Source organism: Helianthus annuus, chromosome 16 (assembly GCF_002127325.2).
Source record: "Helianthus annuus cultivar XRQ/B chromosome 16, HanXRQr2.0-SUNRISE, whole genome shotgun sequence".
Taxonomy (NCBI): Eukaryota; Viridiplantae; Streptophyta; class Magnoliopsida; order Asterales; family Asteraceae; genus Helianthus; species Helianthus annuus.
Window position 1 is genome coordinate 60,424,612 of NC_035448.2, and position 72,089 is coordinate 60,496,700.

At 37.4% G+C, this 72,089-nt stretch overlaps 2 protein-coding genes across 4 annotated transcripts; one reads left to right on the forward strand and one right to left on the reverse strand.

Annotated features, from left to right (window-relative positions):
• Window positions 1-14,636: 14,636 nt before the first annotated feature.
• On the forward strand, window positions 14,637-20,392 carry LOC110915272 (auxilin-related protein 2). Its single transcript, XM_022159939.2, has 8 exons — window positions 14,637-15,554; window positions 16,544-18,071; window positions 18,962-19,103; window positions 19,195-19,295; window positions 19,411-19,476; window positions 19,562-19,651; window positions 19,741-19,917; window positions 19,995-20,392. The coding sequence occupies exons 1-8, from the start codon at window positions 14,956-14,958 to the stop codon at window positions 20,031-20,033; spliced, it is 2,742 nt and encodes a 913-aa protein (XP_022015631.1). The 5' UTR covers window positions 14,637-14,955; the 3' UTR covers window positions 20,034-20,392.
• Window positions 20,393-23,504: 3,112 nt separating this feature from the next.
• Window positions 23,505-40,208, reverse strand: LOC110916199 (adenine DNA glycosylase). 3 transcript variants are annotated; one of them, XM_022160954.2, is made up of 8 exons: window positions 39,941-40,208; window positions 27,424-27,569; window positions 27,282-27,341; window positions 26,212-26,331; window positions 26,024-26,121; window positions 24,955-25,499; window positions 24,783-24,877; window positions 23,505-23,922 (listed from the first exon to the last, which is right to left on the reverse strand). In XM_022160954.2, exons 1-8 carry the CDS (start codon window positions 40,182-40,184, stop codon window positions 23,866-23,868), a joined length of 1,365 nt encoding a protein of 454 aa, XP_022016646.1. In that variant the 5' UTR covers window positions 40,185-40,208; the 3' UTR covers window positions 23,505-23,865. The 3 variants fall into 3 exon arrangements, with proteins under 3 accessions (XP_022016646.1, XP_022016648.1, XP_022016647.1); XM_022160956.2 differs by lacking the exon at window positions 26,212-26,331; XM_022160955.2 differs by lacking the exon at window positions 39,941-40,208 and having other exon boundaries at window positions 23,610-23,922; window positions 27,424-27,901.
• Window positions 40,209-72,089: the final 31,881 nt, after the last annotated feature.

Here is a 72,089-nt window from a genome sequence, read left to right on the forward strand (position 1 = left end):
GTTTACTTGGTGTTTGGTTGTGAAGGGGTATGATCCCAGATCTCGTGTCAGCACGACTGCGAGTGACCATTACCCTTATCAAAACCCCCACTAGCTAACAACCTACCTGTGTCCATGCGGGAACGCACAAACACAGTGGTTGAATCCAATCTGCTCAATGATGGAGGAGGACTTACCTGGAATATGAGAACGATAGAGCGATGCGGCATGGCATCGCATCTGGTGTATGAAAACGGAAGTATTCACAGCGATGCGGCCTGGCACCGCATCCAGTGAACACTTCTATCAATACAGGGAAGCTGGATAACAGCAACAGTCACCACAGATGACGATGCGGCCTGGCACCGCATCTCGCGTATTTCTTGATCAAGGAGTAAGACGCGGGAACATCTACAGTTACCGCAAACAGCGATGCGACCTGCACCGCATCCTGTGTACTCAGCAAGTGGGACTGACACCACAGAGCAAGTAGCACCAATGGCAGCAGCCTGTCAGGTCTACGTAAGCGACAGACTGACGTGGCTTCACCTCCACAGCCGACATGCCTGACACACCTGCAAAGGTGCAGCATGTCGTCAGTCTATCCGTCCACCTCCTCCTTCACTCCTCGGCTATAAATACCAACCCCAAACCAGGTTTGAGGTATCTCTTCACAACTCTCTCACTACTACTACTATCACACTTTGCTTCCCAAGCAAATTACTGATTCTCACGCCGGAGAGTGGTAACAAGGAGCACCCCCCACCCCATCCTCCTTGTTACGAGTCACGGTTTGTTTCCTTGTGCAGGAGATCAACCAGCAGGCGACCCAGCCAGTGATCCTCGAGAGGAAGGGATTAACCCTTCTTGAACGAGACCAGTGTGTTAACCCTGCCCGGTTAACCATTGTTTCATCAGGTTGGTCATACGTGACTTCCGACGCCCAAAAATGTTACCGAATCGCAAAAAAAATAAGTGTTTTTCGACATACACTAGAATGGGTTGTTCATGGGTAAATTTTATGTGTTACAATGTGCTATGTGTTTTACAATATGTGTACAATGACATGATAATACTTGACAAGATTATGTGTATTACGCTTGAGTATGTATATACAAATACACCAATGTAATAAAAAATAATAACTTTTCGAGAAATCTCAAAGTTATGTGAAAATTCTAAGTATCGGAGAAACTTATGTATTTTGTGGGTTTTTGATTATTAAATCATTCTTATTTAATTTAGGACGAATAAACAATTTGAGGGATTGTGTTAACATATAAAAACGCACCCAAAGGTGAGTACATAGATCCCCTCTTTTACTGTTTTCGATTGTTTTGGGGTGATTCATATGTATCAAAACGATTTCGATGTTTTAGCGATGGTTTCAAAACGAGTAAGATGGTTTATACTAAACTAATAACGATTTCGATAATGTGAACGAGCTTGTTGGTTGTAGTTACATAACGAATGACATTCATTAGCATTGATCAAGCCGACCAGTATTAGGTTATGGTACCATAGGATCTGACAAATCCCGTTATCAGACCGCACCCACGGTTATGTGTGGGTGAGGTGGGTAACGACTAAATCTGATGATTGTTAACTTACCCTTTTGAGGTTTGTTAATGCGAGAACGAGTTGAACGATGGACAAGTCACAAAGGTTTGAATGTTATTAGCAAGACGACCAAAAGTAGTTTTCACAATTAAAATGAGAACGATTTGTACGAGAACGATTTGTACGAGTACGATTTCGAACGATTGAACGATTATGAACGATTTAAACAAACGAACGATGGTCTATAACGAGAACGAGTTAAACAATGTCACACGACGATGTTTACGAAACTATATAAACCATACAAGTTTTATTACGAGAACGATTTACGATTTGGTTTACAAAAACAAATATTTTGGGTCAAGATTCATGGCATCGAGGTTTATAAATTATAACCAAATCTGTTTGACTTGGTTATTCACTTTACAATATAAACATTTTATAAAACAAGGTTTCTAATATCGATTAACGAAGTTGTACGAGATATTTTCAAAAGAGCCATGAATCTGACACTCATACAAAAACTATGTAATCGCCAGCATTTCTTTGCTGACTTTGTTTTTACATATGTTTCAGGTGATGTTGCTTAATGTTGATTGCGAATAGGATGCATGCTCACTTAGGACCGGACGAGGCCTTAGTGATATAATAACGATGATAGACTATGTTTGACTTGCTTGTTTAACTTTAAGACAATGTTTAATATTTAATAAAACGAAACTCTTTGTATCCATGGTTTGAAACAATACTTCTGTTACAACACTTCCCGACGTTTCTGCCACGATTTGTTGTTTTACGTGGACGGGGTGTGACACTTAGACTTTCGAACCCGACCCGTTTGGTCGATCATTAGGATCCGACTAAACATATTTTGTGACCATAGTTGTATAGGGAATACCTTTCGAGGTTATACCTTATGGTCACTTCGTTTAGTTAGTTGTATGATAGTTAGTTTATATGCCTTAGGAAAATGACCAAAATGCCCTTTTTACGCATAATTTCATTTTAAGCATATATAACCTAAATTTTGACATCTAAACTGATTAGGCAATGTTATTAGACATGTTAAGGCATATAATACTTGTCATAGGACTAGTTAGGCGGTCCGAACGCGTTTTGCGCGAACGACGCGTTAAAGTAGCGTAGACTACCTTAACGAGTCGTAATGGGTCATAAGCACTTAGGATAGGTTCCGATTTAGAAAGTAGGATTTGTTAAACCATATTATATGAGTTCCAATACTCATTTGATTTACGAAACCTCATTTTATCCGATCTTCCGATTTAGGTCCGGTTTATTAACGTAGTTACCTATATTAGGTGCCGATTGATTCCGTGATCCTTCTAGCATTGTTTGATTGTTATTTCAAGACTACTAAGCAATATCAAATGAGTACATAGTCCCCTCTTTTATTGTTTTCAAATATTTTGGGGTGAAACACATGTGCCTACTTGTTACTTTCGTGCTTTTCGTGCTTTCATGACATAAACTTGCTATGTTCATTAGTACGCATATAGTACATGGTTTTATTTATGCTTTGCTATGTATGTTGATTGAGCATGCTAGTGCATTGATTTCATAAATACATTTGTTTCATATGTTTATTTCAGCATATGTACACATTGATTTACATCACATTTTTGCTATGTATGTTCATTTAGCATACTTAGTACATTGTTTTCACATACCATGCTTACATTTGGTATGACATTTGGTTTGTTTAATGGGTCTAAAATACGTTCATTAACACTGATCACGCTGCTCGGTAGTATGTAGTGGTACCATAGGAATTGACAACTCCCATCCCTGGAATCCTAGGTTTGTTTGGACGTAAGGGATGACTGAATCCGATATACATAATTGATAAACCTTTAACTTGTTAAGGGTTTGTCCGCCAGTCGCAAGGCTTGAATGTATGCGATAAACAATACCACATAAATGTTCTTATCAGTAAAGCACTGATTTTACAAAACATAACTTTTGACCTAAACTATGATTTATTCAAATACATTGTTTTGTACATTTTACATGCGGGGTTGAGTAAATTCTTTTATTCACCATACATAACATTTGATTTCACATAACATTTGATTATACATTGACATTTTACATTATGGGATTGAGTAAACACTATTTATTCACTGTACATGATATTGTTTTTACTTGACATTTACTTTATAAGACATTTTTGGTGGTTTATTTATAAGTGATTTAAATAACGAAACGTGTGTAATATGATAAACACATGGTGGATACGCCGCTGGTACTTCCTATATATAAATGCCTCTATGATATTACATATCGTAGCGTTATCTAAACCACTTAGACAAAGACATGATACATTTTATACAAACGACACATTTACACAAGACATTGGTTTACAAACGACATATTTTATACAAACTTATTTTACTTGGTTATTCATTTAACCTTACATCTTTCTTTTATAACATTTGATTTCCTTATCGAACTTCGTATGATTTATAAAAGAAAACACTTTTAATAAGATTCATTACTAACTTTTTTGTTAAACATTTCTTTCAACTACAAGTCATGAATCCTTCATCAAATAAACCTAAGTATCTCACAGGCATTTTTATGCTGGTGTACCTATTTTCACATGTGTTTTAGGTGCTATTGTTAGATGATCATGATGCAAACATAGGATCGGACGAGGACCTTAGTGACTTAAAACTATGAAAGACAGTTTAATTCATGTTATGCTTCTATAATTTTCTAGACAATGTAAATATTTTAATTCAATAAAACAAAACTTCAATTACCATGTGTTGTGAAACAATGATTCTGTTACGACACTCCCCGACGTTTTCGTCGTGGTTGTTGTTTTACGCGGTAGGGGTGTGACAGAAAAGTTGGTATCAAAGCTCATGGTTATAGGGAATTAGGTTATTAGTAATGCTTTGACCTAGTCTATAACCTTCCTAAGACCCTAACACAAGATTCTTGTGTTTAGATCTTAAAACAATACCGTCACCTATCTTTAGGTGACAACCACAACAAGAACACAAATTTCAAATCTGTTTTGAAAACCAATCATCTATTCTTAGATGATTTAGTATAAGATTTTGAACCTTCAAAGTTTTCAAAATCTCGTCAAAGTTTGGGTCTTATAATGTGAACACGTGCAATCTGGAAGGGTGGATGCATGTATCCCGAGTTTTCTGTCTAAGGTTAGAGTGTTCGTACAAATCCACATAATCGGACCAGTCACTCTTACCTGGGAACTCTTGGGGTGAGTGTCCACTTATAGGCTAAAGCATGTCTTCGCGATACATTAATATGACCCGCTTACTTTGATTAGTCACCGTGTCATTTATTTGCCTTAGGTAACAAACAAATGATCACAATCTTTATGCGTTGTCAATATATTTAAACATTCTGTTTTGATTATCCGATAACATCTCACTTATTTCCTCCCATGTCTTCCATTATCTTTAGGATGCCTCTTCATCGCAACGACACTCAAATGTCTGAACTGGCTGCTACAATTGCCCAACAAATAGGCGTAGTACTCTAGAGGACCGTTGAATTAGTTGTTACCATGACTCGTCTCAAGGATTAAACCACCTAAGAGATACCAAAGGAAACAAAAGCCAATCCTTCATGAAAATCAAGGAAGCATAAAGCTTCAAAGAATCTTACAGCGATTGCTCAAAATCAAGCGGGACCTAGCCAGGTGGCAACACCACCAGCTAAGAAGCCATACAGAGGAAAAGCTCCTCTATGCAATTGATGCAACCGTCATCATCCGAATCAAACACCATGTCTCAAATGTACCTATTGTGGGCGATGGGCATATTTGGTCAAAACATGTCGTTTTGCTATCCAAACAAAACTATTGCAAATCCTACTGCTGCTCAAGCACCATACGAAGGAAAAGCCCCTTTGTGCAATCAATGTAACCTTCATCACCATGCCAGTGTCAAATGCCAAAAATGTTTGAACTGTGGACTTTTTGGCCATACGGTAAAAATCTGTCGTTCAGCCACTGCGCCAAACCATACTATTCAGCACCCTGTTCAACTTCAAGCAGATCCAGCACAAGCTCGTTTTCCGCCTGGCACTTGTTACAACTGTGGCGAGATGGGTCATTTTAGGAACAAATGCCCAAAGCTTGTCAATTCAAATCTGACCCATGAATGAGCATTTGGCTGACTAGAAGTTGATGCTGCTTTGAAATAACTAAAGTCTTATGTTTTTGTTGCTTTTGTTTTCCTTGAACTCTAAAACAATTTGGTTGGTTTATAAATAAAACGTTGTTCACAATTCTGATGTACAAAAACAAATGTAGTAATATATGTGTATGGCATACCCCTACGATACCGACGCCAAAGAACTGTGTTCTTTGCAAAACCAACTACTCTTGTAGTTCCACCATTCATGTGATTGCTCGCGATCTCCATGAAAATCCTAAGTACTCGTTTCATTTTAAGAAATGAAGTACAAGATACAAGTTACAATCTTGGACGATTACTCAAAGTATCACTTTAAATCCTTTCTTGGATAACTAAGGGTATTTTTTTCAATCTCATGAGATATGTCTATGTCCATATCATTACATTCTAGTTTTCATAACGACATGCATAGTATGTGTTTTCAAAACATCCTTCATGATTTCAAAGACATTTCATATGATTTAAAAACATTTTAACATAGTATAATTACTAAATATACCAAGTGCATAATTTCAAAAACATTATCCATGTTTCCAAAAACCTTATACATGATTTCAAAACCATCTCACATGATCTTAAAACATTTTATAAACATATTTACCTAATACACCTACCATATGATTTCAAAAGTATTACGTAAGGTTTCAAAAACATTAAAACACATTTCCAAAGAACCCCATGCATAGTTTTCAAGAAACACTCTGCTCGCATGTTGATTTAACGTACGTAGTGCACGACCTCCAAATTCCGCTTCATATGTCGCCTTGGCATATCTAGCACCTTAACTTCATGAACACTTTACCTCATGTATTGACTTAAGCACATCTAGTACAAGGTTTCGAAACATCTCCCGCTACACGAATTTCAAAATCCTTATTGGATCTTCCTATCTTCATAATTTGATCCTTGTGGATGTTTAAAGCGCAAAATCAGAGTCCTTAATTGGATTCTTTGTATGCTTTAATACGTATATTACGATTCAATAAGGACAAAGCAGAATTCCTATTAAGATCTTCCTATCTTCATAGTTAGATTCTTGAGGATGTTTAAAGTACTAATTAACTTCCATGGATTGGATTCCTAGTGTACTTTAAATACACATGTACAAAACAATAACGAGTTGACAAACAAATTAATAACAAGTTGATAACAAATTGAAAACCAAGTTAAGCAATTATGTGTTTATTTGTTTATGTGTTTTTATGTAATCCGAATATTCGTTATCCAAATCCTCGTAGAATCTCCCATATCCTCATATGAGGGATTCATAGAAGGATATTCAAAGGTACTACCTTAAATCCTTAATGGGCTTCTATGTAATAGTTAAGACCCTTGGATTATAAAGTACTATTCCAAATTTAAAGAGGCCCCTTGGGTGGTCTGGTTAAAAAGATTGATTCGTCAATCTAGTTAAAGATGTCATGTGATGATGTAGCTGAAAAGACTCTTTGGTGGTCTATTTAAAGAGATCATTTGTTGATCTAATTAAAAGGACCCTATGGTGGTCTAGTCACAATCATCACATGTTTATTCGTTTGATTTTCTTCCCATACACATTATAAAATACACTATGCGGACTGTGCAAGGAATTACATAATTATGGATGCATACATAATTATGGAATTCGGTGCACAGAAACCACAGCAAGTTTTGTCATGTGTAAGAACCCACAGTGATAAGAATAATGAAACATGAACAATATAATGAGGACACGGTAGATACACCAATGGTGCTTTCCATATATATGAAAGTGTCTCTTATTACATTGCAAGCGTGACGTTATTTAAATTAATAGAAGCTCAGGACCTTGACCAATGTTGTTTTATCTCTTTGACTTCAAGTTTTGTTTTGAGCTCACACAAGTTTCCTATAATAGCCTTCACAAGAAACATTCTCTCTACCTGTTGTTCGAGACTTCAGCTTCTTGTCGAATTGACACGCTCTTTACATTTTACTACAGCAGGGACATCATTTTGACAATTTCATGGCACTCTAGAGGTTTGGTACAACCATACACAAACTCATCAGAATGGAGTTTAAATCTTCGGATCTAAACCCTTCACTATAAACAACAGACTGGTACGAATAACAAAAGCTTACTGGAAATCCAAACGTGACCCAAAGATTCTACTTAGGGAACAGAGGATTTATTTGAAAGAAAAACACCCACATCTACTCTCACAAATTTCCTCTAAATAAATTTCGGGACGAAATTTCCTAAAGTAAGGGAGACTGTGACACCTGTGCTTGCGTAATCATTAATTAAACTCTGAACAGTTTAATTATCAATGAAACAAAGTATTTTGATTCCTATATTTTTTTATTTATGTTTGACAATTTCTCATTTCAATCCTTGTTCGATTTCAAACTCTAAATCGCTTTCTTGAAAGTTATACACAAACTGATGCGTAAACGTAATCAGTTTAACACGACAAACACTTCGAAACATCAATATAAGCTTAACATACCTTAAATAACCTTTACATAACTTAGAAATAAGTTTTGAAGGGTTTGGTATGGCTAAAACAAGTTTATTCGCTCTCAGGGACTATTTGCATCAAACTGCAAAAGTCTACCGATTCGTATAGAAACGTACCTTCCAGAACATGATCATAAGTTAAACATACCATAAATATCCTTTACATAGCTTAGAAATAGGCTTTGAGGGGTTCGGTATGCCAAAATAAACTTATTTGATCAAAGACTAAAAGCGTCAAAAAGTGAATAAGTTTGCATTTACGCGCATATCTTACGTTCTGAACATATCCGGACATCCAAAAATTTTTGTAATCATTAAAATATTTTATTTTAGTAATTGGAATGCTAAAATACCATTCGTCGCGTAATTTGGATCGTTTTTCCCGTCCGTTCGTGTTTCGTCATAATTAACCGAATAACGTGACCGTACGACCAAACGAACCGACATCCGAGATGTTTTCAAGCATATTTCATGTCCCCTATACTTTGATATCATTATTGAGCCTTGAAAATGGGTTAACGAGGCTTAAACGTGTCAAAAACCAAGTTTTATGCATGCAGGGACCATTTCTGACATTATGAGATTTTGGTCTCTGGCGGGGCGCGACAGGCCTCTCGCAGGGCGCCACAGACTGATCTGTGCAGAATTTTATTTTCTTCAAACAGCAGCTGGTTCCTTTGATTTTAACCATTGTTTTAGCATACTTTGGGCTGGTTTTTGGACTCCCATGGTATTTAAAACCATGTGCCACACATGTATGGCTAGGATCAAAGCTTTAAACACTTAGAACTGTTGGTGCATAATGTCTATCGCCTACATCATCAGTCTAAGTCATGTCAAGTAAATGTAATAGGCTAGATTGAAAAGTTAAAGTTTATTGTGTATTAGTGCACTTCGCACGACCTGGGAAGGTCAGGTCGCACAAACTGGAGTTGCCCAGTTCGTGCGGACTGGAATGTTGTCTTCGTGCGACCTGGGCAGCCTATATATAGGCATGTTGAGTTTTTCATTTGTAACATTCTGGAGAAGTCTGCCACGAAGTGCTGTCCATTTCTCTCCATACGAAAACGTTTATAATCAATGGAAAATCTGTTTAAAGTGTATTTCTACTCTTCTACTCCTATTCTAACATTGATGCAAGGTTTCTAGTCTGTTTCCGCCTTTCTAGACACCTAGATTTGACTCAGATTGACTCGTATTTATCGAATCTCGATCCTACAAGTGGTATCAGAGCTCAGGATGAGTCAAATCAGTTGATATCAGTGTTTTGAATGGTTTAGAACTCTATACTGCTACTCTTACTTGGATTTTTGGACGAATTCACGGACAAAATGGACTGAATTTTGGATATTATGTGTAAAACACCGTTTTAAACAATCCTACAAAGTTACAGGCCATAAATCACACTAAAACTGATCCAAAAGTGTAAAAAACTTCAAATCGTGTGAAAATGATGCTCAGATCGTGCGAAATGAACCAGATCGTTTGAGTTTGTGTCAGATCGTGTGAAATTCTGGTCCAGATCGCACAGATTGGACCAGACCGTTTGAAAGTTGTTCAGGTCGCATGAAGTGAGCATCCAGATCGTGTGAACTCACCACTTCGCACGAACTGAAATTTCTTTTAGTAAGTTTTTGTCACTTCGCACGGATTGGTAGCTCAGATCGTTTGAAACAGTTCAGTTCGTTTGAAACCACTTCGTTCGAAAGTCCAGAAAGTGTGAAAGTCCAATTAGCTTGAAAGCCTAATTTTTCAAAACTTAGAATTTTTTTCGAAACATTTTTCATATTATAAAATGGACAACCAAGAGTTTTACAATGTGTTTTTCAGAGGAGGTATGACTGTTCAAACTCCAGCGAGTATAGCCCAAAATGTGAGTATGGAGAACGAACTAGGAACCATGCAAAAACCACCGAAACTGCTCAACATTGAAGAATATTCGGGGTGGCAGGATAGATTTCGCACGTGGGTTCAGGCGAATCACCTCGAATGTTGGCTGAAAGTTGAAACAAAATATGTAGTTCCTACGAATGAAGTTGGTCTTCCGAAAACACTTAACACGTTAACTCCAGCTGAAGCAGAAAGTTTTAAAGCCGAGAAGAAGATGGTCAGTATATTGCAACAGGCAATTAAGGAAGACATTTTGGTACTGCTACAGCATCAGAATGACGTGCAATCTATTTGGAATGCTCTTAAACTCAAATTTCTTGGAAGTGCTGCAATGATCAAAAGCAAAAAAGGCACTACTGAAAAAAGAATTCGACATATTTACTGCTATCAGTGGAGAATCAACAAAAGAGTTGATTGAGAGTTATTATCACTTGGTACTGGAGATGAAACATTTGAGTATCGATAAAACAGATGAAGAGTTGGTTGATAAGTTGGCTGACGCACTACCACAAGAAGTGTGAGGTATGTTCTTAATGGTTTTGAAGAACAACTTGGAATACGTGGGTTTCAATTTGAGTACGTTTATTAAGAGAATTGAAGCTCATGTGGAAGATGAGTAAAATGAAATCTGCAAACGTACAGCAAGATGTTCAGCTTTATTACAAAGGAAGCTCATCTGCCACATCTACTCCGAGTCCAAAGATTCAAACGGCATTCAGTGCAGATTCTTCATCGGGAGTACCTCAAAGCACGTCTAACAACAATTTTCACCATTTCCAAATTACGAACCGAATCCTAAGGTTCAGAATGTTCAAGAACAAGTTTCTTCTCAAAGTTCTTCAGGATCGAACAATCAGAGTTATAGTCATGGGGTACTGTGCAATATTGTTGTTAACATCAAAAACGGTCAAGATTTTACCGAGACAGCCGCAAAGCAGCATATAGCACTTCTAGCTTCTGTACTTGAGTCTTACGAGAGTCTAGTAGCCGGACGAATTGGTAACCCAGACATGACTAAAGAAGATTACGATCAAATTGATCCAGAGGAACTAGAACTCATCGACATAAAATGGGGTATGGCGAGCATTGTGAGAAGAGCTCAAAGGTTTCTCTTATCATGTGCACGATCCACCGCATCCAAATGATCTTTTAGGCAAATGCACGTCTCTATCAATTCGGGAGAGAGCCTTGTTCTTCATATCGACAATACCCTGCCACTAAGAGAAAAAGGCGGATTCCGAAGTTACCATAGAAGCTTGGAGACTTGGTAAATCACGGGCCATGGCAGATAGAATCGAATATTTTTTAGCCTTTCTCTCCACCAAGCCAAAATATCAAAGCTGTTATAAACTTCGGTAGACATAGTTGATACATAACTTGCATGACTATACCTATTGAGTTCACTTGTTGGGGTGTCACCCCTTTGTCTTTTGTTTGACTAATTCCGAACAATATTCATCATAGTCATAACCGAGTCCCATATCGAGCGTCAGGGAGAGCTTGAGCTCGATTCCTGAGACACGTTCATGTGTGTTGTTGGGACATATTTATTTAAACAAAAATCATACATATGTTTTAAAGCTTTGTTGAATTTGTCGTTAGTTTTTTTTTTCCAAAGTTGGGTCCCTCTCAAGCATTTTTAAATTGTTAAAACTTTCGTCAATAAGACGTTCAACCCCCGGACCTCCTTCGCGTAGTACCGAATATACTGCATCTTTACTCATTTCGGGTTGATTACCTTCCGGTGTTTCTTTCGACACCTTGCAAAATTTATTATTAATATGTTTTTTCAACGTTGAGTTTGACTCACTTTTTAACAAAGCGCTACAAAACTTGCAACACGCCTTCGTAGGTCGTCACTTATCTCCATCAAATCCCAGTTGTACCAAGTATCCTTGGATCGATTATTTGGAACAACCCCAACAACAAATGGGGCGAATATGGTGAATGTAGAACCTACTCCAACAGATGATTATGAATTGCTAGCCATTTCGATTGAATAAGATAACAAGAAACTGTAGAAGAAATGCATGGAATCTTGAAATTGTGAACCGAGCGTATTTTTGGATGCATTTAAGCGTTTTTTATTTGCATAATCAACCAAAACAACCCACCACTATTTATAGTTGAATTTATGCTAAAAATCGATTTCTAACAACTAGAAATTTATCCCAATCGTTAGATAGTTGTTTCCCCACGTTTAGAATCGATTTCGGCATTTTCAACAGTAGGAATCGGTTCGGAACAGGTGAGGGTAGGAATCGGGTCGGAACCAAAACCAAAAAAAACAAATGGTAGAATCGGGTCCGGCCTATCGGGTATGGACCAGTTCCGATTCCTATCAGGTAGGAATCGGAATCAGTCCCGGTCTGTTTCACCGTTTCGGGTACGAAACCAGCTTTTTTGTGCACCAATAATGGATTTATATACGGGTATGAGACTAGGTACGATCTTAGTTTAACAAAATCTGCTTGTATGGGATTATGTGATACCCGTCGTATTACCTAAACCCGTTTACCCGAATATATTAGTATCTTATATAATTTAATACAATATATAATAAGTAGTATGTTAACGTTGTTATAGTTAGTAAAGTTATAGAATTGTTAGAAACCTAGTTAAGTGTTCAATAATTCAAGTGGTTGTCAGGATGAATGTAACAGGGTTTTGGGTAATAAACATCACAACTGGTAATTCTAACAACTTGATATCGTTATGCATGCCAATCAGATATGTGTCTATGGGTATTGATAATCTTCGGTCTCATTCCCGATCAAATATATGTCGGGTAAATACCCATCAGGTATCAAATATACCCATTGGTTTATTAAAAAAATACTCATTAGGATCTTAAAATACATTTTTCTTATCCTTCTAATTATTGCATGATTTTATGTTCTTTTTACAACCTAAATATATTATAACTAGTATTAAGTATCCCCGCGTTACGATGTGCGCGTAAAACTGTGATAAATAGCACCAATGTCACACCACCGCTAGCGACCATCAACACTGAAGTTACGGCGTGTTAATGCAGAGAAATTAGGCCGAAACGTAAAATATAGAAAGTAATAACTAAGTCGATTTAGGACCCGGGCGTTGCGACGGACCTGTTAAACGGGTTAAAAAAACGACATTGAAATGTTGAACCACACACGCACGTTGCGTCATATTAACTTGTAAAATATAGAGCGAAGCGTAAAACAAAACGTAAAAAAAACGTTGAACCACAGACGAAAGTTGCGTCAGGTTAACTCGAAAAATTTAGAACAAAACATGAAACGGGAATTTAGCGAAATATGAAAACTATAGGGGACCAAAGTTTAAAGTAAAAAATTGTTATGTTAAATTGGAAAACATGAAAACTTTTGAATTAAAAGTAAAAAATCAAGTAACTTTGGGACCAAAAGTGAAATATCATTTTTTTTTAAATCTCCTTATACATAGAGTACAACTTTATATATTAAAATGTTGCTAATTTAAAGTAGTTAAATATGATTAATTACATATATATCATTAGCACAATAAAAACTTAAAATATATGAAAATATGAAAAACCTATGATAATATAAATCTCAAAAAATAAGTTTATATTTCATATAAGTATAAACAATATTATAAAATACATTTTCCAAAAGAAAAAAAAAACGTTTTTCACATAACGAAACTATTCTAAAACTAGTGCTCGATTGTCATCCTTAAGTTTCATAAACGGGCATGTATGATGCTTTGTTGGTATACCCATATACCTGGTGGACATTGAGTAGCGAGTACCCAACGAATATAAAACTAGAACTGAGATTATTAATAACAGACTTATAATCAACAATGACGAATTCATGATTTTTTTTCATAAAGGGTAATCACCGCAGGGGGAGGGGGGTTATCTAAACTTTTAAACGAGCGATTATGATTTTTGCATATAACATATGCTAAAAAATTCAAGAGGGCGGCTTCCCCATCGCCATATGCACATACGCAACCGATTTCGCTTGATCTTTACTTTTATTTTACAATACGATTATTAAAATATGTATTTAAAAAAAGTTACAATTTATATAAAAAACACGTTTAGGCACCATTTAAAATATGTATTTAAAATTCGAAAAAGTTACAATTACTATCTGTTAATAGACGGGCTTAAATGAATAGTGCGAGACAGCCTACTCTTCATTAGATACTTTGGACAGTTGTTGACTCATCATCACCACTAAAAACTCACCACCCACGCGTCTTCATCTTGAGTGATCACCGCTCCTGTTCAGCTATATAGAACACGCATCTTCATCCTGAGTCACCATCTTCAAGATATAGAGGGAGAGAGAGATATGTGAGATAAGAGAGACGACGGTGGTGGTTGTTGTCCGTCTTCAAGTGGCCAGGATTCCGCCATGAAACGCTATTGTCGGTGATGTGTTCTTTCAGAACCGCGAGTGGCTGGGCTAAGTTCATGGGTTCCGACGGCTAGTAAATTTACATAAAGAAAAACACGTTTAGGCACCATATTTAATTTATAATCCTTTCCTTTATATAATAAAAAAAACACGTTATATACCAAAATTCCCTTGGCTTGGGTCACCAAGACTGAATAAAACTCAAATTAAACCCAGTTCAATAACTCTATACCCAAACAGACGGAAAGGAACCGAAACAAACACGCCGTGAATTCAACGGCCGTCAACCGCCACCACATCTCCGTCGTCCCCAACCCTAACAACAACCAATCACCGATCACTTTCTTCCTTCTTCACAATCTCTACTCTCTATACACACACATCATTCTACTTCACCACCAATCACCCTCTCAATCATCCTAGATCCACACATCTACTACCAGATCTGGTCAATCAAATGGACGATTTCGGTATTCTAGCTCGAGATTTCGGATATAAACCCCAAGGAAAGTCCGCTCCCATGAAATCCGCCACCGGAGACTTCCGTACGCGACCTCCATCATCGCCGTCGCCTTTTTCCGACGATCGGATATTCAACGATCGTAGTTTCACCGGCAGTAACCCTAGATCGACACCGGTGACGTCCGATATCGATTACGATTCGATTTTCAACAATTCGTCATCTGCGAATAGTAATACTATTAATAACGAGTCTAGGTTTAAATCCACGTCTTCGAATTTGCCGGTTTATGATAAGCCGGTTTATGATGACGATATTTTCGAAGGATTGCCTGGAATGAAGAACAAATCTATGTATTCTTCTGCTCCGACGAGATTTGATGATGATATTTTTGCGTCGGTGAACGCTTCGCCGCCTAAACGGAGTCAACATAGTAAACAGAGTGATGGTTTTGATGATCTGTTAGGGAATCTAGGTCGAACGGAGAAGGTTGAGCCGGTGAAGCATAAGGCTGGGAGGAATCTAGGTCAACAGAGTGATCATTTTGATGATTTGTTTTCTGGATTTGGAAGCGGTGGTCCTGCGGCCAGTAATAGGTACTGTGGTTTCAGTATTTATGGATTTATATTGCTGCATTTTGATCAATTAGGTTATTTTGAGCATAAGAAGTATGATCTTTGATAGTATAAGGAAATTTAGTGGTTTTTGGTTTAATTTGTGTAACCTTTAGTTTGCATTGTTGCTAGCTTTTCTTATGGATTAAGATATTTGAAGTGAAACTAATGAGTTTAACTTAGAAAGTTCATTTGTATGTGTATGTGCATTAGTTATAGAAAACCTGATGTATTAGCTATTTGGTTATGAGTTTGAATTAATGTTGAAAAATGCCTGGGTCATGGGATCTAACTGTATTTTTTAAGCAGGATATGCTACGTTTTACTTGACGTAGTTTCTATTTACAAATTCCACTCGTAATGTGGGATGATAATGAACGCATAGATAGATGCACAAGTTATTGCTTTCATGCTCATGCTAATCTTTCCTCATTCCTTTAGAATTGTGTAATTTCGAAAAGTGGATAACACTAATTGTACTCTGGAATGCATTAGGGTGTTTCAACATTCATGTAAAAATTTGGTTAAAATCCCACTTTAATATGTGTAACACATAGTAATTAGTTGCATTTAGAAAATTCATCCGTATTGAGTATGTGCATTATTAATTCTAAAATCAAATTATTTAGTCATTTAGTCATCAGTTAAGTCGACTTAAAATAATTGTGGAAGATTGCCTGGGTCATGGGACACTGGGATCTCACTGTATCTCTTAAGCCGTATATAGTTTTACTTCTGGGTTAGTCTCTGTCTACAAATTCTACCCATATTTTGGAATGATAATGAGCTCATAGGTAGATGATGCACAAGTTATAACTTTTATGTTCATGCTCCTTCATCCCTATAGAATTGTGTATTTTGTTTAAGTAGATAATGCCATGTGAAAATTTTATGAAATCACATTTTTAATATGTATAACACATAGTATTTATTATGACATGTGTAACAAATAAGACGCTTTTTTCTCACAGATCGGATTCAGAGTCAGTGCCAAAATCATCTAACAGCACAAAGGCAACTTCTAATGCAACAGATGATCCATTTGTGGTTCTAGAGTCGACGTCAACCCGTACGGGTTCATCCCAGGGTGCTTTCATCGATCCACTGAAATCAATTCCTAAGGTTAGTAAATCTCAAAGCACAAATGCTGGAAGATCACCAGTAAAGAGCAGTATGTTTGATGACTTAGACCCCCTTCATGAATTTGGTAAGCCTGCACCTGCGTTCTCAAGTGAGAATAATAACCGAAAGAACGATCAAAGTCCTTCCAAAGGAGCTTCGAGTATGGGCCGATCAAAAAGTTCAACACGTAGAGAGCCAACAGAGAAATCTTCTTTTATATATCCTGATAGCCAATCACAGAACGATTTTCAAGATACTCAGCAACCAATTTTTGACATGCCACCTGTCAATCGGGCTACATCTCCACCTTCATATACCGACTCAAATTCTCAAGCGGCCATGTCTCCCTCATCAGAAGAAAACGATATATGGCTCACTGTGTCTGAAATACCTCTGTTCACACAACCTACGAGAGCTCCACCACCTTCAAGACCACCGCCTCCAATACCAAGACGTTCTTCAAAATCTGAAAGAGTACATTTTGCTTCAAATACCAGAACATTCGAGAATGATTCCCCCAATTATGCTAAATACACTCAAAGTTCTAACCCTTTCCAATCTCCAGCCAAGAGTCATATGGCTTCTCCACTAGATGAGTTTGAGAATTTTGCAATGGGTGGGAGTGGGACCCACGAAAACGGTGAGAACAATGCTTACGGTGAAGAGATTGATTCAAACTCAGCTGCTGCTGCAATGAAGGATGCTATGGACAGGGCTGAGGCTAAATTTAGGCATGCAAAGGAAGTAAGGGAACGAGAACATGCAAAAGCTTCTAGAAATAAAGAATCTGTGAAACCACAAAACGATGAAACGTCCACAGAAGAGGCAAAACGGCAACAAAGAGAGAAGGAAGAACGAGAACGAGAGCGAGAGAAAATTAGACTTGAAAGAGAAAGAGAAAGACAAGCTGTGGAGAGAGCTACACGGGAAGCGCGTGAAAGAGCAGCAGCTGAGGCCCGTGAGAAAGCATCTGCTGAAGCGCGATTAAAGGCTGAACGTGCTGCAGTTCAAAGGGCACAAGCAGAGGCGCGTGAGAGGGCAGCTATTGATGCAAAAGAAAGAGCAGAACGAGCTGCGAGGGAAGCCAGGGAGCGGGCTTCAGCAGAAGCTAGTGAGAAGGCTGCTGCAGAAGCCAGAGAGAAAGCAGCCAGGGAGAAAGCTGCTGTTGCAAAAGCTGAAGCAGATGCACGGCGTAGAGCAGAACGTGCTGCTGTTGATAAGGTTGCTGCCGAGGCTAGAGAGAGAGCTGCTGCTGAAGCTAGAGATAGGGCTGCCGCCGCTGCTGCCGCCAAGATCAACCAACAAAAGAATGATAATGACCTTGAATCATTCTTCAGTTCTCGACCAAGCAGTGCCCCAAGACCCAGGCCAACTTCTGTGAGTGTGTGTGTAAAAGTTTGGCCAGTTTTGCAACTTTCGTCCAAAGGTTTGTTTTTCCGCATCTTAATCCAAAAGGTTTGAAATCTTGCCATTTTCATCTGGCTCGTTAACTCCATTTTTCTCTGTTAAGCCTGAGGTATTTTCGTCTTTAACTTAAAGGGCAATTTGGTTTTTTGAATACTTGTACATTATGCTAAATGCTTGTACATAAAGTGAAAAAGACCGAATTGCCCTTTAAGTTAACAAAAAAGATGGAAATACCCCTGACTTAACGGAGAAAAATGGATGGAGTTAACGAGACGGATGAAAATGGCAAGATTTCAAACCTTTTGGATCCAGATGCGGAAAAACAAACCTTTGTATGAAAGTCCCAAAACTGGCCAAACCTGAGGGACGAAAATGACATTTTACTCACATATATGTAGGGATGGGTTAAAATGAGAACCACCTTAGATGTGAGAACTAGGCCATCCAAAAGGTTTTTCCGAAATTTTTTTTCTCAAAAGTCATAAAAAATATCATTTGTTTCAGCAAAATAAATAAATAAATAAAAAAATGCCGCATACCCACATTTACATGAGCGTAAAAAAATATTTATCTTTGTACAAAATTTACACCAGCGCGTAAAAAAACTTGCATTAGTCAAAACTACCGACTCGACAATTTTTTTACTTATTTTTTACAGATGTGTTTATAATATTTTCATCTACGTTTGTGCAAAAAAATTTTGGCCCAACTTGCGCGGGATCAAAAAGTTCTCACGGTTCTCGCAACTCGTGGTGGTTTTCATTTGAACCGAGCCCTATATATATATATATCATGGGTTTAGTTATATATGTATATATCATGGGTTTAGTTTAAAATTAACTTCTATAATTGTAATGCAGGAACCTGCACCTGATCCACTATTCCAGAACAGACGGGGACAGGAAGGGCCTCAGAGGACTTCCACAGCTGGAGCATCCTCAAATATGAGGAAAGCATCTTCTACCACCAATATTGTTGATGACCTTAGCTCAATCTTTGGAGGTATACTTTTATTTAGATAAGCTTTGATATAAACTGACTTATTCTCTTATAATTACTTCACTAATTATTCTTTTTTTTTTCTTTTCAAAAGCTGCTCCTTCATCTGCCCAAGAGTTCCAAGATATTGAAGGTGAAACAGAGGAAAGACGTAGAGCTAGGCTTGAAAGACAACAACGCACTCAGGAGCGTGCGGTATGTCATTCTGGAGTTGTTTTTTTAATTTTTTTTTTTTCATGTATGTGAGATCTAGTCTAAAGTGTAAGAATTTGTGACTTTTAGTTCTAATTATGTGATTTTTCGTGCATAGGCTAAAGCGCTGGCAGAAAAGAATAACCGTGATCTTCAAACTCAGAGGGAACAGGAAGAAAGAAACGTGAGTATAATTTTTGTATCTCATTCTTTTGTGTGGCATAAGATTACCTACAACAATATGTCATATGTTTATGTTTTCATCTCAGAGGATTTCTGAAACCCTGGATGTTGAAATCAAGCGTTGGGCTGCCGGGAAAGAAGGAAATTTGCGTGCACTTCTATCAACCTTACAATATGTATGTCTCGATATCCCTTGTTTAATGCCTTTTCTTGTGTATATTAGAAATTTTGAGTGATATCATAAAGATTGTGATTTGATTATCAGGTTTTGTGGCCGGGATGCGGTTGGCAGCCTGTTTCATTGACTGATTTAATAACGGGTGCCAATGTGAAAAAGGCGTATAGAAAGGCGACACTGTGCATCCACCCTGACAAGGTGCAACAAAAAGGAGCTAATCTTCAACAGAAATATGTTGCCGAAAAAGTGTTTGACCTGCTTAAGGTACTAAATTATTAAATAGTAATATACATTCCTTTCGAGGAGGAGCTAATCTTGATAATTTTAATATTGATTAATAGGAGGCTTGGAACAAGTTTAACTCAGAAGAGCTCTTTTAAGGGGTGTGATGAATGATTGTTTTTGAGTTTTAAAGATATGCACATGGTGTCCATATTATTGCCTGTTGCTTTCAGTCGAGCGCAAAGACTTCACATGTGCTCCAAAGGTAATGGTGACAGGGGTAAGCAAGTCAGTCGTCTGTTGGTCGGGTGTATATTAGTGTCATATTATAATTGTGGAATGAATATGTGGAAATTATTTGTTGATGTAGATTAAGATTCTTGAATACAGACAGTATTTCTACATGAAGGATGATTGCGGTCTACTGCACATTCTTGATCTTTTTTTGTGTGTACGTAAAATCTTTTTTCATGAACTATACTGTTCGATTATCAATCTTTAAATTTTGCTATTTTAAGTCGGAATTTGTATTTTTAGTCTTGTATGGTCGATTTTGACTGAAATTATGGCTAAAACCGTTGACTATGGTTTTAGAAAACAAAACTAAACCGGCTTGGTTGGTTAGTCAGCTTGACTAGCCAGAATCAGTGGTTAGAACTTAAAAGTTAGAACCGAGTTTTAGTTGCCGTTTCCAAAATTGTTAATTTTGTATTTATTTAAACAATAATGATGGTTTATGATATCTTAAGAAATATATATAATAAACACGTACGATTAATCCCCCAACTTGTGGCCTAGTGGTAGGAAATTTGGGTTTTCCAGTGGAGACTTAAGTTCAATTCCTACTTGTGTCATTGGGCAATGATGGTGACAAACCCACCGAGAGGGGTTTGATCCTGAGCCGCACCCTGGTTTTCATCCGGCTGTTACTTCAGCGAGGCAACTCGTGTGGAGTCAGTACGGTTTCCGGGGGAACACCGTAACCAAGTCTGGCAAACCCAGCGCGGGTCTGGTTAAGACAATGTAAGTCTGAGCAGACTTGGCTAGGGCCGTCGATTAGACGGTGTGACATTGGGTCACTTAAAAAGAAAGTCACACTTAAAAAAAAAAAGGCAGGTACGATTAAAGAGACGATTCCAAGGTTGAAACTGTTAGCTGGACGTTAAAGTACCAAATACAGAACTCAACTGTACAAATCTGAAACCAGCCAGACTAAAACTGTTGCGATTTGATTGGTTCACTAGTTTATGAATACTCTTAGTAATTGGCCTTCATTTTTCACATACTTGGCAAAAGTTACTCAACTCCGTTTATTTTTAATTGCAACTCTTAAGTTGTGTTCGTTTCAACAAAGAAAAGAATTTGAATCTCAATTCCATTCTTGATCGTGTTCGGTTAACAAAGGAACTGGAATTGGAAATCAATTCCTTAAACTAAAGGAATTCAAAACCCTTTCAAATTTTGAAGGAATTCAAGTAAAGTCAATGAAATCTTTGACCAGTCACTGATGTCTAAAATGTCTCATTCCGAACTCGTCCGTCGCTAACACGCAACCCCTCGCCCCGACCCGGCCCGCCACCTACCTGCATAAATTTAACCCGATCAACCTGCGTCGACCCGCAATGTCTCAACGCGACCCGACCTAGCATCAACCGGACATGTCTAGACCCGACCCATTAACAATCCAAAACGTCTCGACCCGGCCTGTTAACGACCCAAAACGTATTGAACCGACCCGGCCTGTTAATGACTCAGAGACGTCTCGACCCAACCTAGCCCTCGTTAACGACCTAAAACGTCCCGAACCGAACCAACCTGTTAATGGCAGAAACGTATGGAATTGACACGACCCGTTAACAACCCTAAACATCTCGACCCGATGTGGCTCATTTACGATTTGAAAAGTCTCGACCCAACCTGGCACATTAAGGACCCGAATTGGCCCGTTAACTATCAGAACTGGCTCACCCGATCGACAAGAAGAGATCGGTAGATTACAAGTCATTTACCAAACGAACACATCAAGAATGGAATTGAGATTCCAATTCCTATTGAATGTTTAAATTCCAAATCAAATTCCTATACAAATTGCAGTTCTAATTCCATTACATTCATTCCATGAAACGAACATGACCTTAGATTCAACCCCAAATGAATCGTCTTTTTTTGCCGTCATCATCGCCCCCGAATTCAATGCTCCACACAAATAAATTTGGTCACAATGTAAGTTTTATCAGATACCACAATCTTTGCGAAAGTAATGAATGCGGATGATAAGATGATCCTCTCAGGGAGACATTTAATATGTTCTTCATAAGGCGTTTTCTATCTGAACTCATCTTGAAGAACTTGTATTCTCCACTAACAACCACAACCAAAACGAAAAGGTCGACACCATTCTGTTTCTGCTAATCAAGGGTTTCTAGTTCTACGTCATTATAGAGAGTACTACCGTGAGACATCTAATTGGGAGACACGAGATGTGATTTCCGTCTTTACACCGACGTGGGGGAGCAACTTAGAAGATTGTTTTTATGAATAAGTGGATGGCAATCCACATTGTCCTTCGCGATACCTTTGTTCAGTAGGGATATCAAGCATGTCGGGTTGGCAGGTTAAGGTTGGCGAGTTGAAATCTACAACCCAAACGCAACCTATATTATAATTATATTATAATTCGTGTCAAATATTTTAACCCTAACCAGCGCACACTTGGAAGAATTTTTTTTAAGATTTTAGGCAAAAAATATATATATATTTTCGGGTATTTGGAAAACCCAGTTCGGGTATTGGGAAAACCCGGTTCCAGGTATTGAATTGAAACCGGTTATCGGATATAATCGGGTACAAATCGGTTCCGGGTTCGGTTTTTCTCCTAAAATGTATACCCTATACGTACCCTACGGGTAGGGTCGGTTCCGGGTTCGGTTCCTAAATACCCGGTTTCAGGTTTTTTTTCCCGGGTACGGTTCCAGTTCGGGTTTTTTTGTGCACCTCTACGTCCATCAATATGGGTCCGCCCCTGTATAAGTATGCCAGATAATACTGTGTGACTAAACTAATTATTATTATAATTATAAGTAACTATATATAAAACTATAACAAAATGGAAATAGTTTAGAGTTGAGAGTAAACGAGTAATATAATGAGTTTTGTACTTGAAAATCTTAAAAAAGAATTGGCAATTGAAAGTGTATCTTTAGGAAAATTAATAATGAAAAACCAAAAAAAAAAATAAACTATAAAAGCTTTTTGTTTAAAAAAACTATAAAAGCTTTTTGTTAAAAAAAAAAAAAAAAAACCTTAAAAGGTTAATAGGCCAACCCGTTTATACGGGTCGACTTAAACCCAACCTGTTTTTAAAATGGCTCAACCCATTTATACGGGTCGACTTAAAGCTAACCTGTTTTTGAAATGGCTCAAACCTGCTTTTGAAATGGCTCAACCCAAACATGTATTTTCGTGTCGTGATCGGGCATGTCAATAGTTGCCACTACTGATTGTTGTACTCGATCTGAATGCAATTTAATTTGTGTATTGACAAGTTGACCCGTTTGTTTTTCTTATCATACCCATTCTAACGCGTTGAAGTTTTAGTTCAGCCCATTCTAACCCAATCAACAATTATATGAGGTCCAAAATAACCCACCATGCCATTTTAATTACCCAAAATGACATGTATGGGTTTGTTTTGCCAGGCAATGTGGAGTAATAACTTGATTACATTTCCAAGCTAAAGAAAACAACATTTGTGGTAAGAATTAACACCGTGTACATGGTTGAAACCGGCACTTCTAGTCTCGTTGAGTGTTTAAGACTCATCGAAGTGTTTAACAACCTTTGCGTCAACAGTTTCTTTTTTAGTTTAGCCATTAAAAAAACGCATCAAGCACGTGAACTACCAACACTTGATGCTTGATTAAATAGCGAATAATTTAGCACTCTAGAATAGCTTCAATCACAATCTTGAACACAAGTCGGGGGGCTAGTTTATCTTGAAATGGGACTTGATCTACTCTGTCTAAACTTCAGGACCATGTTGTAAGCCTGCATATCAAAATCAAAAGATAACCTCCAAGAATATGGTTAGAAATCACCAACCTAGATCTCAGAGTGCAGCTTCAAAGTTCAAAGCATAGTTGTTAATAGCGAATAGCGACAAGTGACCTATATGCTACATAGCGAATAGCGACAAATAGCGACCGCTATTTTATAAATAACGATACACTAGAAAAAGAATCTTGAAAATTTTTGTATGTATATTACATCAAAACACCATGGTATATATGCTATTTTACATGTATATTTAACAAAAACCTATAAATCCAGCTATTTTATAGCTATATCTAATTGCTATGTACATCAAAAAAAAAAGTGTCGCTATTCACGCTATTGGTCGCTATAACCCAACGCGCTATAGCGGTCGCTATAGCCGCTATTGACAACTATGCTTCAAAGCATAAATTCATTATCATCATCATACTCAGCAAATCCCACCAATAGCAAAGCTAGGGTAGGGTCTGAGGAGGGTAAGATGTAGACAGCCTTACCTCTACCCCGTAGGATAGAGAGGCTGCTTCTAGTGAGACCCCCGGCTTGATTGTAGTTTTGCATCAAGCCTTGGACATAAGGCACATAACACTTAGCAATCGGGAAAAAGACCAATTGGTGCGTGCACCCCCTTGTCTTCGGCTATCAACGCCACTACATGATGCATGATTAACCGTCTATCGCTTTTAACGTTATTTTCACGAAATAAGTAAAATCAAGTTAAAATTAGTGCAATTTCACTTTTGCCCCCTAAGCGACTACACATATATACATTATATGCGCACACCGCAAGCGGGGCGTAAGGTAGGGTCTGAGGAGGGCTTCAAAGCATAAATTAAAGACCATAAATCTTTTACCTTTCTAACTCCGGTTGATAATCCCATGGTTGCAAGGGTTTTGGTATCAACATATTTAAAAAGCATGGATCCTTTGTCCTTTTTTCTATGCAAATCTGTATGCAAACAATAACCAAGGTTAAGTTTTTTTTTGTCCTTTAGTTATTACAATGTGTGCGGTTTTTGAAAATACCTTGTGACCGTAGAACCAATAGCTCAATATACATCTTGAGACGAATGTGAGTGAATATATGGACATATTCGCCCACTTCGTCTCTCGAAACAATATTAGACGATCGATTAACGTTTAACCCAAATGAATTCTTCAAGAAATCATCAACTGTTCGTCTTCTTGTAACCAAATCATCCTTTTCATTCAAAGAAACCGACGGAAATTCCCAAAGGCCCGCAAGTAAACCTTCTTCTGGTCTCTTAACAATCAAAAACTTACTTCCCGAATCAGACGTATCCACTGTACCTTTTTCGCTTTCTAATATTTCAACTACCGTAACGGCAGAATAGTCGTGCCTTTGTTTCACCTTTGCCACTTTAGTTGGATAATCCGTTACAAGTGCCGATGGGTCATGTTTGGTCTTTAGAAGTGCACTACATTGACTAGACACCGGACAAGATGAACAATCGGGGCTTAAAGGAGTACATAGTGTAGCACCAAGCTCCATAACGGCCTGGTTAAAGTCTCCGGGCCTATGACTATCGACTAGTTGCCCGGCTAGTCTCCTGTTGTTAAATAGTTAAAGAACATATCAATTAAACAAAAGATAAAAGCACCTATAATATTTGGGGGATGGAAGAAATCTATGCAGTTATAGCGGTCCAAAATCGAATAGCGGTCAAGGTCCGCTATATGATATATAGGTTATAGTAGTGGTATAGCGGTAATTTTTATACTATGCATAATTTATGTGTATATATATATATATATATATATATATATATCTTTGAAAAATATTAATAGTAATATCAAAATTCATAGTAATATCATTCCATTATCAAAAACCTGTTGCAAATCAAAAACTAATAGTAACTTTGAAGTATTTAATTTAAGAATCAACACAATCAAACACCGTTACTGCTATAACCGCTATATAGGTTTCCAAATAGCGGTATTTATCGGTATTTAGCACCGCTAATAGCGGAACCGCTATAGGCCACCGCTATTTGGACCGCTACACACCCTGAGGTCCGCTAACCGCTATAGCACCGCTACTGACTGCTTAGGAAGAAATGTCTAGAAACCTCACCAGATGTTCTTGATAGTTGTTTTGTCTTTAGGATTTGCGGAAATTGTCTTTAATCTAGCAATCACCCTAATAACGTTTCCATCGACCACAGGCACCGCCTACAGAATAAATATGTTTTGATTACTAGTACGTGCAGAAAAAGTTAAGAAATGCAAACATTTTTTTTGCCACATGTAGAAACTATTCACCTCTTTAAAAGCGATAGAGGCGATTGCACCTGCAGTGTATTCTCCTATTCCTTTAACCCTACGAAGATCACTCACTGATCTAGGAAACTTACCTCCTTCTTCAACAACCATTTTTGCTCCCTAACATGAATACAAGCATAGTTGTTAACTATGTGATTTCTAAGTGTTTGCATAATTGATGATAAAATCTGTTTATCCTAATATTATAAACTAATTATTTAATAATCAATACAAAACACGATTCCAAACGCCCCTCGATGTCTTCATCTATGTTTTAAGTAGGGATGGCAATGGGAAGGGTGTAGAACGGGTATGGTAATCCCAATCCGGTGCCCTGTTGTAAGACTGTGTCCCATACCCGTTAGTTTGTTAAAACATTACACACTAAGATTTCCAAATACATTCCTTGAGTTCACGTTTTTATATAAATTTTAACCCATGAAAATTAGAAATATAAAACTAATAACTATTAAATTATTCCATTACCGATTAACAAACTAATAATAAAAAAAAAACTATTTACATTCGGGCAAACGGGTATGCGTGTTTCACGTAATCAGGTCCACATATCACCTAATCCCATACCTGCGAAAATTCTTAAAACTAATCCCAAGTTTTTATATAATTGAATTGATAGTAGAACTTGTTTATCCAAACATTATAAACTAATTATTCGATAAACAATACAAAACACCCCCTCGATGCCTTAATCTATGTTCAAAGTAGGGATGGCAATGGGACAGGTATGGTAAAATCCCAATCTCATGGCATGTTGTAAAACCGTCCAATGCCCGTTACTTTGTTAAAACATTACACACTAAGATTTCCAAATACATTCCTTAAGTCTACATTTTTATATAGATTTATTCCCCAAGAAAATCAGAAATATAAAAACGAATAAAAAAAAAAGAAAATGTTTACGTTCGGGCAAACGGGTATGCGTGTATCACCTAATCCCAGACCTGCGAAAATTCTTAAAACTAATCCCGTACCCGAATGAATACCCATCCTAGTTTCAAAGATGCTAGAAAAATCCAATCTGAAATTCCATAACATTAAACTTATTATACCTCCAACAAGAACCTTGCCCTTCTGTAATAACCCAATCCAGCCCACATCTCATTAACCTCCTGTAAAATAAAAGTAACCCTAATTAACCAAATAAATCATTAAAAAACAGAATATAAAAATGTGAAAGAAATTTAATTTAACCTCAATAGAAGCTTGAGCTAGGTGATGAACAGTGGGCCATTTCTCCATCCACCTATTAAAATAATCTATAACAGTCTGAACCCTTGTTTGTTGAAGCATGATTTCTGAAACCCACACAGCATATGCTTTTCTATCACTTGCTTCACCTTCGCTGATTCTCCTCCATGGAAGGTCTCTCTTGTTAACATCGTACCATTTCAACAATGATGCCCTTATTTCTGCAACCGAATCTTCCCTAAATTGAATGTCTTCTATGTCGCTGATAGCAAACCCTGCTTCGGGTTCGGGTTTAGGTTTCATGTGGCATGTGTTTCGAGTTCTTTTCTTGGATTTGGTAATGGTGTCTGTAGTGGCGGGAGTGGTATTCTTCTTCATGGTTTCTGGAGTTGTTAGTGAGAGTGGAGAACAAACGGAGGGTGTCTGTCTCTGTGTCTATCTTCCCACTCTAGTGGAGTTTTTGAATTGGTATATCAAATTTTGGGGGATTTTGAAAAGGGTCCTAATATTAATACATGATAAAAACTTATTTATACATGGTGTATACAGTTATACGGTCCGTATATAATAAAACAAAACTAATAAAGTCTGTGTTTTTAGACTTTGTCAGTTTTTTTTCATTCCATACGGCCGTATAACTGTATACGGCCCATATACACCATGTGTAAATAATTTGCCTGGTCGTATACAGTGAAACGAATAATGTATACGGGCCGTATAATTGTATACGGCCCGAATGAAAAGAAATCAGATTTTACCCAAGTAACAAAGACTGGAAAACAAAAAAAAAACGTGTCGTATGACTGTAATAAAAGGAAGGGTGAGGCATTTGATGAGAGTTGTAAGGAGAAGCGTTTTAATCACTTGTTTTCAACGGGGATGTAATGCAATGATTACACAGGGTGATATGAACCCAAACCAACTGCTTTGTCTTGAGTCGTCGGGAAAACTTTTCCTCAGGGGAGGGTGAGTAGTATGAGTCTGAGTCCATTATGGTTCGTGAATGTTTCAAGGTCTTAAGTGATGGACAATTGGTTAAAAGATGTAGAAGATTTTGTTGGTTTGTTTCCAAGTAGGGTTTAGAATGTTTGAAGTATTCTTGGTTCAATACCAACTCTTCTGAAAGACAAGAATACAACGTTCATGTATCACAAGGAATGACCGATCTAAGGCAGAGAACCTGATTTAGATACACAAATTCATCACCGGTTTCTACAGCACAAGCACATACACAGTTTGTTGGAAGAACCTTACACGTCTTCTGCTAGTTACTCTTTTCCTCGATTTCAACAAATCTTTCAAGGTCTTAAGTGATGGACAATTGGTTAAAAGATGTAGAAGAGTTTGTGTAGAGATCTTTACGTACAAATTTGCATCATCCTTACGGTTACAAATGAAGTATTAAAAGATGTTAGTTTCTTGACATTATGGTTTCTCGACAAATGAAGTATTATCTGTCCTTGCTGCCTCTTCGGTTGATAAAAGACATAGGATGGTTTCTAATACAGGCTCTTTTAGAGAAGCGTTGGGATTCAAGGGTTTATGAGTAAAAGATGTTAGTTTCTTGACAGTATGGTTTCTCGACAAATGAAGTATTATCTGTCCTTGCTGCCTCTTCGGTTGGTAAAAGACATAGGATGGTTTCTAATACAGGCTCTTTTAGAGAAGCGTTGGGATTCAAGGGTTTATGAGTAAAAGATGTTAGTTTCTTGACAGTATGGTTTCTCGACAAATGAAGTATTATCTGTCCTTGCTGCCTCTTCGGTTGGTAAAAGACATAGGATGGTTTCTAATACAGGCTCTTTGTCAGTTGTGGTTGATTTATAGCAGGAGGTTATGAAACGAATATATGTTTATGCGAATTCACAACATCCTTGCTTTATTCTCTTTAATCTATTAGAACGATCCTTGTTTTGTCACGTACATGCGTTTAATTCCCAACATCATCTGTTCATCATTGTTCTTGAAGATGAAGATGAAGATGAAAAAACGAGGGTTTATTCTCATTAATCTATTAGAACGATCCTTGACTTGAATTTGTGGATTTCGGTTGGATCAGAAAAACTTAACAAGAGAATCAACTAAAAAAATACAATTGATTACTCGGTCGAATAACCGGTCCGTTAAAGTTGAGCTTCCTGATGCAACTTTCACAGTGGTACCAATGTCCTACTACTACAATCCTTCCAACGCCTGATTCCGATACAACCCTCGATGTTGATGAGTGAAAGAGTTAACATTCTGATCCAGATTCAGGAAGCAGATGTTTATAAGTGAAAGAGTTAACATTCTGATTCAGATTCAGGAAGCAGATGTTTTGAGAAACTAACAAGGTAAACCTGAATTTTCAAAATTTTAGATAACTCGCCATTCTCTTGCATCTATATACGTTGATTGTGGATTTAAGTTGCAAGAATTGTGTCTTGCGCATGGACTCAGACTCATACTACTAGCAGGAGAACCCGACACGTCTTCTGTGATGATTCGAAACACCAATCTTATTGAGTATTTTTCTAACTTTATGCTTGCATCCACCACTGTGAATATTAACTATGAGTGAAAGAGTTTGGAAACCGTACGGAATCTACGAAGAAACTATTGGAATTTGTGGATTTCGGTTGGATCAGAAACTTAACAAGAGAAGCAACTAAAAAAATACAATTGATTTCTCTTCCGGTTACCAGGCCTATCATCTCCGTCTACGTTTGGTTTCCTCAACGAAAAACCATCAGCCATTATCATCTGGAGAAGAGTATGTTGATATAGGAGAGTTGTTTGAGAACCTGATTCAGATACACAACGGTCTCTTTGCTTCGTCCACTAGAACTATTTGTGTATGCATTCTTTTGGTAGTTAACAACGATAAGCTGTCACAATTGTTAAGACGGTTTGTCGGGTTTCCAATGCTCACACAGGGTGTAATTTTAATGAAGCAACGAAGATTGAATATGCAAACCGCATCCGTCTTCTGTTATGATTCGAAACATTCCGAATAACTAGCAGAACCCGACACGTCTTCTATGATGATTCGAAACATTCCGAATAACTACCAGAACCCGACACGTATTCATAGCCATATTCCCACTCACAAGTTGTTGATACTGAGCTTCCTGATACATATCGTTCGTAAGAAACTTTTCGTGCACTGAACCTTCAGTTGTGTAAAAACGAAGAAACTGTTGGAATTTGTGGATTTCGGTTGGTTCAGAAACTTAACAAGAGAAGCAACTAAAAAGATACAATTGATTTCTCTTCATGTTACGGAGATAACTTAATACAACCGGTCAAATCACACACTATATAAAGATTACATAGGTTTTTACCCTATGTATACGGGCCATATACGTTTTATACGGCTGTATACTCTCGGTAAAAAAAATTTTTACCGGTCGTATACCATGTATACGAACGATGTATACGGGTCGTATATTGTTACACGGCCCGTATACTATGGGTAAAAAATGGTAAAAATTGGTTTATTCTCTTTAATCTATTAGAACGATCCTTGTTTTGAGAACCTGATTCTGATTTAAACAATGGAATTTCTGAAAGACAAGAATACAACGTTCATGTATCACAAGGAATGACCGATCTAAGGCAGAGAACCTGATTTAGATACACAAATTTATCACCGGTTTCTACAGCACAAGTTCATCACCGGTTTCCTCAACGAAGAACCATCAACCATTATCTGCCCTTTTTCCTTTGGTTTCTGGTTGATTTTGAGGGTGAGGGTTTTGCATTGATTCCTGCGCTCCAATCATCTGCTTCCTAAATCTGAATCTGAAAGTTAACTAGATCCCTCAAGTTGTCATTCATAACAACTAAGCGTCTGGAGAAGAGTATGTTGATATAGGAGAGTTGAACCGACACGTCTTCTGTGATGATTCGAAACATTCCGAATAACTAGCAGAACCCGATCCACTTACATTCGAATAACGCTGAGAATCCACAACGCTTATGGCCAGATTCTTTCATTCAATATTGGCAAAATCAATGTCTGCTTGTTTTATTATCACGAAAGTACTGAACAACCGAGATAGGCACAATAACAACAACGGCTTTCCATGATTTGGAGACTGATCGGAATCGAATCAATGATTTTACTGGAAGCCATTTCATTATTTCCTCTTGGATCTCGAAAGGCACGTTGTCTGACATCTTGATTTTGATTACCAACTCACCATATCAATTTCTAGGTAGTTAACAACGCTAATTAGAAAAAAACGTGATTCATATACACAACGGTCTCTTTGCTTCGTCCACTAGAACTATTTGTGTATGCATTCTTTTGATAGATAAGCTGTCACAGTTGTCAAGACTGTTTGTCGGGTTTCCAATGCTCACACAGGGTGATAAACAACGCTGATACGAACACATGTGTTTCGAAATAGGCTTTGTTCTTGGTTTAATGAAGTTACACGTAACATCTACTTATATTGAGATTTAAACAATGCCCGCCTCAACTGAGATAACGGACATCCATCAAGCTCAAAAAGAAAACTTGTGTTTCCCATAGTCACAGAAGATTGCGGTTTGTATTTCGCATAGCCACCGTTTCCGTAGTAAAAAACGGGTGCGGTTTGTATTTCGCATAGCCACCGTTTCCGTAGTAAAAAACGGTTGGGGTTTGTATTTCGCATAGCCACCGTTTCCATAGTAAAAAACGGTTGGGTTTGTATACGGCCCGCTTAAATTGGGGTTTGTATTTCGCATAGCCACCGTTTCCGTAGTAAAAAACGGTTGGGTTTGCACATTCAATCTTCAATACTTCATTAAAATACCACTAGTAGAAGAACCCGACACGTCTTCATGTTACAGAGAATGTTCTAGAAATTGAAGGAAAAGGAAAAGATTTGTTGAAATCGAATTTGACAACTATGACAGCTTATTAAAAGTAGCAAATCACCTCCTGGTCAAATCACACACTATAAAGTTTAAAGTTATCGTGTGTTGTAGTTTGGAAAGATGACTGAATAGAGATCTGAATAACAAACTGTGGAGAACTTGTTTGCGTCGGGTTCTTCTGCTAGTTACTTGATCAATGGACTGATCGGTAACGTTACTCTACTTGTCCTCCGATTTAAGCGACGTGTTCCTATCAACGTTGTTTAAAGGTGCTAGTTACTTGATCAACGGACTGATCGGTAACGTTACTCTACTTGTCCTTCGATTTAAGCGTCGTGTTCCGATCAACGTTGTTTAAAGGTGATGAAGAGTTTAGAAACCCTTGATTGATGGTGTTTTTACGGGAAAAAAACATGATAATTAAACAACATCAATCTATACGGCCCGTTTACATTTATACGGCCCGTATACATTTGGTAAACATCAAAAACCTCAGAAATAGTTCAATTGAGCCGTATACTTTTTATAAATCGTATACATTTGTATACGGCTCGTATAACTATATACGGGCCGTATATAATAAAATAAAAAAAAAACATTCTCTGCATATTTTCCTATTCAAAAACATTCTATACGGGCCGTATATTTTGTATACGGCCCGTATACACTAGGGATGTGAAAATAAGATTTAGGGGGTGTGGGAATAAGGGGAGCCTTTTGAAAATTTAAGAAGTTGTGATTGACTTTTCCCTCCACATTCCGTTAGTTTTGTTAAAAATGAAGAAGTCGTACTCAAATAAAGTATTTATTTGATATCAATGTTACAATGATAAACTAAACCGTTCTAATGGGTTGACTTTCTAAACAACATGATTTATTTTCAACTGACGTTTGTTTTATATTATCATTTGGTTTCGCCGCAACATGTGACTTTAAAAAACTAGTATATATTGTTGATGATTAACGATGAATAGTAATTTATTTTTATAATAATATATATGTTTTTATTTTTTATTTAATATAATAGGTTATTATTATATTTACTTTTAATAGCATATTTTTATTATTTTTTCTTTTCTAAAAATCATATATTTCATTTACCATTTTTTAATATTTTTTTTTCTTTTTTCATAGAACATGTATTAATTTATCGATTAATTTGATACTTCTTTAATAATTTATATTTATAATTTTTTTCTAAAAACTTAAGTATGTAGTTGTGCTTGATTTTTTCCCTGACATTCCGTTATAAGTTTGTTAAAAATGAAGTTGAACTCAAAATAAAGTATTTATTTTGTATCATAAAACGGTACGATGATATACTAAACCGCTCTAATGGTTTGGCTTCCTAAGCAACATGCTTTATTTAAAAAAAAAACGTTTGTTTTACATTATCATTTGCTCGATTTCGTCGCAAAGCGTGACGTCAAAAGAAACTAGTATACTTCATTTTAACTTGGAACGCAATAATGGATTGGACATATAGTCTCAATGGAAACCTTGAAACTGTTTGCGACGAGAGATTAATGATCGCTATGTTTTTTCACCTTTTACCCAAATATGAAATATAAATCTCAGAACGTATCGGGAATTTATTAAAAATTTAAAATTTAAAAATCAAATTTGTATATTAACAAAGCCGATACAACGGTTTAAATCGGTATTACCGGATTTCCGCTGCCACGTAAAATTTACCGTCTCTAAAGAAATTTGAACATAAAGGATATCTGTTGTAATTAAGGATAACGCCTGAAATTTTGTTGACACTTAAAGGACGTAAAATGCAATTTACCCATATAAAAATAAAGCAACCACAATAGCAAAATAAATATGTAAATCATAAGTAGAGCGAATTAGCAAGACCTAACTCGGTCACGAGGCCACAACACACAAACAACAACAGAATGGACTTAAGTGCATCTTGTCGTCTTGAGTAACTCCCACTAACTTCATGCTTCCTGTATTTTGTCTTCAGTTCTTTAACATTGCAATATTTACAAAAAAAAAAAACTACATAATGAAAATAAAAATCCTAATATATTACAACTTTGAGCCATTAAAGTGGGCCAAAATCATAAAACCAAAAACTGAAACAAAAGAAAAAACAAGACAACCATAAGGGGTATGTTTGGCAAAAGTAGCTGGTGGCTGGTAGCTGAAAGCTGGTAGCTGGTGGCTAGAAGCTGGTAGCTGTAGCTGGTAGCTAGTAGCTGTAGCTTTTTAGATATATTTGGTGTTTGGTAGAGTAGCTGGAGCTTTTAATAAAATGTATAAAATTACCAAAATGGACATAACTAAAAATTTAGAAAGTTGGTGCATTAAAAAGTTCCTTATATTTAGAGGTTAAAATAGTCCTTTTTCCCTAAAAGCTTGTAGCTCCTTCTAAACGCTACTAGTAGTAGCGTTCAACCAAAAGCTTCAAGCTCCTAACCTAAAAGCTTAAAACTCCTTCAACCAAACAAGACTTTTTATTGAGTATGAGCTTTTTCTTAAAAGTTTAAAGCTAGAAGCTCCTAAAAGTTTCATGCCAAACATACCCAAGGTCGGGCAAGATTTACATATTCTAATTAACGAGTGTTTCAACATATATCTAATCAACTTAATTATGTCCACGTAGAGGTATCGTTATCAAACTCATGAACTTAAAGATTTAATTAAATCAACTTAATTATGTACACGTATACGTATGGTTATAAATTTAAATATGTAATTAAGAAATGGTAATATAGAGATTACTGATGGAACCTATTATAAACTAAGTTAAATAAAATAATATGTATGTGTGTACATATATAACAATGAAACATGTTCGAAACTTGTAAAATCCGAAACGATCATGATAAAAAGCGGTTTAAAATTTAATTGATTATCCCCCCCCCCCTTACAAATCAATTCAAACCGAACTGATTTGCTCAAAATTTGATTCTGATTTTCATTGATCGAAACTGAATTGTTTTAAACCGAACTAGTTTGGTCCCAAAACCGGTTTTGTGCACCTCTACATCTATTTGATGATTTGTAAGCACTTAACAATAAATTTGGGCCTAAATGATTGACTTTCAATTCGACCCAATTCATCAAAACCAGCTTGATCACCTCCATTATGCAATTTTAAGTACAAAAAGACACCCAGTGATGCTGCTGATAAATAATCACCAAGCTTAATGTTTTTGAAACCATAATTATTATAATATTTATTATTATTGCGTACTAATCCGCGAAGCCTAGCGTGTTGTAGTTTACACTACACTAGGTTGTGGGCTTGTAGAGACAACCCCTACCTAGGCCTGGCCCATTGAGGTTAGGGTTACCCATATCTCCTATATAAGGAGGTATTCACCTCATTATTAGGGCAAGAGACATGGGGCAAACATACTTTTTATTCCTCCTCTACCGGCCCTCACTACATCCCCACTTTTCTCTCTTCTTCTTTGTAGATCTGGATTCGAAAAGAAGGAACAAGGTATGATTCTCCATCCTCTCAGAGAAAGGGGTTCCAATCATCCCGGCGGTGATCCCGTGTTTCTTCATTGGTGCCCACCGTATCAAAATCTAGATCCAACAATCACACCTTGTTTCTCTCTACTCGATTTTCAGATCTCATTCTTCATACATACTTTTCGTGGTTCAAACTTCCAGATCTGTTTTATTAGAGTTCAAAAAAGTAAGTTATCGATAAACATTTCATGGATCTGTTCTATCGATGGTCAAGAAACTAGATTTATGTTTCTGATACACGACTACATATACCAGATCTAAGTCTAGTCTAGTCTCTTCTGGATAAGAAACGCCATCGTTTGATGTATCAGTGGCAAAAGAAAAGAAAAAGAAAAAAAAATCTATAATGCACAACTTAATGTTCGTGTTCATCCCATGTTGTTTTAATCGTATTTCAAAACATTGATATATGATTTATAAGAAAACAAATCACGCCATCAGATCTGAGCTTTCATATAGCTTTACACAAAAGCTTCTACCCGAAAACAACTAATTCGAGATGTACAATTGCTTTTGTTGTGGGTACAATTCATACTACACGATTTTGTCTTGCTCATGGAGACATTTTCTGAACTCATGACAGGCATCTACACTACTTTTAGTGCCCGTAGTAGCCATTATTTGAGTTCGGGTCAACAACTTAAACGTGGTCAAACTGCTCGTCAAACTATTGGTCAAATGTGGTCAAAGTGCCGGTCAATGGTCGAACCGTAACGCACGTGTACCGAGACAACTTCTACGGGTCGAACACGAGACTTGGTAAAGTTTTGACAAATACGTATTTAACCCGACTATAAATTGGATTAAACAAGTATAGTATTATTGATTCAAATCAAGATAACAACACTCCCATAGAGTCGTTTAGTTAACGATTCGGAAGAGCTCAGTGACGATCATTATAACCGTATCCCCTCCGATAGACACTTATCTAATTGCTATTTACCAGGGACGCCTTAGTAATAGCATACACTTAGTGAGCTTACGATTCAAGTCAGTTTATCTTGCACAAGGATATCGAGGTGAGTTCATAACCCCCACTTTTTACAGTTTTACATTTCTATAAATGTTTTCGGGGGTGGAAAGACATGCAAGTTTTGAAAAAGTACACAATATTTCGATGAACGAAGACTACATATTTCTAAACCATGATGCAAATCAATTTCAACAAACTCAAATGGTTTACGAAAGATTTATGCTAAACATGCCAATTTTACAAAACACAAACGTATTTTCGAAACATGCATGAGTTTCATGACTAGTGACGGGATTGTCCTAGTTACAACGAGATTGGGTTGTCCTGCATACAAACAACGGGACTGGGTTGTCCTGCATACAGATAAGGGGACTGGTTTATCCTGATTACGAACATCGGGACTGGATTGTCCTACATACAGACACAGGGACTGAATTCTCCTACATACGAACATAAGGACTGGATTGTCCTCTACTCAACCGTCAGGGCCGTAGGGTTCTTAAAACTGTACAGTGAAGTCCTCGCTGCATATCGGAACTATAACCGCCTGCTAGTCTATCGTCTTGAGTAAACAATTTGGCTATGCACTCTGTAGTACGAGGTTGGTTATAGGCTCATGCAAGCATGTTGTCTTTGTCGTACGTGGACATTGACGGTTAAACCAAATTTTACAAGTACAAAGTTTTCAAATGACATGCCGAGAAAAATGGTTTTATTACATTTTCTTAACATTATTTAAACTGCTTACCAAAAAGGATTTATTTCATATCTTTTTCAAACAAACTATCAACTCGCCAACTTTATGTTGATTTTTCGCATGTTTTTTTTCTCAGGTTGCACATTCAAATTTATGGAACGGTTGGAATAGGAGAACCCATTGTGATTCGAGTACTTAGCGGGCGTTCAACTATCTAGAAGTCTTAGTATTTTATACTTCCGTTGTGCAATGAAGATACCAGTCAGATCACACCAACTCTGATTTTACAGGGTGTGACAATATTTTGGTGGATAATAATGAAATATATGATTCCTCAGGCTATCCTTACAGTTCAATGTCACATAGACTCCTCTACTGCATTCAACAAATCCTCCAAGGCAATATGACTTAAATGAGTCTCTTTAGAAAACCACCCGGGAAGCCTATCCCTAATCCCGTACGGGATAAGCAGGGGTGGGGTGGGGGTGAGGGTGTGGGTGATGGTGTGGGTGAATCAGGGATTGATCCCACACACTCGGGTGAAGGTCGGTTATAACAGTTAGGTGAGGGGGGTTAGGGTTGGATGGGGATGAGGGGGGTGCGTCTTTGTTAAAATTGTGTTCCGGGTTGTTGCAAGTCCGCTCACATGTCACCGGAGGTGTCTTTGGCGTCTCCTCAACGGGCTCTTCGCTGGACCTGCTTGGAGACCCTTCTGAAATAAAAACATGTTTACCTTTCTATTTTAGTAAAAACTTCATTAATCAAGATGAAGTATAGGATGTTGCAGTTCAACAGGTATTGAGGTATTCTGGACGGTGAAGGTAGGTGTGATAGTGATGGTAAACCTACGAAAGAAGTAATTCAAGACAATCTGGCGGATGCTATGTTGATGTAATGACTACAAGATTCAAGGACCAAAATTCGGCACTTTCAAAGATCCATACAGAAAAGTTAATTACTAGTTATCATGATCATATTTGTGTTTGTTTCTTTCGTTTACAAAACTATATTACAATACATACACGGATACAACTTCCTGAATTAGGCCAACATCCTTAAGCCTAAGACCCAATTGATTGCATTGTATGCATACAAATACCTATGATTAACCTTAAGTTGTCTACGCAGCTAAGAATACCTAAAATTAACCTCACAAGTGTGAAGATGTTGAAGTTTTGCAAAGGGATGAATATGAAGATTGCTAATATTGAGAGGGAGTATTGAAAGTGATGCAATATTAGCGTATAGGGTGGTACGGTTGGTCTCGAAGGGTGGTTGCTGGAGATCATTAAAAGTCTAAGGGTCGTTTATGTTAATTACGTTTTTAATTAATTAGCATTATGTTTAGATAAGTATCATCAGTATATATGTTTAGATTAGATAAGTATGGGAAGTTTTTAGCATTGGTTTTAAATTAGGATTCCTTTAGTATTTAATCTTTGTTTTTGTTCCGTCGTATTCATCAAGAAATTATAATAAAAGTTTTTTCTTTTCATTTTCTTTTGTTTGTTGTTCTCTGTTCCACATTTAACAACATATACACAAGATCTCAAATGGTGTTTGTATAATTGTATGTGTGTTTTAAAAGTGATTATGTGATTTTGCGTAATCGGATGCACCAAAAGAGTTTCTAGGAGACATTGTTTCGCTCTGCTTATGCAACCAATTATGTGACCACCAAGTTTTTACATTGTAAATATGTAGCCCCCAAGGTTTTATACAATTGATAATAGAATCTTTTTATCCAAACATTATAAACTAATTATTCGATAATCAAAATACAAAACACAATTCCTAACACCCCCTTGATGCCTTCATCTATGTTCAAAGTAATGATGGCAATGAGACATGTTTAGAATGGGTATGGTAAATCCCAATCCCATACGCGTAAGGTATTGGGCATATCCGTTAGTTTGTTAAAAATTATTAACCATTGAGGATTTCCAAATATATTTCATATTATTCAAGTTTTTATATAACTAGATTACCCAAGAAAATTAGATATTCAAAATATATGTATTAGCAAATCAATAGATTATTCTATCACCCAAGGACAGAGTAAAATAAATTTAAAAAGAAAAGGATAAACGGGTTTCTGATCCCATACCCAAATACCCATCCTAAATTTCTTAGGTTTTGTAGTTTGCCCATAGGGTTCGGGTTCAGGTTTATTCTCCAAAGTTCCTTAAAAAAATCTTATCTGAAATTCAAGATATTAAACTAACCTCCAACAAGAACCTTGCCCTTCTGTAATAACCCAATCCAGCCCACATCTCATTAACCTCCTGTAAAAGAAAAGTAACCCTAATTAACTATACAATTGAAGAAGATGGAAATCAGAAATCTTACCTCAATAGAAGCTTGAGCTAGGTGATGAACAGTAGGCCATTTCTCCATCCACCTATTAAAATAATCTATAACACTCTGAACCCTTGTTTGTTGAAGCATGATTTCCGAAATCCACACAACATATGCTTTTCTATCAATCTCAGTAGTTGCTTCACCTTCGCTGATTCTCCTCCATGGAAGGTCTCTCTTGTTAACATCGTACCATTTCAACAATGATGCCCTTATTTCTGCAACCGAATCTTCCCTAAATTGAATGTCTTCTATGTCGCTGATAGCAAACCCTGCTTCGGGTTCGGGTTCGGGTTTAGGTTTCATGTGGCATGTGTTTCGAGTTCTTTTCTTGGATTTGGTGATGGTGATGGTGTCTTTAATGGGGGGAGTGGTATTGTTCTTCTTCATTGTCTTCTGGAGTTGTTTGTGAGAGTGGAGAACAAAGGGAGGGTGTCTGTCTGTCTTTTGTCTTCCCACTCTAGTGGAGTTTTTGAATTGGTATATGAAAATCTAGGGCATTTTGAAAACACCCCTAAATTTATTGGGATTTTGAAAATTTATGGGTTGTTGGTCCATTGTCAAAGGCAAAGCATTTAAAACATCTAGGTTGGGAAGGGAAAGGTCTTGTGTTCAAGTCCCACAGATGACAGGGATTAAAGAAATTATCAAAATTACTCTACAAATGATTTTGTAGGGTAATTTTGATCTTGTAGAGTAATTTTGTAAAATGTTCCTGTAGGATAATTTTGATCTTGTAGAGTAATTTTGTAGAGCATCATAATTACTCTACAAGATCAAAATTATCCTACAGGAACATTTTACAAAATTACTCTACAAGATCAAAATTACCCTACAAAATCATTTGTAGAGTAATTTTGATAATTACTCTACGAGTAAATAATTATGAAAATGCCTTCGTGTTTTTCAGCAAAATCTTCGGTTCGTACGTTTTATACGTTAAAGTTATTTGTATTTGATCTTTTGTTTGATTTTATATTCTACTTTATTTGAACTTAGAACGCAATAATATACCCTATAGGAACATTTTACAAAATTACTCTACAAGATCAAAATTACCCTACAAGATCATTTGTAGAGTAATTTTGATAATTACTCTACGAGTAAATAATTACGAAAATGCCACCGCGTTTTTTCAGCAAAATCTTCAGTTCGTACGTTTTGTATGTTAAAGTTATTTGTATTTTCTGATTTTATATTCTACTTTATTTGAACTTGGAACGCAATAATGTATTGAACATGTGGTCTCAATGGAAAGACTAAAACTATTTGCGGCGAGAGATCAATGATCGTTATGTTTTTTTCACCTTTTTACCAATATATGAAAGGTAAATCTCGGAATTATCAGGACTTTATTAAAAATTTAAATTTAATAATCAAATTTGCGGATGACGTGACCGTGTCGTCCCGATCAGTCAAAAACCCAATTAAACCTAGGTAGCTAGGGTAAGTCGGGTATCGAAACCACGAAGAGCATGTGGTTAGTATCGCACGACCTGTTCGACTAGTTAGACTATTTACAAAAATGTACAATGTGATTATGAAGATTGCTAAATTTTTTTATAAGGTTATTGGGTTGGAAAATAAATCGGAGTGACCCGACAATTGGTATTATCTAAAATACTTGTGATTAACTAAAAATTGCAACTAAATTACTAAATGATTAAAACAAGAAATTAGAGACAAGTTCCACACCCGGTTCGATTATTGCAAGACCTAGGGTTCCTACATGTTTTAACTTGATTCAATTGCATATAGTGACTAACGGATTACTATCACGAAGCTTATGTGCCAATTGCTATCGAAGTCATAGACAACGGACCGTAATTGTCGCAACCCCCGATCCCTAATCCCCGGAAACGGGCGGCCGCGAGCCAGTTTCGGTGGTATCACGTTATTGTCTAATTTGGTAGCGGAAATTTTCATCAGGACCGTAGTTAGGAAATATTTTATCAGAGTAAACCACCACATTTTATAACATCAAACACATGGGTAAAACCCAAGTTTTTCATTACACATATCTTCATAAGGATACACCTTATTTTGTTTAAGGAAAACATATGTTTCTTTTAGGTAACTTTATTGCCACTTTTCCAAGCCTTCAGTGCTGTCCAGCTGGCTTCTATTTGGCTTTCACATTTTGTTACCTGAAACGCGTTTTAAAAACATTTTGTCAGTGGGAAATACCAATTATTTTACAGTATTGAGGGCGCATCCGCAATTACATTTGTTTCCAAGATATAACAGTTAACATCAGTGGTACTGTCATACTCAACTTGTGGAATATTACCACGCCAGTAACAAATTTTGTATACAAAACCCCAACATACCCACTATAATTGTATTCTTACAAATACTCAATAACTGCTTAGTATATTTTTAATTAAGTGAGGTTTTGTAAAAACATTTAACAAAAAGAGGATTACTCACATAAAGGAGTATATAAAAAGAGGATTAACTCACATTGCTGTCTTAGGGTTTTCAGTAAGGATTTCCTGGGAATAATCTATAAATTACACAAATGCACGTGTATTAGTATAATGACCCATTTTAACATTAGTAATACCCTCCCCGAGACGGCATTCTAACGACTACGTCGGGTAGAACCACGACAGCCGTTACGGAACCCTAGATCAATCGGGCAGAGTATCTAATACGTCTCCAGGGGTTATGATACTTACATCGTAGCAGAACCTCACTATTTAGGGGGTATAATGCCTGCGTATTATCTCTACTATTCAGAAATTGTGATTGAGAAATGAAATTGGGACGAACAGACTGAAGATCCGATGTCTCCTTTATATATGGCCTGATTCTGTCTTTCTCGCGGCCCGCGTAGGAGTAGCCTAAGGGCTACGCGGCCCGCGTCAAACTCGGGTCAACGTGTAGCTCGTCCGGATCAACGACTAGACTTGCCACGATGATGACACGTGTCATCACCGGGCTGCGCCACTATCTTGATCTCACACGACCCGCGTAAGTGTAAGCTAAGGCTTACGCGGCCCGCCTAAACTTATAATTCAACGGATTCAGGCTTTTGCCTTAATACCGCCCGCATAAAGGGTTGGGTGGGTCTACGCGGCCCGCCTCAACTTAATTTTTCTTGTTTTTAATTATTTTTAAATGCTATATTGTATTTCGGGCTCGGTTTTCACATAAGGGGTGTATTTAAAGACATATTGGGACATTTTAAAATATTAGGGTGTCGGAAAAATTATGAGGGCGTCTGTTTAGCTAGGATTGTTACATCCTCCCCACCTTATTTTAGAGCTCGTCCTCGAGATCTACTGGAACAAATGTGGATATTTCCTTTGCATTTTAGATTCAAGCTCCCATGTGTATTCAGGTCCTCTTTTGGAGTCCCACTTTACTTTGACCAGAACTAATCTCTTATGCTTGAGGTTCTTAACCTTTCTGTCTTCAATCTGTAGAGGCCTTTCTATAAACTTAAGTTGTTCATTTACCTCTATATCCTTAAGAGGTACTATGAGTGATTCATCAGCTAGGCATTTCTTGAGATTAGATACATGAAATACATCATGTATTCTTGCCATTTCCTCCGGCAGTTGTAGCTGATAAGCTACAGGTCTTATCCTTCTAATAACCTTAAAAGGTCCAACATACCTGGGATTTAGCTTTCCTCGTTTGATGAAACTTATCACTCCTTTCCAAGGAGAGACTTTTAACAATACCTTATCACCTACTTGGAATTCTAACGGCTTACGTCTGTTATCAGCGTAGCTCTTCTGTCGATCACGTGCTGTTTTCAGTCGTTCTTTGACTTGAATGATCTTATCGGTTGTTTCCTGCACTATCTCAGGTCCAGATAGTTGTTTTTCCCCAATTTCTGCCCAACAGACTAGGGTTCTACACTTTCGTCCATAAAGTGCTTCGAATGGTGCAGCATTGATACTTGTGTGATAACTGTTATTATAAGAAAATTCTATTAAAGGTAAGTGATCGTCCCAACTATCTCCGAAATCAATTACACAAGCTCTAAGCATGTCTTCCATTGTCTGAATTGTCCTTTCGCTTTGTCCGTCCATTTGAGGATGATAAGCTGTGCTTAGATTCAGCTTGGTTCCCATTGCTTTTTGGAAACTTGCCCAAAAATGAGAGGTAAAACGGCTATCCCTATCAGAAACAATTGATAAAGGTATTCCATGTAATGAAACAATTTCATTTACATATAATTTGGCTAACTGTTCCATACTGAAAGTTTCCTTCATTGGTAGGAAATGAGCTGACTTGGTTAGCCTATCTACAATCACCCAGATTGTATCATTACCTTTTCTTGTTTTGGGTAATTTAGTAACAAAATCCATTGTTATTAATTCCCATTTCCACACTGGCATTTCTAACTGTTGCAACAAACCTGAGGGTTTCTGATGTTCAGCTTTGACTTGAGAACAAGTTAAACATTTAGAAACATATGCTGCTATATTCTTTTTCATTCCTATCCACCAGAAATTTTTCCTTAAATCCTGGTACATTCTATCACTTCATGGATGCATCGTGTATTTAGACTTATGGGCTTCTTCTAATATACGATGACGTAGGTTTCCTAATTTAGGTATCCACATTCTCTTTTCATGGAATCTCCATATTCCATCTGTACCTTGTTCTAATTCTTTAATCATTCCTTTTAATTTTTCAGTATCATCCTTGATTACTGATTCTTGTGCTTTTCTTATTTGATCATTTAAATCTACTTGTAGATTTATTTTAAGAGAACGTACCCTTTTTGGCTTTTCATGCTACTTTCGACTTAAAGCATCTGCCACTACATTGGCTTTCCCTGCATGATACTGGATATCACAATCATAATCACTAAGCAATTCCATCCAACGTCTTTGTCTCATATTTAACTCCTTTTGCCCGAAAACATACCTTAAACTTTTATGATCAGTTAATATGGTAAACTTACTATCATAAAGATAATGTCTCCAAATCTTAAGGCAAAAATTATGGCTCCTAATTTCAAATCATGGGTTGAATAATTTTCTTCATGATTCTTAAGCTGTCTAGAGGCGTAAGCTATAACTTTTTGACGTTGCATCAACACACATCCATAACCTAACTTAGAAGCGTCACAAAAGACTACAAAGTCTTTAGTTCCTTCTGGTAACGCTAGTATGGGTGCATGGGTTAATCTTTGCTTAAGAATTCTAAAGGCTTCTTCTTGTTTTGGTCCCCATTCAAACTTAATGAATTTACAGGTTAACTTAGTTAAAGGAATGGCTATTCTAGAGAAATCTCGAATAAATCTTCTATAATAACCGGCCAATCCTAAGAAACTTCTAATCTCAGTTGGCGACTCAGGGGTTTTCCATTTGGTAATTGCCTCGATCTTTGTTGGATCTACATGAATTCCTTCATGATCAACTAAGTGTCCAAGAAATTGTACCTGTTCTAACCAAAATTCACACTTGAAAAACTTAGCGTACAACTTTTCCTTACTTAATAGACTTAAAAGTAAATGCAAATGCTTTGCATGCTCCTCTTTACTTTAAGAGTAAATGAGAATATCATCTATGAAGACAATTATGAATTTATCCAAATATGGCTTACATATTCGGTTCATCATGTCCATAAATGCGGCTGGGGCATTGGTTAAACCAAATGGCATGACAGTAAATTCATAATGGCCATACCTTGTTCTGAATGCAGTCTTAGGAATGTCCTCTTCCTGTACCTTTAATTGATGATATCCTGATCTTAAATCGATTTTTGAGAAAAATCGAGCTCCTTGCAATTGATCGAACAGATCATCTATTCTTGGTAATGGATACTGGTTCTTAATCGTGACCTTGTTCAATTCACGGTAATCAATGCACATACGCATTGATCCGTCTTTCTTTTTGACAAATAGTATCGGTGCTCCCCATGGCGATGAGCTTAGCTGTATGAATCCTTTTTCTAACAATTCGTCTAATTGTTTCTTCAGCTCCTGCATTTCTGCTGGTGCCAAACGGTAAGGTGCTTTGGCAATCGGTGTTGTTCCTGGTAGCAGATGGATTCTGAATTCAACTTCCCTGTCTGGCGGTAATCCTGGCAATTCTTCTAGAAATACATCTGAAAACTGAGACACTACTGGAATGTCTTTTAGTTCTTTTCCTTTAGTGTTAGTGATTATAGAAATCAAATACACTGTAGATCCTTTTCTTATATAACTTGTAGTTTTCATCACAAAGATGAATTTAGTGGATCTAGATGGCTTATCTCCTTTAATTGTGATCTTTTCACCCTTTGGTGAATTTACTTGAATTGACTTTTGATCACATAAAATACTGGATTTATTGGCTATTAACCAATCCATTCCTAACACAACATCAAATCCTGCCAGATTCATTGGGTAAAGGTTTGCAATAAATTGTTGATTAAAAATTTCTATTCTTGCTCCCTGCAAGATTTCAGAAATCCTAACGGTTTCTCCATTTGCGGTCTCTACTATACATTCTTGTGGTAGTTTAGTTAATGATTTATTTAGAAGTTTGCAAAACGAAGTATTAACTTTGGTTTGCACCAGAGTCAAATAATACTTTAGCAAAAATATTATTAACTAAAAATGTACCAGCTATGACATCCGGGATCATCTTGGCTTCATCTGCAATTAAGACAAATGCTCTAGCATTTTTAGGATTCTTGTTGTTTGCAGCTGGAGCCAATTTCGGACAATTTGTCCTGATGTGACCTTTTTCTCCACAATTGAAACACATTCCATTACTGGATTTCTTCTTACAATCTTCTTCCTTGTGTCCTGGGGCCTTGCAGAAATTGCAGTGAATGGAGCATTTTCCTGAATGCTTCTTTCTATAGGTTTTGCAATATGGTGCAGAGGTAGAACCTACATTCCTACGGTTGGAATTCCCAAAACGGAATTCTTGGGTAAGCCTTTGGGTTAGGTTTCTCCCCTGTTCTTCTTCTCTAGTACGAATCAATTCATCTGTCAAGGTATTAGCTAGTTCTACAGTTTCTTCTATGGTTTGGGGTCTAGCTGCCTTGACTACATGCCTAATCTCTCCAATTAATCCCCAGATATAACGGGAGATTAATACCGGTTCAGGTGATGCAAGGGTTGGTACTATTCTAGCATATTCAAAGAATGTAGTAGTGTACCCCTTACTATCTACCCCGGTCATCCTAAGGTTCAGAAACTTATTCGCTATCTGCTCCTTTTCATTGGGAAGGCAAAACTTCCTTTCAACCATAATTTTAAATTCCCCCCATTCCATGTTGTATACCCTATCACTTCCTCTTGACTGGAGGATAGTGTTCCACCATTCGAGGGCTGAGTTTTTAAACAGATTAGAAGTAAACATTATCTTATCTTCTTCAGTACACTTGCTTATTTTTAGAACAACCTTAGTCTTCTCTATCCAGCGTAGAGCTGCAATGGGTCCTTCATTGCCCGAGAATTCTATTAGTTTGTAGGACCAGAATTCTTTGTAAGAACAACCATATGGCATGGTTCTTCTTCTTTTGGGAATGGGCACTTGAAGTACGTGTCCATTGTTCACGCTGTGTTATGGTTCAATTGGTCGCTTACTGCTATGCTTACTTTTATTATTCGCTTCTTGAACTGTTTGAATAACAAATGACATTGCATCTATGATTCCCTGTGCCACTATATGTTGAACGACACTATTATCCATCTGGTTTCCATTGTTATTGTTGTTCGGATTCTCGTTATTCAGATTATCATTATTTGAGTGGTTGTCGTTCTGAATATTATCGTTCTGGTTTTCATGATTCACTTCGTTGTCCATCTGAATTTTAAACATTTACCATATATTAATATCACCAATAATATTTGAATATAGCCAATCACATGTCACACACTTTTGGTCAAAAGCGTCGATCATTGTGACTTACTCTATTCATATAGTATGCATCTATTACACACTAGTACTGAAATAAAAATTACAATACCGACTGAAATTTAAAGCTACACTACTAGTAATAAGCATCTGTGGTTTTTTTTTAAACACATACACACATATATTATTATATTATTATTATTAGTTCTACCGTTCCCACCATCCCATTCATGGATATGGATTCATCCAAAAATCCATATTGCGTTCATCGTATTTCCATACGAGACACTCTCCCACCTGTCGCATTCTCTCACTGCTTTCTAAAATTTCCTCACCGAAAGTCCTAAGATCTTGTACATTTTCTGCAGTCATCGGGGGTGCAGGTTCTAGGACTGGGTTTGGAATCTGGGGGGCGGGTTCCTGATATGGAGGTATAGGGGCCTGGTATGGGTAAGGATTTTCTAAGATCTCCCTAATGTATGCATCATTATTGAAATAGGGATCTAGAGTATCTAACCCTGGATAGGCTCCTAGGTTGGGCATTGGCACATCTTCGTGAATCGGGTAGAGTTGTACATAGTCCCTAACATCATCCCACCAGGGGTCGTAATTTGGGTCTAGGAGATTTGGTGCAGGTACCCTAGGTATCTCCTCTGGGTTGAAATCATGCATTTCTACTTGATTTCCAAGGTTTTCTATTTCCATGGGTTGATCAGGAATTTGTGGTTGTGGTTGGGGTGCTAGCATTTGCTCCAGGTTTGGGTCAGCTGCAGTGGTTGCTAAAATATGGATATTGGCTATACCCCTATTAAGCATATCCTGGGCATATGCATCGGTTTCTCGTTTAGCTGCGGCTATTGCTCTCTGGTCTTGTAACTTTTTCATACGCTTTCTACGCTCGTGTGCTCCCCTACTGAACCATCCCCTTTTTTTTTTCTGAGGAAATGGCTCTTTAGATTGAGCCTTAAATACGAATATTCCTTCTTCTGTATCAGCAGAGTACCCCGAGAGGGCAGGCTGAGAAGAGGCACCTTCGTTGCTAGGCGAACCAGACAATTGATGATACGCGTCAGATGGTCCTTGGTCGCTCATACTGTAAACTAACAGATAGTCAGATAACACATAATAAGAAAATACAATTATGCACGTATTTCCGTAATTTATTTCCTAACACTTTGAATTTTGATGTCAGCGGAACATTTCTGTGGCTGAATCAGTGGCATAGCTCTGATACCACCTTCTGTCGCAACCCCGGATCCCTAATCCCCGGGAACGGGCAGCCACGAGCCAGTTTCGGTGGTATCGCGTTATTGTCTAATTTGGCAGTGGAAATTTTCATCAGGACCATAGTTAGGAAATATTTTATCAGAGTAAACCACCACATTTTATAACATTAAACACATGGGTAAAACCCAAGTTTTTCATTACACATATCTTCATAAGGATACACATTATTTTATTTAAGAAAAACATCTATTTTTTTAGGTAACTTTATTGCCACTTTTCTAAGCCTTCAGTGCTGTCCAGCTGGCTTCTATTTGGCTTTCACACTTTGTTACCTGAAACGCGTTTTAAAAACATTTTGTCAGTGGGAAATACTGGTGAGTGAATCCCAGATTAATCAAGTTGAAATACCAATTATTTTACAGTATTGAGGCCGCATCCGCAATTACATTTGTTTCCAAGATATAACAATTAACATCAGTGGTACTGTCATACTCAACTTGTGGAATGTTACCACGCCAGTAACAAATTTTGTATACAAAACCCCAACATACCCACTATAATTGTATTCTTACAAATACTCAATAACTGCTTAGTATTTTTTTAATTAAGTGAGGTTTTTGTAAAAACATTTAACAAAAAGAGGATTACTCACATAAAGGAGTATATAAAAAGATGATTAACTCACACTGCTGTCTTTAGGTTTTCAGTAAGGATTTCCTGGGAATAATCTATAAATTACACAAATGCACGTGTGTTAATATAATAACCCATTTTAACATTAGTAATACCCCCCCCCCCGAGACCACATTCCAACGACTACGTCGGGCAGAACCACGACAGCCGTTACAGAACCCTAGATCGAGCGGGCAGAGTATCTAATACATCTCCAGGGGTTATGATACTTACATCGTAGCAGAACCTCGCTATTTAGGGGGTATAATGCCCGCGTATTATCTCTACTATTTAGAAATTGTGATTGCGAAATGAAATTGGGACGAACAGACTGAAGATCCGATGGCTCCTTTATATAGGGCCTGATTCTGCCTTTCTCGCGGCCCGCATAAGAGTAGCCTAAGGGCTACGCGGCCCGCGTCAAACTCGGGTCAACGTGTAGCTCGTCCGGATTAGCGACTAGACTTGCCACGATGATGACACGTGTCATCACCGGGCTGCGCCACTATCTTGATCTCATGCGGCCCGCGTAAGTGTAAGCTAAGGCTTACGCGGCCCGTCTAAACTTATAATTCAACGAATTCAGGCTTAAGCCTTAATACCGCCCGCGTTAAGGGTTGGGTGGGTCTACGCGGCCCGTCTCAACTTAATTTTTCTTGTTTTTAATTATTTTTAAATGCTATATTGTATTTCGGGCTCGGTTTTCACATAAGGGGTGTATTTAAAGACATATTGGGACATTTTAAAATATTAGGGTGTCGGAAAAATTATGAGGGCGTCGGTTTAGCTAGGATTGTTATAGTAATGCACTTCGTTACCTCGGACATGTAAATCCTAACCTACGATAAGGCATAAGTGCACAAATTCATTTCGCAAAGTCAAATTTTATAATCATTCGACAATTCACAAATTCAATTCAAATGCACGACAATTATCAAAGGTTTCAAATACTAAACAATTTGTCACAAAATCAAATGAAAATACAAATGCATAAACCCTAGAAATTCTTACAACAATCTATACCGGGGTGAAACCGAAGAGACTAGCCGTTCATGGTCGAAGAAGCACGATCACCGGAGGATGAATACGAGCACCGAACCATAATCTTGAGTCTTGAAGGAGAGTTGAGGGTTAAGGGTTAGGGTTTGGATGGTGGAGAATGGATGAAGATGAAGTGGTTTTTCCCCCTTTTTTTTCAAATGAATTGGAGTTGAAGGAATAACAAAGTGTAACTCCACCTTTTCCAAATTGACTTTTTTCTCTAAAAAATCCCGTTTTTACCAATCAGCTAGTGTGCAGCAGATAATGCGACAATTTCTGGCCTTTCAAAACCTTATATTTTGATTCATCTCGTCGAGCTACCCCAAATGCATATATTATAAGCCCCGAAACTCATTTTCTAGCTCAGGATAAGCCAAAATGAAGTTTGGACTGTTTTTGGCGCAGAGTTCAGCTCAGTTTTGCCTCTTTTTGCATTTTCTTCAATTATGTTCTCTCTAGCATCCACCTAAATCTTGAGTAATTCTCCAAAATGCACCTTAAACCGGTCAATGCCTGCAAAACACAAACCATATCAAAGTAGTGTATTCTAGAAAGTAACTTCGTGTAATTAACCGAAATTAAAACCATTAAGCTAAGGAATTTTACCAACCCATCAGGGGATTAACAAACTGATACAACGGTTTAAATCAGAATTACGGATTTACTGCCACCACATAAAATGTACCGCCTGTAAAGAAATTAGAACATAAATGACATCCGTTGTAATTTCGTTAGTTTAAGGACAATGTTTGAAAATTTTGTTGACACTTAAAGGATGTAAAATGCAATTTACCCTTATAAAAATAATGCAACCACAATAGCTAGATAAATATGCAAATCATAAGTCTATAGTTGTTTGCTATTGCTAGAGCTAAGTAGGAAGACCAAACTAGGTCACGGGGCCATAACAAGCAAATAACCACAAGAATGGACTTAACTGCATCTTGTCGTCTTGAGCAACTCCCTCTAACATTATGTTTCCTGTATTTTGTCTTCGGTTCTTTAACATTACAATATTTAAAAAAAACTTACATAATGAAAATAAAAAACCTAATCTATTACACCTTTGAGCCATCAAAGTGGGCCAAAACCATAAAACCAAAATCTGAAACAAAAGAAAAAACAACACACCACAAGGTCGGTCTAGATTTACATATTCAAAACAATAGAAAAAAAGCCGGACAATCTTTTCGCCAAATAAAATAATATTTTTTGGACCATATACCTTGTTGCCCTAACCTCTAGATCTGCAACTTTAAATAACTTTAAACTCATCTAGATCTGAAACTTTAAAGGGGTGTTTGTTTTTTGTTTTTTTTTGTTTTTTTTTGTTTTTTTTTTGTGAAAAGCTCTTCATGACCTCTTATGTCTTCCCCACGCAGACTACGCGCAAACGTTTGAGTCTGCAGTGTATTTGTTTTCTTGAAGACACTTTCATTAAAAAAGGTCTGCGCAACCTCTTTTTGGTGCAGACATGGATCAAGGTCTTCTTACCTCTTCTCCATTCTTTTTTCCCCAAATGCAACAAACACCCTGAAACCCTAGTTCCTTCTCCATCTCCATCTCCTCCTTCTCCTTCTCCTCCAACTCAACCACCACCCCTACTCCTCCCCCTACGCCGTCGGCGCCGACCGACCTCCTCCCTCTCCTCTCCGCTGGCCACCCCTCCTCCTCCTCCACAATGCCGACCTCCTCCTCCTTCCTCTCTACCGGCCAAAATTACTGTTTTCTTCCATGTTGTTACTCTGCCACTGCCTCTGTGCTCTCACTGTCCAAGTTACTGTTGAATATTCTAGTGAACTAAATCTCATATCAACATCGGAACGATTGGCCACCTGGACCACAGTTGCTTGAATTTATTCTCACTTCCATGTTGGTTGAATTTATTCTTCCTTCATATGTCAATTCCAAAAGTTGCTTTGAGTTTTGAGATTTTGAGGTGAATATTAAATAGCAGAATACAAATATGAAGTTGAAGTTTCAGTTCATTGAATTTTGATTATGTTAATAAGTTGATTATAGTTTTTATTTGTTTGATTATTGGAATATAGATGTTAATAAGTTAAAAAACAAACATTCTTCTTCTTGCAGACTGCAGAGGTTTTGTCCACCTCTTCTACTACAGATGTGGTCCGCAGACTGTAGACGTTTTACCTCTGAAAAAACAAACAACACCTAAATAACTTAAAGTTTGTGATCTATAACCGGTTAAGAAGATCGGTCTAGATTTGCATGTTGCGCGACTATGATAGCATTGTTGGGTTTCAGTGGTATTCAATTTCACTTTTATAAAAAAGCGGGTTAGATATATTTTATTAGTTAGATATATAATTAATAAACACAATGGAATATCATAATTAAAACAACACCAAAATGAACCCCAACAGGATCATGGTTACAAATATGCAAACAAGGTATACAAATTAATCTACCAATGAGATAGATATACCTTTGTGGTTAAAGATTAACCGATACCGGGGTTCGACAAACGAGTGCTAGAACACGAACCCCGAGAGGGGGGGGGGGCTCACAGATGGCGGTGGTCGTGCATCGTTGAGCAACAGAAACGACAGCGGATTTGGCCTTTAGCCAGACTGGATCGCGAGGGAAAGAGGGGTGGCTCCTTTGGGGTCGACGATTGGGATGGGTAATTAGGGTGGTATCTTGATTAGGTTAATAATAACCCTTTTAATCATATGTTTAATCCCCTTCCGGTCTCCCTAGCTAAATACGCCTAGATCAAGTCGAAGAACGAAACCCGAAAATCGTAGTTTAATTAAATAATTATTTAAACGTTAAATTATTTATAACCTGTATAAATAATAAATACCATTCCACAAGAATAAATAGTTATTCTAGATAATTATATATTTCGTTCTATTAATTATTTGTGATCACCAGTTAATCAAGTTAAGTGGATTTAATGTTCACTGCCTAAGGTGTAAGTCTTACCGGTAGAGATGCACAAACTGGGTATTTTTAATAACCACTTCTGGTTATGGAACTGGTTTTGGTTTTTCGTTTTAAGGGTTGGAACTGGTTATTGCTATAACTGGTTCGGTTCTGGTTACTTGATCAAAAAACCATACCTTATGTCCTTGGTTGCACGTAGGGTTCGGTGCCGGTTCTTAAGAAACCAGGTATCAAATATCATATTTTCGGGTTTTACTATATCTTATTTTGAGTATTTTAGTACCCTATTTTCAGGTTTTTAATACTTTATTGCGTTTTTATTACCTTATATTCTCGTCTTTTTGTTTATTATTATTATTATTTTTATTATTTTTATTATTATTTTTTTTATTATTATTATTAAATATGCATTGTATAATGAAAAATTTTAAAATAAATGCACTAACATAAATTTAAAAGATAGATATTAGAATCATGTATCGGGTATAGCCGGGTGTAATCGGTTCTTGTCTGATTTCGGGTATTAATCGGGTATGATCAGTTTCGGTTTAGGTTTTGTCCGATTTCGGGTATTAATCGGGTATGATCGGTTCTGATTCGGGGTATTGAAATCAAAATGCATACACAATCTATACCCTACGGGTATGGCCGGTTTTGGTTTCGGGTATAGAATACCCAATTATTAACAAAACCAGTTCTGGGTTTTTTATTGGGTCTAATTCCGTGTATGGTTTTTTTGTGCACTTCTACTTACGGGTTATAGCTTAGTTAGAGGCGTTGGCTTATCAAATCCGTTTATATAAATCCAACATATATTAGTTCAGATAAATAACAACTCTTGTAGAAGGTATTAAATGTCTCCCTAAGACCACCAGTACTAGGCGTTTGTTTTTCAAAAAAATCCCTCAATCACGCCCGATATCGCCGCACGACCGCCCCCCTGGGCGTGTTTGATCAAAAATTTTGTTTTGGCGTGTTTTAAATCACGCGGTTGGGGCGAGAGTTTGGCCAATCAGACCGTTGTAACAGTCAAAAGCAACGGCTATATATATATATTTTCCTTTTCTCACCTATATATTAATACACACTTCCATTCCATTTTTTTACAAACATAAACCTCTACAATCTCAAATATTCAACCATTTTTATAAAAAACAATGGGTTCCCCTAGTTCCTCGTCCATCACAAATTATTACTATAGAGAGTTTTTAGCGGATGATGGTGAGTGAATCCACCGATGAGGAGGTCAAGCAAGAGGCGGTTACGAGTGCTTGTCAACCAGCGGTGTGATATGCGAAACATTGTAGCCGGCCCGAACGTGATGTTAAAACAAGAGATTATATTGAACGAGACCGATGTGCGGCAAACGATCCATTGATGAAAGATTATTTCGATGAAGCGCCAACATTTCCGAACCCAGAAGGTTTTAGGCGTCGTTTCCGAATAAGCAAGCTTTTGTTTCACGCATCGTCGACGACTTGGAAAACAACTTCGATTATTTTAAGCAAAAAGCGGATGCGAAAGGGACACTTGGATTCACCGGTATTCAAAAGTGTACGTCGGCGCTACGAGTCCTTGCTTACGGAAACACGACCGACATCAACGATGAGTATTTAAAAATAGCCGAGAAAACAACGCGAGACACCTTCGAGCATTTTTGTCACGGTACATTCCTATACTTTACTATAAACATTACAAGTATTTTTAATAAGCTTATGGTTGTATACGTTTGTTTTTATAAAGGTATTATAGATTTTTACGGTACGCGTTATCTGAGAACGCCCACATGGGACGACCTTCAAAATATTTACGAGGTACATTCTACTGAGCATGGTTTTCCTGGTATGATCGGGAGCTTGGATTGCATGCATTGGCGTTGGGATAACTGCCCGACCGCATGGCGAGGTCAACACGCATGGGGTGACCAAAAGGGACCTACTGTTATTCTTCAGGAGGTTGCCTCACAGGACCTTTGGGTTTGGTCGGCTTACTTTGGCGTGGTCGGGTCATGCAATGATATAAATGTTTTTGAACAATCTCTGTTGTTAGAGGACTAGATTTCTGGCAGAGCTCCAAAAGCGTCTTTTACGCAAACGGAAACTACTACCCTCATGGATATTATTTGTGCGACGGAATTTATCCTAGGTATTTGATTGTCGTGAAGACGTTTAGTGATCATATCGATGAAAAAAGAGCACACTTTAAAAAGGTTCAAGAGTCTTCACGAAAAGACATTGAGAGATGCTTTGGGGTTCTTAAACAACGATGGCACTATTTGAGAAATCCTTGTCGTGCATGGACCAAGCAAAAAATGAGAGATGCTATGTACGCTTGTATAATCATGCACAACATGATTTTGGAAGACGAAGGAAAGGCAATATGCCAGAATTATGTACCGGAAGCCGTTCAGGAGGAGCATCCGCAGGCGTCAATGGAAGAAAGAGTGAACAATGCACGAGAATTGCGTTACGAACCGTACCATTCCGCGTTAACGGTTGATTTGGTACAACACGCATGGTCGGTTCAGTATATCCCACCTGAGGGTGAAGAAGAAACGGAGGACGAAGAAGACAAAGTTGGCAAGGATGAAGAAAGCGAAGACGAAAATTTATGTATTTTATTTTTTTAGTATTTTTTTTTAACTTTACCTTTATTTTTTTTATTTTAATATTGTAATTTTTTTATTTAATGAAGTATTATTAGTTTTTAATTAAAAAAAATTAATAATTGTGTAATGATTGGATGAGGCGTTATTGGGCATTATCCCACTGCGCCCCTTTTGTAAAAACGCCCAATAATGCTCCCTTGCTGACTGGACTGCCACGTGGCAGAAAACGCCCAAGGGTGGGGGCATTATTGCTCAAACCACTACGCATGGTCTAAGATAGTCTTATCATCCGTATTCGTTGCTTCCACGATACGAAAAAACTTACATCATGAACAAATTTATTTATTTGTGTTGAGCATTGAATTTGGGGTTGAATATAGTATAGGAATTGCTGTATTTTTGACAAAAAAGTATATAAAAAATGAAGCCAAACCGATGAACCAATGAAATCAAAACAGTTTGTTTGGCTGGTTCGAGAGTTGAGTTCACTATTTGGTACTTTAACTAACGTCCAGCTGGTTCGAGAGTTGAGTTCACTATTTGGCTGATTTTATTTTGGTTGGGGATTTTAACACGGTGAGGTTTCCGGAGGAATGAAAAAATTCTATGTTTAAGCCTCGGTGTGCTAGTAATTTCAACTCTTTTATTTTCAATTCTGGGCTCTTGGAGTATAAAATGTTTGACAGACAGTTTACGAGATGGGTGGACGGTGGGAAGAAAATGAGCAAAATCGATAGGTATTTGGTAAGTGCTGATTTTTTTTAATAAATGGCCTTCCGCGTGTCTCCATGCTCTTCCTAATTTGTATTCGGATCACTGCCCTTTATTGTTATCTACTATGAACTCTAATTTTGGGCCGATTCCTTTTCACGTTTTTAATTCGTGGCTCGGTCAGGCTGGCTTTGAGGAGGTGGTTTCTAACGTGGCCGAAGAGTTTAGCGGGAGTAGGCCTCCAGATATTCTGTTTTGTAATAAACTTCGCTTTACTAAGAACTGTATTAAGATTTGGAGAGATGAAATGAAGGAAAAAGAGGATGGTGAGGTCTCGGTGGCGAGATCCGAATTAGAAGAGCTTGAGCTTATTATGGAAGAAAGGGAATTGGATGAGGAGGAGGATTGGGCCATGTCGGAAGCCAAGAAAGTTATTAAGGAACATGAAGATAATAAAACCAAGGATTTGAAGCAACGATCCCGGGAAAGATGGTTAAAGGACTGGGATGAAAACTCCAAGTATTTTCACGCTTTGGTTAATTGTAGGAAGGCCAAAAAACGGGATCTTTGGCTTGAATATTGATGGAGCTTGGTGTGATAGGCCTAACCGGATAAGTTTTGATTAAGGAATTCAATCGGGTAGAAATAAAGAAGGCGGTTTTTGAGTGTGGCGCGGATAAGGCCCCTGGTCCAGACGGTTTTGATTTCAGATTTTTTTAAGCATTTTTGGAGGTTTTTCGAGTCTGATTTTATGAATATTCTGGAGGAGTTTTATCGTACGGGCATAATTAACCGGGGATGTGCGGCTTCTTTTATTGCTCTTATTCCTCAAAAGATGGACCCTAGTGGGTTGGGAGATTATAGGTCTATTAGCTTGGTTGGGGCTGTTACTAAGGTTATTTCCAAAATCTTGGCTAATCGTATGAAACTGGTCCTTGGAAATGTTATCTCGGAGTCTCAGTCTGCTTTCTTGAAAGATAAGTTTATCTTATATGGTCCTCTTGTGGTGAACGAGATTCACTCTTGGCTGAAAAGTTGTAAGAGCAAAGCTTTGTGCTAAAAATCGATTTCGAGAAGGCTTATGATAACGTGAACTGGAATTTCGTGATTGGAGTTTTGGAACAGATGGGGTTCCTGAATAAGTGGTGCACGTGGGTTCGAGGTATTTTATTTTCGGCTAGAGCTTCGGTCCTTGGTAATGTCTCTCCGACGTTCGAATTTCCTTGCTCCAAAGGGATGAGGCAAGGAGACCCGCTGTCTCCGTTTCTTTTTCTGGTTGTCATGGAGGCGCTTTCTTTTTTGGTGGAGAAAGCGACTGGGTTAGGGGTTTTTAAGGGGATCGCCCTTCCTAAAGGTGGGCCCTGTGTCTCTCATCTCTTCTTTGCGGATGACGCGATTATCATGGGCGAGTGGTCGGTTGACAATATGATCAACGTTATTCGGATTTTGAGATGCTTCCACATTTGTTCGGGCTTAAAGATGAATGTTAAGAAGTCTAATTTATTTGGTATTGGGGTGGATCGGAGCGAAGTGGACTTGATGGCGAATTCTGTTGGGTGTCTAGCCGGTGACTTTCCTTTCAAATATTTAGGAATTACTGTGGGAGCCATTATGAATAGGATTTGTAATTGGAGGCCGGTGTTCAAAGTGTTTGAATCTAGGCTATCTCTATGGAAAGCGTCTATGCTTTCGTTAGGGGGGAGAGTCACGCTAATTAAGGCGGTGTTGGAAAGTCTTCCGAACTATTTTTTGTCGCTTTATAAGACGCCCGTGGGAGTGATTAAGGATCTAGAGAAGTTAATTAGAAGGTTTTTGTGGGGAGGTTCTAACGAAGGTGCTAAGTTACATTGGGTTGGATGGGATCGTGTTGCTTCGCCGGTTTGGGCTGGGGTCTCGGCTTATGTAGTCTTCGGAAAATAAATATAGCTCTTCTTGCTAAATGGGGGTGGAGGTTTAAGAATGAGAGCAACAGTTTTTGGGTTAAAGTGATCAATGCAATTCATCGGCATAGATTATGCTGGGATTTTTTGTCTATTAGGTCTTCCCTCAAAGGGGTGTGGAGTAATATTGTTAAGGTTTGTTCGAATCAAATTGGGGACAACGTATCTCTAAGGAGTTGTATGCGCGGTGATTTAGGCAATGGGAGGGAGATTATGTTTTGGTTGGATCCTTGGTTGCTTCCGAACCCTTTGAAAGATGAGTTGCCGAGTTTCTTCCGGTTGGAAGCCCATAAGCTCTGCAAGGTCAAGGATCGGTTGGTGCATCCCGTGTTTAATACGTCTGGTCAGTGGGAGTGGAAGTCCGTGCCTAGCACATGCGTGGAGCTTGCGGAGTGGAGTCGGTTATGTTTTCTGCTGCATTCGGTTAACCTTTCAGATTGCTTAGACAAGTGGTCGTGGCTTGGTGTCGGGTCTAATGAGTTCTCGGTAGGGGCGGTTAAGAGGTTGTTCGATTTGAATTCTGACTTTAGTTCTCGGTTTGTGTGGGATTGGTGTAAATGGATTCCGAAGAAGTGCAATTTATTTGCGTGGCGTGCCGAACAAAATAGGATTCCTACTAGGGAGGCTTTGCAAAGGAGAGGTATTTATATTGACGATGTTAGATGTCCGCTTTGTAGTATGGGGGTTGAGTCGGTCGACCATCTATTTACTTCGTGCGGGGTCTCCTCGGTTATTTGGCAGAAGATCCAGGTGTGGTGTAAGACGTCCAATCTATTTGTTTTTTCGTTCCGGGATATTCTTGAGGTGCACAAGTGGGTCGGCTTAGTCGGTCGAAGGAAGGAAGTGTTCCAAGGTATCGCCATCCTTACCTGCTGGATGATTTGAAAAGCTAGGAACAATCTGGTTTTTTCGGGGAAGCCTTTTAAAATCAACGATGTTTTCAGCGACATTAGATCGTTCGGTTTTGTGTTGTATAGAAGTAGATTAAAGGATAGAGGTATTTCTTAGTTGGATTGGTGTAAATATGTAATTATGTAGTTGTGGTGTTGTTTTGGGGTTGGCCGCTCGGTTTCGAGTGGTTTTTGTGGTTTAATGAAAGTTTCAGTTAAAAAAAAAGAACTAACGTCCAGCTAACAACAAATGGATCATCTGTTGCATTAGAAGTTGCCTTTGTGCTGTTAGTTGATGCCTGCCAGCACTGACTCTGAATCTGATCTGTGAGAAAAAAAGCATCTTATATGTTACACGTGGCATAATAAATACTGTTTTTTTTAAAGGCCAACAAACTCAATCCCAAGTACTCTCGGGGCACCCACTGGACAAACGGAGTACTCCGAGAGTAACCCGAGTCCACCACCAATTCCGGGGAAAACCCGGTAACCCACCCGCCCATAGGCACGACGGTGAAATTACCGGTAAAACCCGTTTAGCTCAAGAATCCAACCCAAGTTTCCCTGGGTCTCCTATCGTTGTCCACCAATGCCTCACTCTGCACCAAGTGAGAGTCGAACCTGCTCCACCACTTGATCTAGAGATGATTGGCGGCATAATAAATACTGTGTTATACATATTAATTAAAGTGTGCTTTCATCACATTTTCACATACACCCACCCTGATGCATTCTAAAGTAGGAAATACACAATTCTATAGGGATGTGTGAACAAGAACATAAAATTTATAATTTGTGCATTCCAAATTATGGGTGGAATTTGTAGATACAAACTAACCCAGAAGTAAAACGTAGCATATATTAAGAGTCCAGCTCTCACTGAGTTTTCGTTTAGTACCCACTCCTACCCTCACTTCTTAAAGGAATCATCAACAACCACACTCATCATCTCCGACCCTTATTCTACCCAACAACCTCTCCAACAATTCCTTTATTTATATAGTTGGTGCATTTAGCTGAAAACAGAATCATAAGTAGTACCCAAATTTTGGGTACTGCAAGATGCTTGCCAAAGAGTTTGAGCCCGTTACAATTTTCGACCAAGGTATTTATTTATATTTCACACCTAAATATGTAATGATGTTACAAAGACCAAAATTAATTAATTACATCTTTTTATGTATAATCTCTCATTCTTCAACTTCACCAAGAAACAAACACCCTCATCGTATTGGCTTCTTCTTTCTAGTACACAAACAAAAAATCACTGTTTATGAGCCATTAGATTTGTTTAAGGACAAAGACGCAAAAGATGTGGTGAAAACAATAAATACCCTTTTATAGCTTTCTTCCTCACCAACCATGCAAGCTTGATGGTGGTTAAACAAAGATCATTTGGTAAGGTTGCAAAGAAACTAAGGCATTGAATAAGGGCCGGAGATGATTAATGTCGCTGTTATATTAGATTTTTTTTAACTGTTTAGCAGTTAGCTAGCACTGATGTATAACACGAAACAGAAAAAGAGGTTCAACCTATATCTTATCATTCACCGTGTGTTACTATCAAACCTCAATCAATATTTCAAACTCCGTTAGTCTTTGCATCAAATCTAACATAACACATCATTAAAGAAACTGACTGACCACCTTCAAAATCCACAGATCATCTCTATATATGCTACAACTAAAGTATAACATGTCTTAATTAATTCATCAATGAAACAATGATAAAAATCAGAAAATACTAGAAGAAGTCTATGAACAGGCAGGTAAACTCATATAATGATAGCAACAGCCCTGCAGATCAGACAGTTTCCCTTTTTTCTCATCCAGGCCAGGATACATTGCGGATGAAAAGTATGTTTGCAATATATTGTTCCAATCATATCTTCCGCTTGGTATTCATCATGACAAATTGCACACCATTCTTTCTCTTTTTTACCGAATCTACTTACTTTCACTGAATTTTCTATAGTCTGGAGGGGATCTTTAAGATGAGACTCGTACCGCAACACAAGGCTTGCCATCTTCACTGCTATTTGATTATTCTGTTCAGGAGTTCCAGTTCCATTAAATAACGAAGCCATCAATAATGAGCCGCCAATAGCTGTGAATCCCATATGCAGAATTCTGTAAGGAGGACTTCCCTCATTGAACAACACCCTGGTAATCATGTCTTCATTGTAATCATGGACCGATATTAAACCTGCAGGCTTCCGGTCAATTATAGCATCCACGCGATGATCATCAGCTCTTGCATTTACGATGACCAAAGTCCTGGATGCTTGGTCTACAATACCGTACGAACGATGCATGATTGATTTTTGTACACGAATTTGATTATTAGGGTTCATTCGAATGAAGAAGAAGAAAGAGCTTTACAGATTGGGAGGGTTAGGGTTTGGGATTCTATTTTATAAGTAGAATATATCATATTAGATTTTAAATTTCGTTTCCTTTCTTAACTAAATTTTAAATTTCGTATATATCCTCTTTTCTTAACAACATATGCCGACTTTAATAATTATACTACTTCTTAATCTTAATTCTTAATATTCTTTTATTTAATTTAATTAGGTCACATTTAACCAAATCATAAAAAAAAACCCGTAAAATCATGTGTAGTCGGGAAGTGACATAATGTCCCTCTCGTGGGCATGAAGTGACTACTACTCGGAGAGAACTCACTAGTCGATAGTCAGTCGGTGAGGTGGGGACTAGCGACTACTCGGGATTACTCGAGATTAATAAGATCGGGTTTTTTATATGTAATTTACAGTTATATATATATATATATATATATATAGAGGCCGGTTATCATACAAATAACCTAATCGTACATTATGTACGCGTCGTCCACAACCGTCGGATCATCTTTCTTAAACAGCGCCTTTTTCTATTAAAATTATCAACATAGGATTAATAAAAAAGAAACCGCCAAGGTTAAAATCGTCAAATTTAAGATCAAAGCACCTGATAAACGGCGAACAAAACCTCAAAAATCATAACGTAAGATCCTAAATCAAACCCAAAACCGAAATTATAACAATTAACCAAAAATCGATCGATTCTTGTTCACCAAATCGATCGATTCCTATTTCACCAAACTCTTCTGAGAAAATGAACTTCTGATGAATTTAGAAATTCTGTATACATTGACTATCGAATAAGATGATGCAGATTGTCAAATCATGTACGAAAACGTCGACAATGCAAATGCGAATTCGGTATAAAAAGAATTCTTTGACATTTCATATAGTTTGCGAATTCATGGGATGCATATGCGATATCAGTAAAAAGTTAAGAATTCTTTGAAATTTCATATAGTTTGCGAATTCATGATAATACACATGCGATATCAAAACTTTTCAAAATCCCCTTCATATAGTGTGCGATTTCAGATAATTTAAACATGCGATATCATAAAAAAGGATATTTAAATGTTTGTTTCTTACAGTTTGCGAATTTCTTTCGAATCAAGTGCGATTTCGAATAAGGAAGACTGCAAACAAAACTTTAAAAAAAACTTTGTAACAAAAATGCAAAAAAAAAAAAATAAATAAATAAAAAAGAAAAAAACTACCAATCTTAAAAACTAAAAATGATATTATTTTATATAAAAAAACTTAATTTATTAAGGATGTGACTATAATTTGACATGTAATGATGAATTTTACAATAAATACTACTGAACTTACTACCCTACCTATATAATAAATTTACTATATTAATATAAAAAACCTTGATAACTACCTTCCATATTAAGACATAGAAGACCAAATAAAACACACACAAAAACACAGACACAAACAAAAATGACATCTGAAGATATGGAAAAAATCAAAAACATTGCAATCAAGGAGCTATTGTCAACTCGCACGTTGACAGAAATAAGCACTGATGTCACCTCTTCTCATCTGGTTCTTGATGTGCAGGGCAAAATCCTTGAACAAATCAAGAACAATCAAGCAGTATGGGAAAAGCTACTTCAAAAACCACCAACAAGCTTCAGAGACAAAGCTTTGGATCACATAAAAGAGCAATCTCGAGCTGATGACTTAGCCTTCTCTTTCCTGACAGATGCTCTAAACACTGTCAAGGAGAAGATGGAGTTCAGCTCTACTGAACGTGACAAAATCTTTGCTTCAAGTAACTAAATTTCTGTTTAATCGTTTAATGGTTGTAGCTGTGTTTGACAATGAAAACTATTTTGTATTTTCGATATATGTTTTGAACAAATCTTATGCTTTATTATAATTTAAAATCGCATGAATGACTTAGATATCTTTGAACAAATCGTATGCTTTATTATAATTCAAAATCGCATGTATAAAAAAAAGAAATCGCATGTGAAAACTGATATAAACTAAATATAAACTGATGCATATAAAATCGCATGTTTATAATACTACAATCGCATGTGAAAAATGATATACATAAATGAATATAGAATCGCATGTGTTTCCTATAAATTCGCATTTACATTTAAAAAAACATTACTCATCCTCGTCATCTTCATCTCCAGACACCTCTTCCCATTGATCTTCTTCTTCAGATCCATCATCACTACTGTAATCTTCAAAGTCATCTTCCTCTTCGTCGTCTTCACCCTCATTGTCTTGGTCTCTCAAACCATCTTCAATCTGGACACCCTTCATCTTCTTTTTTCCCTGTTTACCTTGTTGTTTGGCTTTAAGCTTGCCGCAAGTCCGAATGTCATGACCTTTTTCATTGCATACGCTACATGTCCTTGACCTTTTCCCTTTGCGGCTGATCATTTGTTCCCTCTTGGATTTAATCCTTCTATTCGAGCCTCGGCCTTTGTTTCTTATACCAGCTGGCACACAAACAGTAGGGGGAGCATTAGTTACTGGTTGTTGATAACCAATCAACTTTGAAAATCGGTCAAATTTTGGATCAAGTTGCTTGGTTATGCGACTCTGATCAACTCTCTCTTTAAGCTGCATCATTTGATCCCTCACTAAGACAAGTTGATCAAGGTCGGAAATCAAATTACTAACCAAATACTCCCCTGTATGAATGATTTCACGAGGAATCCGTTTAGCCTTGTGTTGCACATCCTTACCAGCAATATTTAGATTATACTTCACATTTAACTCATTGGGCACCACATCCTTCGTCCATCTCTTCGTAACATATTTGTTTGGAATTTCTTTAACACCAAACATCTTGAAAAGAAAATAGATGTGTTTACATAGCAGCCCATACTGCTCAAAACGCAAACAGCTACACTGTGCAGTTACATCATTTTCAAGATTCTTGAACCACACTTAGCAAAATAACAAAAAAAAAAAAAAAATAATAATAATAAGATTTAAAATCGCATGTATAAACATAACAAATTCGCATGTTTACACAATCATGTAAGTGAGTTAAGTTAATATCGCATGTGGAACTTAACAATTTCGCATTTATAAAAAAATAATGTAAAATAAATAAACTAAAATTGCATATGTAATGTAACGAATTCGCATATCTAAAAACACATGAAAAATACCTCCAATAAACCATCTCCATGTGCTTTAAAGTCCTTCAACAATATTCTGATACGTGGACCTTCAACTTTGGTATCCATCGGCAAACATTCGGAAATTGTTCCATGTATCTCTAATTGCTGATCAAAAAATATAGACCTGGCGTAGATCTTAGCAGCATCTTTTTCCAATGTAGTTTGACTCCAATCAGCTGGCTCAGTATATCTTGAAATATGATCATTTTTCCTATGATTGAACCTTTGAACATCCATTGCCCCATCAAAATGATTCATAAACTCTACGAGTGTGAGTTGTGAATTAGCAACCTGACAAAAAAATGGTTCTCAATCTCTGATCTTGAAGTTGTTCTCATAAGACCTGACATTGGCTCATGCCGGTAAAAAGCCGGAATCCACATGGATCTCATCCCAAACATATCATCAATCCATTTGTTTTCAGTAAGACCAAACTCAATCATCACCAACTTCCACTGTCTCTTGAATTCTTCGGGCTCAATCGAATCAGTCCAAACAATGTCGCACATCCTCCTTTTAAACTCGTCATTATTGCACAACTCGTGCCCAACCTTTAACAATAAATGCATTTTATATCAGTCTATTACAATAAACTATAATAATAAAAAATAACACCAACAAAAACACAAAAAAAATTGCATGCTCTACCTTATCTGCCACTTTTTTCATTATGTGCCACATACACAATCTGTGTCTGCTAATAGGGAAAACCTCCTCAATAGCCTGTTTCATAGCAGGGTCTTGATCCGTCACTACAACATTAGGCTGCCGACCAAATGACTTTAAAAATGAATTTAGAAGCCATTTATATGATTCAATACTCTCTGATGCCAACAACCCAGCTGAGAGTGTTACATTCCGACAGTGGTTGTCAATGCCTGTGAACGGAACAAACACCATCTTGTACCTGATCAACAAATGCGAAATCACGTTTATTATATGCGAATTAATAAAAATCAAATGCGAAACTAGGTGGAAAAAGGCATGCGATATATTCAACACCACTCTGTTGTCTACAAATGCGATATTGAACACTCATTAGCAAACAACACATGCGAAAAATCAGTAACAAAACATGTTTGTCTTTGAAACAGTTACATGTTTGTCTTGAAGGTTGCATCGAACGATATCACATCGCCAAATTCCATATAGTTAACCTTGCATAAACCATCAGCCCAGAACAAACCAGTTAACCGTTTGCCATCATCAACAGAGTATTCAAACGAATAATCAGCTAAATATTTTTTTTGTCAGTCATCCTATTTATTACCATGTCAGCGTCATACTCTCCTATATAGCTGTTTATTCGCTTCCTAAAATTTTTGCAATCATCAACCGTGGCGCCAACGTTCTCGAAACCACCATAACGTTTCCTCATTATATGGAAAGCTTTGACAGGACCAAGGTTTAAAGTGCCTAGTTCCCATACCAACTCCTCCTGGACATCTGACAATTGTCTGTAAGCTGGGAGCATGTGAATGTCATTTTGACAAACAAACTTATGGTTATGACCATCAACAAATCTCTTAACTGTATATAATCTACCATCCACAATGCAAATCATAAGTTGAGCTTTGCATCCGGTCCTAATAGTCCCCATGTTCCTTGTTTTGAATTGCTTTTTTGACTTCGAATTATCATCAATACACACAGGCTTATGTCCCTATTTAGAACAAACAAAATACTTAGTTTTGATTATACCACCACTGAATACTTCGCCACCTTTCCGAATAGAAAAACCAACTAACTTAGCATATGATTGATAAAACGCATATGCTTGTTCAATGGAGATAAATTGCATTCCAACAACAGGTGTAGCTGATGCCTGAACCTCCGGAGTGTAAACCCTTTCATCTACATCAATCAAAATAAAAAACATAAAACGTCATATAAACCACATGCGAATCGTCTGATCAAGACATGCGAAATGATGATATTGATTAATCTGAATTACATATGCGATTTATTACATAGTCAAATGCGAAATTACAAAAAAACAAAACCAAATGCGAATTGTAAAGAGTAGTGACATGCGAAGTTATACATGTTGCTTCTTAAAAAATACAAAAGTGTAATCAAACATTCAAACTACAAAAACAACTACAACAATGCTACGATTAAACAAAAAACAATTATACGAACAATTTAGATATCTGAATTAACATAATTACCAATAGAAAACTCGTTTGCAGCACTTGAACTTGAAACTGGAATTGGAATTGGATTTGCAGGTCGCGGATTTAAAACATCCTCAATCGAAACTCTCTGATAAGTAGATAATTGAGCATGATCACCGATCGGTCGATTTTCTTCAAAATCATCTTCTGTTCGTCCAGTGCTACTCTGTGGATCCATCGAAATAGACAAATTGAATGAAACCCTATCACGTACGAACAAAAACTGCAAATTGTGAATTATGGAAAATTTGAAACTGATTTGAATAATAATTACCGGGATATCAGTGTAACGAACTTCTCGCTGAATGAATGAAGAGACGAATTTGCCCTCTGATGCTTAGGTTAATTGTCTGATTTAACCTTCTTAAACCGAACTGAATTAGGACACGTGTACGGCTCACAATATAGCGTACATAATGTAGGATAACCATATTTGTACCATACTCTTTACCTATATATATATATATATATATATATATAAGGAGAAAACTCACTCCAGTTGACTAAACCTTACCCTATATATATATATATATATATATATATATATATATATATATATATATTTTATTTAGCTTTCTTACCTTTCTCACACTTTTGGTCTTTTTTACAATAACCTTACCCTATATATATATATATATATATATATATATATATACACATATTTTAATAGGTAAATATTTTATTTAGCTAGGTTTTAACTCTTACTCAACTCATTTTTTAAGTATACAAGATTAATTGTTGGAATTCACATGGTTTGGTTGGAAATTAGCCGGAATTTAGAGGTTTTGGCCGGAATATATAGGTTTTTTTGCCGGAATCCCCGATTTTTGGCCGTCCGACTAGGCCTTACTAGGCCCGACTAGCGATTAATAAACTGATTAACGAAAAATTACTCACTTACCGGCCGACTAGCGATTAATCGCCGACTAGTCGTCGCCTAGTCGCGATTTTTACAACACTAAGTTCAGATTTGTAAAGATGGGCGTTTTTGGGGCAATCCACGACCAATTCGAACCCCACTACGGGTGGTCTAATATATGCATTCTAAAGTAGAATTACGTTATCCGTTTGTTAAAATACATAATTCTATAGGTATGCGGGAACATGAACATAAAAGTTTTAACTTGTGCATCTACCTATAACCTATGTGCGTATTATCATTCCAATTATGGGTGGAATTTGTGGATAGCAACTAACCCAGAAGTAAACCATTGCATATACACAGTAAAAGATACAATGTAAACCCATGACCGAGGCATTCTTTCGAGTTTATCAGGTTAACTATTTTTTGAAAGGCAAAACACACACTCACCAGACTACTCCTAAATTACACCTTGCTAAAGATTAAAAGTTGGGTCTATCTAAAGAAGCTTTGGTTCTTACCACTGGGCTACAAGCCTACAACCCAAGTGGCTCATGCTAACTTAACTCATGACCACATAGCTAAGGCCGTGGGGTATGGGGCTTGGGTTGGGGCATGGGTTGGGGGAAAACGCCTAAGGTATCACCCCGAATGGGCTTGGGTTGGGGCGTGGCCCCTTGGGGCTTGGGTTTCAAGCCGGGCGTGGGGCGGGGGACCAAGGTGACATGGCGGTTTGTGAATGGGCAAAAGAAAAGATCCGTTAGGCTAGCCGTTGGCCAACGGCTATATTTAAAAAAAAAATTTCTTCCATTTTTTCACTATAAAAATCACATTTTACGTCCATTTTTTACCACATTCAACCATATCTTCTATACATCTTCAATTCTCCTACTACAAAACGAAAAAATGCATCCTTACAACCGTCCTTTTGACCCGAGCAACCCGTATGGATTCCAAGAAAATAATCCTAGCCCACCACCCACTCGTCCAGTAGCTCGTCCGTTTTTCATACACTCTCCTATGCCCGACATAGCAGGTTATGCATCGTATATTGGGAATCATTTATATACTAACTTCCCACACACCGAAGATTCAATACCTACCCCGTTTTCACAATCGCCCGTCGACCTTTCACCAACCTCCATTGACCTTTCACAAAACGAATCCGTTCCCGAAACTCAACCACCCAAAGAGGGTCCTTCCGCATCAAAACCCATCAAAAAAAAGAAGTCATAAGAAAAAAACCGAGGAGGATAAAGTAGTTGAAACCGCCAAACGAAAACAATAAAAATGGAGCTACGCTGAAGAACTTGCATTGGCGAGGGCTTGGTGTGAACAATCTCAACATTCAACTTTAGGTATTCTTAACCTTTGTTTATATTAATGGAATGGTTATTTTTTATATAACTTTGTACTATATTAATATTTTTTTTATTAAAATAGGAAATTCGCAACATCGAACCGCCTGTGGGAATCGGTTAGTAGACTATTCCATGAAGAAATGGGTAGGGGGACTTATCGTGAAAACGATAACTTATCCTCAAAGTGGAGCGAGATAAGCTCCCAACTTACAAAATTTAGTGGTTATTTAAATAAAGCAAAGCAAAATCCTAAAAGTGGTGAAACCGAAACCGACGTTTTGGCAAATGCAGTAAATGCATTCAAATCAAATGTGGTGACCAACTTCCGTTTCATGCATTGTTGGGAGATTTGTAAATTCCATCCAAAGTGGGCGACTATCCCCATTGGTAGCGAAACTAACTCGTCCTCCAAAAGGTCAAGGGCCTCGTCCCAAGCCCAATCTGATGCACGAGATCAAGAGTTTGAGGACCTTTTGGATAATTCGCCAAGCCCAAATCGGCCTGAGCATGGAAGAAATGCCTCAAGAAGGCGTGCTCAAAAACAAACGGCGTCGCCTTCAGCTGGGAGTTCTGGCTCGCGTAGGGGAATATACAGCGACCAGTTGGATGACATTTCATGCAAGTTGGATACATTCAACGTATTCCAACAACAAAGGGCCGAAATACGAAGGAGCAAAGAAGCTAGAGATGCCGCTAGAGATGCCCTGAAACAAAGACGGATGATTTGAAAATTCTATCCCAGCCGATTGATCACCTACAGGGTGACGAGTTAGAAAAGGTCTTGGCGTTTAGAAAAGAGATAAAAAACAAATATAAATGTTAGGATTTTTTTTTTTTTTTTGTAATCTTCTTTTTTTGTAATTTTCTTTATTTAAAATTATTAAAAAAATTAAATTTGTGTTATTGGGTCTGCCCAGCGGGTCAGCACAGCCGGTCAGCCCACAAGCCCACCAAACCCACGCCCCCCAAACCCCCGCCCACCATACCATGTGTTCTTGTGGCTTTCCCATGTCTGCCACCCCGTTCCACATGTCAACAATGCCCAACCCAAGCCCCAACCCCCGCCCCACCATACCCCATGATCTAATATATCCCGTTTTCAATCAATGATTAATGCACATACTCATACGAATTAGTTTTCTAAGTTCAACTCATTAGTTTCACTTCAATTCTTCATCCATATGAAAAGCTAGAAACAATGCATACTTAAGGTTATACAAATCAAACCAAAAATCACTCAATTCCTTATACCATTAAATATCATACTTCTTATGCTCAAAATAACCTAATTGATCAATATGCAGTACTCAAACCAAACAACTAAACCGAGGCTATAACAAACCTGTTTTGTTAATCCTCTTACGATACAAAATGGTAATCGAGATATCAAGAGCTAAAGAATGGTAGAAGAAGAATTACAAAAGAGAAGGGGATTACTCTCAAATCAATAGTTGTTTATTCCCCCTATACTGTTTACTACCTAACATTTCCATTGCCGATCCAAGGTAGCAACTTAGACCATGGGGTATGGTGGGGCGGGGGTTTGGGGTATGGGTTGACACGTGGAGTTCGAGCCCCCCTGCTGGTGAGTGACGTGTCCTTGGGTATGGCGGGGCGTGGCTAGCCCGGCGTGGCTTGGTCAGCTTTATTAAAATAAAAAAAAAATTTAAACATGGCCTCTATGCCCTAGCCAACAAGCCAATAAAAGTCGGCCACATAGGATCGCTAGCATGCCCCACGCCCGGCCTTAAACTCACGCCCAAACCCAAGCCCACCCGGGGTGGTGACTTGGGCGTTTCTTTCCAACCCACGCCCCAACCCCCGCCCCATAGTCTTAGGTGGTGTTCTTTGCAACCTATACTTGAGTTTTAGGTGGTGAATTATGTATCCTTTTACTCGGTTTAGGAAGCTCATCAGGTGGTTTTTCTGTATCCTATCCAGTAACATCCAAACCGTTAGATACCCGGGTATATAACATACCTCCTCTATCCCTCTATCTATTTACTCGTTTTCCGGAAATCATCAAGATCATTGGCCTAATTACATCATTTCCAATCTACATCATCTTAGGTATTTGGAAACCCACGCTACTTTTTTTAACACACCCACAAAATCCCCAATACTAATATATCTACACTTTTGTTCATCACTATCACTTGAACCCGCACCATTTTGGGAACGACTCCTTTTTACAATGGAAATATGGAATGGATATAGTGTAATTTAAATTTTCGGTGAACAAGTGTTAATATGAAGACAACAGATGACGACCATAAGAAGTCAGAAAAGTTAACTTAAGGTTTAAAAATACTACTGAACGTCTCCCCAGATGTTTACCTTGTTAATGGCGAATGATATTTGATTAATCCCCAAAGTTGGTTGTGTTTTTCCTTACCAGCCCAACCAAAAGTCATGTTTAAATCATTAAGTTGGATGGGAGTAAATTAAGTTAATTGACGAGTTATATGTTTAATTTTCAAAAAAAAAAAAAAAAAAAAAATTGACGAGTTATATAAAAATCATAAACCTTCAGTGTTTCAACA

Excerpts from the sequence above, each read along its gene's own strand:
- LOC110916199 (XM_022160954.2), bottom strand. The coding sequence starts at position 40,184 with ATGAAGAAGAACAATACCACTCCCCCCATTAAAGACACCATCACCATC. Across the intron at positions 26,332-27,281 it reads GGGCAAGGTTCTTGTTGGAG|GGAGCAAAAATGGTTGTTGA; the intron begins GTATAATAAGTT and ends TATTCATGTTAG. Across the intron at positions 24,878-24,954 it reads ATTGGTTCTACGGTCACAAG|ATTTGCATAGAAAAAAGGAC; the intron begins GTATTTTCAAAA and ends GTTTGCATACAG.
- LOC110915272 (XM_022159939.2), top strand. The coding sequence starts at position 14,956 with ATGGACGATTTCGGTATTCTAGCTCGAGATTTCGGATATAAACCCCAA. Across the intron at positions 19,296-19,410 it reads AACGCACTCAGGAGCGTGCG|GCTAAAGCGCTGGCAGAAAA; the intron begins GTATGTCATTCT and ends TTTCGTGCATAG. Across the intron at positions 19,918-19,994 it reads AAGTGTTTGACCTGCTTAAG|GAGGCTTGGAACAAGTTTAA; the intron begins GTACTAAATTAT and ends ATTGATTAATAG.